Source organism: Mugil cephalus, chromosome 16 (genome assembly GCF_022458985.1).
Source record: "Mugil cephalus isolate CIBA_MC_2020 chromosome 16, CIBA_Mcephalus_1.1, whole genome shotgun sequence".
NCBI lineage: Eukaryota > Metazoa > Chordata > Actinopteri > Mugiliformes > Mugilidae > Mugil > Mugil cephalus.
The window spans coordinates 7,274,495-7,346,583 of NC_061785.1; the positions used below are offsets into that span (position 1 = coordinate 7,274,495).

The 72,089-nt window shown below is 43.2% G+C and overlaps 1 protein-coding gene and 1 long non-coding RNA gene across 7 annotated transcripts; one reads left to right on the forward strand and one right to left on the reverse strand.

Annotated features, from left to right (window-relative positions):
• The first annotated feature begins 3,636 nt into the window (after positions 1-3,636).
• LOC125022612 lies at positions 3,637-28,502 on the forward strand. 3 transcript variants are annotated; one of them, XR_007114464.1, is made up of 3 exons: positions 3,637-3,757; positions 13,828-13,968; positions 25,600-28,502. It is a non-coding gene; the product is annotated as an uncharacterized LOC125022612 (long non-coding RNA). The 3 variants fall into 3 exon arrangements; XR_007114463.1 differs by having other exon boundaries at positions 3,676-3,748; XR_007114462.1 differs by lacking the exon at positions 3,637-3,757 and adding an exon at positions 10,223-12,328.
• Positions 6,187-42,051, reverse strand: LOC125022611 (carbohydrate sulfotransferase 15-like). 4 transcript variants are annotated; one of them, XM_047609430.1, is made up of 10 exons: positions 41,730-42,051; positions 24,188-24,290; positions 24,046-24,096; positions 20,177-20,774; positions 18,232-18,571; positions 13,803-13,946; positions 10,048-10,204; positions 8,981-9,137; positions 7,463-7,610; positions 6,187-6,715 (listed from the first exon to the last, which is right to left on the reverse strand). In XM_047609430.1, the coding sequence occupies exons 4-10, from the start codon at positions 20,615-20,617 to the stop codon at positions 6,516-6,518; spliced, it is 1,587 nt and encodes a 528-aa protein (XP_047465386.1). In that variant the 5' UTR covers positions 20,618-20,774; positions 24,046-24,096; positions 24,188-24,290; positions 41,730-42,051; the 3' UTR covers positions 6,187-6,515. The 4 variants fall into 4 exon arrangements, with proteins under 4 accessions (XP_047465386.1, XP_047465387.1, XP_047465385.1 ...); XM_047609431.1 differs by lacking the exon at positions 24,188-24,290; XM_047609429.1 differs by lacking the exons at positions 24,046-24,096; positions 24,188-24,290 and adding an exon at positions 28,509-28,582.
• Between the last annotated feature and the right edge of the window lie 30,038 nt (positions 42,052-72,089).

The following is a 72,089-nucleotide window of genomic DNA, read 5'->3' on the forward strand; positions in this document are numbered from 1 at the left end:
CCGGTAATGAAACTTGATCAAGGTAGCAGGATTGCGTAACGTAACAGGTGGTGGCATTTCTTTGTTGTTGTTCTTTCACTTAATTTGAAACAGGTCTCGGTTTTTCAGTTTCAGTAGACGGTTGTTTGTTATATATTGATTGGGCTATTAAATCCTTTTCTTCTAACGATAGTATTCTTGCCAGAGAAGAATTTTATACTTGATGCAAGTCAGTTCAAGTCAGTTGCCGTGATTGGACTGGAATTTGATTCTGATCAAGTCCATGTCCATTCTCCGATGTCTCACAACTGTTTTGGAGACACAATGTCAACCTACACAATATTACTGCTATGCCTGATTGGCGCACTCTTGCGTCTTTTTGCTTTCCTGCTAATTTCAGTCAAAATAACTGCAGTTGAAGTTCAATAGCTTACAGAAGGAATGAAGGACGCAAATAAAATCAACACAAAAGCAGCACAGAGATCACGCCGAGGCGCTGACACACCATCGCATGGGCGTGAACGCTAACTACACCATCGATGATTAGATCTGACGCAGACGCATAAATCTGGCCGCAAAATGAGGTGATACGACACGCCGGCTTGTTTTTGCTGCTCCCTACCAGGCCAGCGGATCAGTAAATCCACGTCTCTAACGGCTGAAGATTACAGACTTCACAACGAAAGTTACTTTTTCTCATATTTTCAAAGCAAATCTTTTCACTCAAGTGTGAATTACAGCTTGTCAGCGAGCACATTGAGCTGTTTGTTCAGGCCAGTTGTGAGAAAGGTTCCTTGGACATCTGTGTTGTGCGCTGGCTGCAATCTGCCTTATATGTTTTTCTACTTGTTTTGGCTCTCGTGTGATCCTTGTGGAAACTATTACATTTATCACAGAGGCTCAGTTATGGACAATTTATTTATTGTCTGTGCTTTGCTGCGCGGACCGTCACCCCATCGGAGACCTTTGGCGAAAGCAAAGGCTCTTTATCTATCCATCACGCGCTCAGACCTCAGGCTGCTCTCAGCAGTTTTACTGCACGGTGGCCTGAGTCCTGATTCAGCCCGGGCCGCCCCCCAGCTTCCTCCCCGAAAACATTCGCTTCCTGAACACCTGCGATTCTAATTCTATTGTCCACGTTCGCCGAAGCCGGGACAGGTTCCAGCTGGACGTGTCCGAAACAGGCCAGATGTTCACCTCTAATAACGGCTTTTAACGTGAATGGCAGGAGAATCCTAACGGCGTAATGAATATGCATATGAGCACAATCAAACTCAATAAAAAAGGTTGCTTGTTCTTTATTGCCAGGCTGTTTGTTTGCTTTAAAACAGTTACAAGCCGACATCATTATGTAGGAATTTGTTGACGCGTGATTGAAGAAAAAAAGGAGAAAGGTTAGCGAGGATGTCTTCAATCCCGTTTGTTAGTACAGCTGCATTTAGAATTGTCTCACGTCCTTACGGGCACCGCGAAGGACACCTGTCAGCTTTGCTGCGTCAAGAACGCGATCCACACAGGCCTGGATGTAACCACATCAGAATTCTGCGCTATTCCCTGTTTTTTAAAATGACTGGCCGGAGTCTGAGGTGGGAGCTAATGCAGAGCAACGACCCCGCGTGCAATGAACCTCGCTGAACAATGACACAACCACCGGGGGCGTCGCGAGAGGCCGCAGAGGACGGAACGAAACAGGGATGAAACATCTGCTTCAACACATCCCCCATTGTTAAGTGTCTGCTCCGATAAAAAATAGCTGAATCGATTAATTCAGCCGCATGAAGACCTGCCAACGCTAAATAGAACCACCGGGATAACGGGTAATGGGGACGAGAACGCACATGAAAGGGCTTTCTCATGGTTTAAGTCTGCCTTTTGTTTTGATGCCACATTTCTACAAGTTTTCAAAGAATCAACATTTACGAGAGCAAGGAAAAATTCCCGCTGCCTGAAACCGTCCCAGTAGCGTCTTAGCTTAGCTTAGGAGGCTGTGTGAAGAAATGCGGAGGGCAATCAGCGATCACAAGCTTTGCCAGAACAGATAAAACTGCATAGCTCTGTGTATCACAAGCAGATGGTTTGAGCCCCTCTTACGAATGTTCAGAAAGAGAATTAAACAGGGCGTGTTGGAGTGAGAACGGGAATAACACAAAAGAGATTAGTTGCTAATTTCTTGTCATCCATCTGAGGCATGATTTTTCTGAAGATCAGTTTCTTTTCTGCATTCCTCGCTTGCTTCATCATCAGTGGGCATGACCGAGCCGCACGCGGCCTCCTCGAATGTGCCTGGCAGTCTATCACAGCACTCAATCCGCGTGATGGATGGCAAATGTTTGTTGCGTAGACTTGTTTATGCAGATCTTTCTTTCTTGTTATCTCAAGAAAACCTGCCATTAATCACTGACAACAATAAGACTCAGAGACGGGATACAGAGGGGGATTTATTCAGCCAGATTGCAGATGTTGGTGGTCTTGAAGGCAGTTTCTACTCTGATTCCGATCCTTAGACTCCCCTCACAAAGACGAACAAGAGCCACAACATCATTAACGTTTGATCTGACCTGAGCGTGACGAGATGGAAGAGGGCAGACGAGATACGTGACGAGGAGCCCCCTCTGCTACGAACTTTATCCAGACTGACAGAGGAGAAATCAACCTGGAGGAAACGTCTCTCAGTCACATCCAACCTCCTGCTGTGAATCACATAAGTGTGACCTGAAACGCTCTCCTGCCATGTTACAGGTTCAGGGACTCAATTGCCGTGCCGCTGGCACCGAGACAACATTTCTTTTCTGAGGGGACTCATCTGCTCCTTTCTGCAAAGAAGTCACACAAACAGACCAAAAACAAACAAATAAATAAATAAATAAATAAAACACAGCAGTGCTTTAGCTCTGCGATACTCTCAAAACCTTTCTAGACTGTCTGCAGCTTAGTCACCAGCCCACTGGTTCCTTCTGAGGACATGAATCTGTGTTGCTCACATTGATTAATTCCTCAAGGGACAGTCTGCTTTCTTTGAAGTGGGGTTGTTTGAGGTACTTATCCACGATTGGCGTATTCCCTGCAGTGCATGGTTGTCAGCACGGCCTCGGTTTAGAGACGCAGATAGGAATACCTGGAGGGGAGTTCTGCCAACTAAAGAGAGTCAAAAATAAATAAATAAATAAATAATTCTTAGGTGTGCATTTACCATCACAACTTTACCAACCCAAAATGTGATCGTGTGTGTTCCTGAGAGTGTCCTGTGGTGACAGGTGTTGTGTTGTTAGTGGGAGCCTTTGGGTCTTATGGGTGGAGGACAGGGGCCCATGTGGATCATCTCACAGATACTTGATCAGTTTGGGATCTAGTGAATTTGGAGGCCAGGTCAAGGCCAGGCCTTGTGCTGTTCTTCATGTTTTTTGAGCCGTTCCTAAACAGTTTTTGTGCGTCTGTGTCAGGCTGCATCCTGCTGGGGACGGCTGCTCCATCAAGGAAAAATAACAAGCATTTTGATAAGAAAGCAATATATATACACGAAATACCTGTGTGTTAGTTAGTTTAGGTTAGCTGTTAGTTAGCTATTAGCGATTAGTTAGCTACTGGCTCCTAGTTAGCCGTTAGCTGTTAGTTAGCTCTTGGCTGTTAGTTTCGTTAGCTGTTAGTTAGCTACTTTAGCCGTTAGTTAGCTCTTTTAGCCGTTAGTTAGCTATTTTAGTCGTCAGTTAGCACTCCACCAACCTGGAAGCTGACAACTCTGCTCACGCAAAGGATTTACTATTGCCCGAATGTAAGCTCGGTAAGTTTATGCTATTTATACTATCATGAATATTGTTAATAATATTGTGAGGGTATTAATTAAGTGTGTGTTAGCTGTGTTTTGAAACATTATGGCGAATGATACTAACAACTAAATATTGCAATGGTGCTTTGGTTTTGCTGCATATTTCTTGCATGGACAATTTTTTTGAGCTTTTTTCTATGTGCTTGCTTCAGTAAAGCATCATACTGGGCTTTAACGTTGAAGTGGTCAGTTCTAGTCTTGAGCTTGAGTTGTGTCTTGCTGTTTACGATCATTATTACATTTTGCTGGGCTGCTCTTTTGTGGTTCACGTTACACTGCCCCTGTATCAAGATTTGGTGCACATGATTTGCTCATTCAGTTTTCAGGATGCTAAATAAATTGTTCTGGTAAAATATACCAAAATATCTAACTGAATTAAATTTCTGTTGACGTGCAAAGTGGTTCTGACAGATCTGAAGGGAAGCAGGAGTAGAAATCACAGAGCAGAACATGATCGAGATGGAGCCGAGTTTCCAAAGCTGCTGCCCACGTCAGTTCCAGCTTGGTTCATGTTTTCCAAAAACACTTGTTTGAACAACTTGTTTCGCTTCCTCCATCATTCTGTCCCCCCCAGGAACTTGTCACATAACCTGATGTTTACCCCATATGGGGCAAACATGTGGAGAAAAAAAAAATAGATTTATATTCCAGCCAGACACTTAAATGGTTATTCCGTGCTAATGTTTTCCTGTTGAACCGAGCACCAAAAGATTTATGCCAGCCCCCTCAATATCCTTTTTGATGAGTGCAGCCTGTTTTGCTTGAGGTGGTGCCACGAGGCACATTTTGTTGTTCTTCTTATTCTAACTGGAATATTGGTGTCCATTTAAATGCACCAGTTTGCAATGCTCGCCAGGATATTTCCTTCATGCCCTTTGCTGTGCTAAGCTGCTTCTGTCCAGCTCTTCTGCTGCACAGGCTGCAGCATTTTATACGCTCCTCCCACCCCCCCCTCCAGCATCCATCTGCAGGATAACTTCTAGGTCACCCTGGGGTGAAGTTGAATATTGTCTCAATATGATATCATCAAGTGATGAACCCTAAATGCCAAAAACTGTATTACCGTTATAAATCCGTTCCATGTGAGCCTGTTGACGACACGGCCGGTCATTGTTTTCCCCATGACAACAAGTTGTATTTTTAGCCCGCTGATGCCAAAACTCACAGAAACTGTGTCGAGAAATGTACATCTACAGGGTAAATGCAGGGTTCAGGAAGTCTCTGGAGTTTTCTTACTCAGGAGCTATAGTCGTCCAGTTTCCTGTCAGTTGCTCTATTCTGATACAGAGCAGACTGGGATGAAAAGAGGCTCTGATAATATTTGTGAATTCCAGTGAAATTCAAGTTGGTTGGGAGACGTTCATTCAAGCGGAGCCTCGTCGGGGCCGGCCAGATGAACCGTCCAACTCTAAACAAAATATGCAAATGATTTGCTGTTTCTTCCCCCCCCGGTCAGATTGTCTTGATTTCGGTCGAGGACAAAGTGGGCTTGTGTTTCGTGTTAATTATGACAGGAGGTTTTACTCTGGTATTTGGGTCAGTTTGTCTTAGTGGAAGATTTAATGGCTGCAAGAATTGAGGAGGTGCCATTTTTGTTTTGTAAACACGTTTTAAATTCTGACCTCTTTCCTTAAAACACTTCAGGGTTTCTGCGTTGTTGTATAAATGCTCTAATTCGCCAAACGTCTCAAGTCCAAGTTTCAGCTGTATATTGTTGAGTATTGTCTGCCCTCTGGTGTAGTGAAAAGGTATTTTGCACCCTCAGCACACTCAAGTTGGAGTGTCATATTTCTTTAATTTATATCTTTTTGAATAGATTGTAATTTATGTGTCCCTGGTTACCTTTTATTTATGTGTAGCTGTATTTCTGTCCAAGAAAAGTCTTTCAAATTGTTAAATATATATTCCATATTTCATAACCTCACATCCAGTCACAATCATTTTAATCCATGCTTACTACTACTTGGTTATTATTCAGTGTTTGTGGAAAAGATTGTTATGTGGTTTTATTCGATAGGTTCAATCAGAACTGCAATTACGGGAAATTGACTTCAAATAAAAAGTAATTGTCCTTTTATTTGCCTTTAATTTTCTTTTAAACTCTTCTTTCATCCAAATACATCATATCAATGCTTGAAGTTTGCTTTGAAGATAGTGTTTATCCCCCTGGAAGAGTTTATTTTTAGCCCAGTCTAGGTGGGTTAAGGCAAATTTCAATATTGCAGTTGCATGTATTTTCCAGTAGAGGGCGGTGTTGTTTCACTGATCGGTTTTATTCCCAGGACAAGATTCCAAAAATAAAAACGAATAGTTCTCAATTGTGGACCACGCTTTGAATCAATCCGATCAAACGTGTATAAAAGACAACGCGACTTCGCATTTGATATATTTGAATTCACTATTTAATTTTTTTGTACACCTGGCCACAAAAAAATAACAATCACTTCAATCCACTCACGCTGTCTCTCACACACACACACACACACTCAAAACCACCACACTCGCTTGTGCTCTTTTAAATCTTTGATTCATCTCTGCTTTTATAACTTAAAAAAATAATTTAAATTAAAAAAAAAAGAAAAACACATTGATTTTTTTTTTTCTTTCTTCTTCTTTCATGGGCACTTGAGAGAGATGAAAAACCCAAACAAAGAGGGCTGGCTGACGCTGTCAGTGGTTCTTTACTGAAGTGAGCGGGGCTGGGACGGGCCGTTCAGAGTTTGGAGCCGTTCACCCACAGGAAGGAGTCGTTCCGCAGCACTTTCGCCAGTTTCTCGTTGAACGGCGTGTAGAAGTCCCGGAGGATCTCTTTAGTGATGGGCAGCATGGGTCCCAGGTTTTTGTCGGCCGGCCTCCTGGTGTTCGACGCCGGGCTCCTCGTGATTTCCGACTCTATTTCTTTTGTCAGCGGCCCTGTAAGACACACACAAACCCTTCTTTTCATGCTCCCGTCGTTGACTTCGCTGCTGCACTTTACGAATGGAACCAAACACTGTGAAAGGACTCTCGAAGCAGAAGAGTCCCTGGGAAGTGATTGCACCTTGGATGCTGTTGGGCAGCTCTTTGAAGAGCTAAATCTGACCTTAGGGCAATTACACTGTGGGATAAACCAGTGAGGAAGGCTGCTTTTGTGCCTGCAGGACAGAACGGATTTTTTTTTTTTGTACCATCGTACCCTGAGGGAAGGTTAGCATTTTCAGCAAAGTTCAGAATAATACCAGGTGGAAATTAAATTTTCTTTTTCCAAGCTGAAGCACTTCAAAGTTAACATAATTTGTTTAATAAAATAAATGCACTGCTCTCGCAGACTATAGCGGAACGTCCTCTCTTGATTATTTTTGCCGCGGCGTGCAGACATTTGTGGAAGAAATGCTCTTCAGAGTCAGGTCAAAGCACTCAAAACAAATTCACAACAAAGGTTTTTTTTTTTTATAGACTGGAATTCAAATCCTAATGTTGTTATGGCCTTTTAATATGAAAATGACTGACTGGTGTTTAATCAGATCCGTGCACCCTCGCTGTTAATAATCGCCGCCGTCGCCGCGTTTACACGTCCCTATTTGTATTCAGTCGGCTCCTTTCGCCCTCGCGCTGATCCCGAGAGGAGCTTGATTACACATGCAGCTGTAGGTCACGTTCCAGGATGTGCTGCCCACTCACCCAAGTTAAGGAAATCAAAGACTTTGTGCATCGTGTATTTCCTGTTGGAGGCGTGGTCTTCCAACCTCAGGACCAGGATCTGTTCCCTGCTGAAGACGGTCAGCCAGTCCGTTAGGTACACTATGTAAAGGCCAACCTGCAATCTGACCTGAGGGCACACAAAAAAAATAAATAAAGGAGTGGAATCAACACAAGACAATACTCCTCCTTAGCAGAAGGACAAGGCTGCGCATAAACATACATTTTTAAAGAGATGATGAACAGAGGGAGGGGAATTTCAACAACTTTCTCTTTCATCTTCGCCATGAATTCTTCTGGGTAATGCTAGACACTGCGTGGGCATGTGAACCTGTCCTCGTGTTGTGTGGAGTGGTTGAGGAGGGGGATGCACTGATCAGGCATAACATTATGACCACTTTCTTAATACTCCAATAATCCAAAACGGTTGTGACTCATCAGAGAATGGACACGGGCCTTCTGAGGGTGGACGTGGATCATCCCACAGGTACTGACAAGGCTACGATACTTGCTAAAGGAGTTTCATCGCTATGGGGGTGGCCTGGTGCCTGGTCAGGTCCAATGTCAGGTCCCAGACCTTTTATGGCATTTTTCTTAATTTTTTTATGACATGTTGTTAAAATATAAATTGCAACATTATACAGTTAAACAAGCTTCGGTTGCAGCCCAGCAAATAAATCAGCCCACAAATTTCCAGGTAACTGTCATAGAAATGGATTTTTAGATTCTTTAACAAAGCCCTGCAACCATTTAGAGCAAATCATTACAAGCCCGGCCGGCAAGTCTGCCTTTGTTAATTTGGTGCAACAGTTGAGACCAATTATGTTTTGTAGCTGGTGTTTATTTTATTAGCTTTTTTTTTTTTTTGTTTGTTTCTCCCCAGACTAATCTGAAATCCGAAACTTTTTATCAAGGAGCCACAGCCGGGAGAAGGTGCCGTAAGGACGGCTGGGCTGCAGCGCTCTTCACGTGGGCTAATAACAATGATAGATATACATGGATGGACAATTAGGCCAGAGGCGGAGAGCACGCACGCTCCCGGAGGGCCGTGAAGCTCGTCAGTGGACTTCTGAATACGAGCCGGCAGCCTAGAGCGTGAGGGAGGCAAAAGGGGACAAGCCTCCTCCCCCCCCTCCCTCCCCCTCTTTCACCCAGTCTGCCTCAGGGCACTCTGGGAAAAGCTGGCCAGGGGCCTAACACCGGGGTCCTGCACCGGCTGACACTAAGGCCGGGTTCTGTGAGCAGGAAAGAAGTTCACAGCGTTGGCAAACTCGAGAGGCTGGAGGCACTGAGCCGCCCCACGACGTCGTCAATCGCTTTCATAAAGTCTGTCCGGGCGAGGTTTTAAGCATGTGCTAATGAAGCGTGGATTTCACCCCGTCGGCTCCTTTTCACTTCCATTTCTGCTTCTTGCTTCCCACCCGCCAATAAACTGCGGGCCAAGTGTCGGTTTAAAAAGCGCGAGCGAGGCGAGAGGAAGGGAAGGAGGGGGAAACTCACTGGCATGGCATTGTTGATAGTAGTGTTGTACACACAGGAACGCATCGTGTACTCCGTAAGGCAGCCCTCGAACAGCTGCAGCGACTCCGACACCTTCTCGTGGAAATCTTCTGCGGACTTGTTGGCGATGCCGAAGTAAAGGTAGTCAGAGTAGAGCCTGCAAGACAACAGGGGACGGACAGACGGCTCATTATTCATCAAGCTTGCAATCATTTTTAAAAGAAACTTAATAAACCCTGCGTTTTGTCTCCGCCTGTTAAAAATCTGTATGTTTTTACAGCGGGAGCACAGACGCAGATCGTTGTAGTTTACAGTAAATAAGGCCCGACACCATGGAGTGCCTCCAGTAGTTCAAAGAGAAGCTGATTGCGCGGTCGCAAAACAAAAAATAAATAAAAGCTGTGCGTACGGTGATGATTTCACCCAATTTCTGACAGTTTTTAAATAATGAGCCCGACGCGCTGGACTCATATCAAAGCGAAGCCTCGGCTCAGATGATGAAGTAAGCTGCCTCGCGTCATGTCAGCCTGCGTGAAATAGCTGGAAACGCCGAACCGTATAAACGCTCCGCCGCAGTTTAGTTTGACGTGTCGGTGTCCGTAGCGAGGAAATGCGCGAGCTGTAAACAAGTTGTAAAAAAGAAAAAATAATAATAAAATGGCACGGTTAATCTAAACCGAGCGTGCAGTTCATTTCCCCGGGATTTGTTTTAGGGTGAAGGCTGGGGACGGGCTGCGAAGTGACAGACACAGGCAATTATAGAGGGCATGTTCAGACGTCGCGTGAAGTGAAAATCAAAAGTGATCCCAGTTTTAAACAGAGGGCGCTCAGCGGCGAGCTCTCCGCTGTGTCCGACGAAGGCGTCAAAATGAAACTTACGTGACGGCAAAAGCATCTTCTGTGACGAGCCTTTCGTTTCCTGTAAGCCAGGAAACTATCACTCTGCGCCAGCAGCGTAAACAGTTTCAATAAGGGCGGCGGAGGCGTGTGCGTGCATGAGCCGTGTCTGCGTCACCGCTGGCGTTTCAGTGCAGATGAGCAGTTGAGGGCGGCGAGGTTTCTCTCACCTTTCCACCGGGTCCCTGAGCATGACAATGAAGCGGGCGTCCGGCTGCAGAGCGTGGATGAAATCCTGGATGAGGAAGGGAGGCTCTCCCTCCGTGTTGTTGTCATAGAAATACACCCAGGCGTTGTTATCCCACATGGTGGATGCGCTGGCTTCTCCTGCAAAATACACCCACGGTGGTTCAAACGAAAACACGCACAAAATCAGTCACACAGAGACAAAACACAACGCGCTTTTCTTCCTCCTCACTATTTGGCATTCGGCAAAGTGTGTAGCTCGCTGCTTTTCTTTTCGTTTCTTTGTTTTTGTTAAATCCTTAAACTACCAGTCGATTAACGGCCCAGTCCGTCAACTCGAAACTCAATTAGCTCATGTTTTGACAATCCATTAAGTGTTTCATCCTTTTTCAAGCGTAATTGCCAAATATTTAGTGGTCCCCGCCTCTTAAATTCGAGGATAAGCAGCTTTCTCGGTTTTCATAACGCTGTAAATCTCGCTTCGGATCGTTGGATTGCTGTGTTTTGACTAATTTAATTCGAACCCAAGCGTTCATTTTAAAGTTTCATTTTAAAGATCTTGCACAGTTGTGGCAAAAAAAAAACTAATTGTCCACAGACGGATTGAACACAATACTGAATGATTTGTTGTCCTGCGCTGAAAAGTTATGCTTCCTGGTTAAAAAGCTGTTCTCTTCTGACACTGACAGTGGCTTTGCTACGGGTGACGGCTGCCTGGTCTGGTCTAGGGGGACGGTGCGTGAATGAATACCAGTTCCAAAAGTTGGTCAGTGTTATTTATTTCTTCTGTCAGCGGTTTTAATTTTGTGGCTGACTTGGTGTAAACCCCTTGATATTTTTCTCATAAGAAAAGAAAAACTTAAATGATGCATATGTAATTTCTTTCAGCTTCACTATATAAATGTCCTGGCACACGTGTCACGGATTAATAAAAGGAGAGATCACTGAAACTCAAGCGCACAAAGGAAAACGCGAGAGCGATTGCACCTCTAACTGAGAGGAAAATCGCAGGATGACGGCGGCTGCGCTCATAACAAGTCGGGAGGACGTCATTTCTCATACTAATTTGGGAGCAGAAACTTTATCGGGGTTATGGTGAGAAATTACATCCTGGATTCATTAGGCTGTCTGTGCCCTCATTATCCTCTTATCTGCGGAGCGAGGCCGCCTTGTATTTTGGACGGAACACAACACGGGCCTTATCTGCCTTCCTTCCTTGGAGAAGGGGATGATAGCCAGGACCTATTTTCTGTGATGACTACGGCGAGAGTGAAACGGGATCGCTGCTAATGCTGTTACGCCGAAAATGATGCACGCTGCGATCAAGCCTTTTTTAAACGTCTGAAGGGCTTATTTTTGCACCGTCGGGAGGAGGGCTGCAATAAGGCAAACAAACGAAGCAGCCAGACCCCGGCCGTGCCTCTGGGGTTTCACAGTGGCTTGGGCTTGGCCGAGAGCTGAAGAAAATCAGAGGCCCGGGATCCTGGCCGTAGGCCTGCACCTTGCTGGGTTCTCCCAGGGCATGGTGTGAATACTGAGAGGGCCTTTGGCACACTCCCCCCCCCCCCTCCCTTATAAGGATTATTTATTTAAAAAGGGAAACAAAATAAGGCAGCGTGGTAAGCTTCACTCAATGCACCAACTCAATCCAGTGTGAAAAGACTATTGTTGAGAACTGAAATCAGTTCGTCTTTGCAGCCGAGCGGATTCATTGTAGCGGTGTTTAGACGACAGGAAAAGACAGAAGCAGAGGGGATGAAACAGGATATGCAGATAGAGGAAGGAGGTCTGTAAGACTTCTCTGCCCCGCTGCGGATATTAATGCTGTCCTGACACAAAAACAATGATTCCTTTATACAGTGCTTAAGTGAAGAGGCTAAGTGAGGCAGAAGGAAGTCCGGTATTATTAAGCTGTTAGAGCTTCTCTTTAGGGCTGAGTCACCGGCACTCTTAAAAATTACCTTCCTGCACTGGAGTGAAAGTGGCGGCTGCAGATCAGCCCCATGCTTCAGCCCCACTACCTGCTTCTTTAATAGCAGCTCCGTTATATTGGAGACAAGATTACGAGTGAAGTTCCAGGCAAATGTCAGGTCGCCCCGAGCTAAACGCTATTGGCTGCAGCCTGACGAGGTTCACAGAATCGCGTCGGGCCACGTTCCACGCGCAGATCACAGCGCCAAGACATGACCTGAGAAACTGATATGATTCAGCAAAGGGAGCAGAGCAAACCTCGATGTGATGCTCCGGCAAAACAGGAAGACAGAGGTAATGTCTGACAGGAAATGTTTGCGCAACCAAAACAGACTGGAGATCTGATTAGCAAGATGTAGGGCAGTTGTTTGCGTGGCGGTTTTTACCTTCACACTAGAATATAATTCTTGTGGTAATTATTATCTAATGGACTGCGGGTGTTTTATGATAACAGGCAAACGCTGACAAGGGACTTCCTGTCACACCGAATCACTCTGCTGTTTGCTGAGTTTTATTTTGTGCTTTACTTCGCTTGCACTGCGCAACGAGCAGAATATGATATTCTGTGTCTGGGTCACAGTTAATCTCGGGGCTGGAGTTCATATTGGATATAAAGTCTGGTTTGGTTGCTTTCGGATTATGGGCTTTGGGCTAGGATAAGGGGTCAGACCAAGGTTAGATTTAAACTGGATTCATGCAGCACACTGCTCAACAGGTTAACAGCAGACCAGTAAATAAAACACTGTCATCTTGCACCTGAAACGCCAGCCTTGTTTCGGTGCGTTTGCCTTGTGGTCTCAACTTCCTTTGCAACTGTCACACTTTTGTTTCACTTAACACTTGTAGGCTATACACATCACACTTGTTGCATGCACTTGTTGTCCATCTTTAGTTATTGGTTGTTGCAAAGTTGCATAAATATGCAGTTAAGATGCCCACTAACCACATAGGTGAACTATAGTAGCTTCTGAGCGGTTTAGTGTTGACACGTGGAGAGGTTGTTGCAGTCCTTCCTAACCTCAAATCAGTGTATTTTGTTGAGTAGCAGTAAAAAGGACTAAGCTAGTTGTGTAGTGGCAGCATGGAGGAGGGTGACTCCCAGAACACCGGAGCTCAATGTTACACCTTCTTGAGATGAAGGGAGGTGCCAACTTAAAAATCCAAATGATGTCCTGCATACTGTCTAGTGCTGTTGGCTAGGCTAGCTAGCTGCCGTCTTCTTGTTGGTTGCTAGCTGGTGGCTGACTGCTAGCCTGCTGGTCGGGTTTCAGTTGGCCTGGACTTCTGAATATGTTTTGCCTGGGATCTTGGCACAAGGGATTGTAACATTTTATCCTGTGTAATAATGAATGCAATGTGTTTGTCTTGTGGTCTCCACATGGTTCTTCCTTTGCAAATGTCGTCCTTTTGATTCAATTAACATTTGCAGGCTATGCATATAACTCGATATAACTCGTATAACTTAATTCATCAAGTTATTGGTTGTTGCAAAGTTGCGTAAATATGAAGCTAAGATGCTAACCGCATTAGAGTACTCCATTAGCCTCTTGGTGTTGGCACGTGGAGAGATAGTTGCAGCCTAACCTCAAATCAGTCCCTCAAAATGTTTTAACCTCAATTTGCCAAACTATTCAGCTGCTGGTAAGACTGCAAAACCAATACATGCTTGACTCTGAGTAGCTTTTGAAGTCTGTGGTTCACCCCTAAATGAATGCTGGTAATTCAACTATTGCACGCTGCGTAGTTTCCACAAATGAGAAAAACCTACCAATGATGATGCTTTTGTGTCTCAGGGATCCGCTGGTATTTCCTGTGATGTTGCCCTGGATCTGGTAGGCGGCCTGATCGAACAAGTCCAGGTAGTCCTCCACCGGGTATCGATCATGGAAGCCCTCGCTGAGACGAATGATGCCTGACGGATAAAGACTTTGAAGGTAAATACACCTCATGGTAAATAGTTATATCTGTGGATATGTTTGTTGGCAGGTAACACATCTTTACAAGGCAGGAAAAAAAAAATAGTTGGATTGATTTTACAGCGCAAAATAACGGTGAGTGTTCATCAAGGATGTTTTTATTCGTGCATGCTCTCTCCGTGCGGCACAAGGGGAGTTCATTAGTGCTTCAGTGTTGTCCTAGCTACAGAGCGACTCGGTAAAATGTCAGTTTAGATCCAGTCCGTCCATACTCATCTGGGGATTCTGTCCCTGTTAGTGTTTCCAATTAAGGGCCAATGTCAAGTTAATGGTGTAAATGCAGGACTGGCAAATGTGTTTTCCATCTGAGCTGCTGTGGTGCACAGTATAATTATAATTTACAAGGCAATTGTGGAGATTCGGTGTGGGACTTAGGAGTATCCACGCAGCAGGGGAATAATGAGGTAACTCGGGCGTCTGCTGCTTTCGGTGATGCTTTGATGGCGTCCCTGCAAAACACCTTCTCTGGTTAGCAGGAAAGCATGATTAGAAAACTACAGGAAAGTCTCCAAACAGCCTGCATCATAATTCATTCAGAACGGTCACACTTATACGAGGCGTGATGGCTCCGGCGCCTCTCGCTTCGGGACTTTTTCCTTTTTTTTCTTTTTGTCTCTTCTATTTTGATATGAATTACGCAGCAAGCAAGTTTCAAATAGGCGGCGCGGCTTGATGGGCGCTGTACACGGCAGACGCATCTGCTTAAGATTCAAACTGTTCCACCGAGAGAGCTATGTGGAGCAGATCACATCACATCACCTTTTTGCTCGGCCTCCAGGGGAGTAAAAGTAAATAAATACAAAACAAGCACATTTGAGTTCAGAGCGTTCTCAAAGGAGGTCTTAAGAGAGGAATGTTGATCACGAATGGATACAGCCTAAAGTACAAAGCTGCAAGGATAGAGGGAAAAGAAAGCGTGGGGAATAGGTGGAAACGATAACTGAGAGGGACCTCTGTCCTTGGGATACGGCTACATTTGCTGCTACGCGACATCACAAGCCGCAGTAAAACACGAGCGCGAGCGAGACGAATCCGAGCAAACGTCTGACGACTTTATGACCGCTTCAGATAATTCTCGACTCAAACTAAACACATAAAAAAAATAAGTATTGCACGCAGACTGATCAATCCACCAATTAGGGTTTGAAAGCCTCAGAGGGATTAGCGGTATAGTCAGGAACTGGATGAACTTCAAAGGTATCGCTTCGGCTGCGAGTGTTAAGCCTCTTTGATTATCTGCGCTGAGTATTTGGGTGCATTTCTCGAAAGGAAATTGTGGCCAATAACGGTATGTAACACCCTGAGACAGAATTACAGCGAAATCCTGTTCAGATCTTGCATTAAGATACGACCTGGGCGATCCGCTCACGTAAAAGACGCGTTAAGATCACATTTGAAAGATCCGATCTCTGACCAGGCCTTTGTTGGAATGACCTATACTCAACACCGCTGCATCAGAGTTTTGCCTCATTCACTCAGATAAACTAAAAACCACTATAAATGATCATCAGAAATAGAAGAAGCATTATAAGTGATGTCAGTTAATTAGTAATGAGAGAGCCTTTTAAAATATTCTGTCATTTTTCCTGTTAACCAACTAATAAATAAATAACTCTAAGTAAGAATTCACAAATTAAATTATTTACAGTGAGTACACGAGTGGGATTGTGTGTTAATTATTGATGCGGTCATGTTGATGTATGAGGAGCCAGATGTGCTTAAGTGTTTCCTCAAGAATCAGTGATGTCATTAATTAACTTTATTAGCATTAGATTTCGGTCCATGTGGAAATTTCCAGGGTTGGAGCTTTAATCTGAGCTTTTCTGAGGTCTCACCAACGTCAGGGTGGAGATCAATAAATAATAAGTTAACATATGAAGTCATGACGCACACACCTGAACCAGAGCTGTTAGCGAGATCAGCTGTTACAGTGGATGATGTTGGGATTTATGTGAACACAAAACTGAGAGATCGGATCTGGAGACACGTTTGGAGACGCAGGTCTGAACACACGCACCTAAAGCTGATCACTAGCAATCCAGATTGGATCTTAATGCAAGGTCTAAACAGGCTCTGGGTGTAATTAGAAAAACGGCTTCAAGCAAAAACAAAATGTATCGTATCCACGCCCAGAAATCACTGTGAAAACCGAGTCCTAGTACTCCACTGATGTGATAGCGCAGCTGCCATTCTTAAAGGAGAATTATGAGATTATCTGCACACTTTATATGTGCAACGCAGTGTGAAGCCATTATCTAATCTGATCTTGGTTTTGTAATCAGAGCTGAGTCTGAAGCCATCACTCCGTATGGCTGATCTTTGCATTCATTTATTTTTCTTAACGTTTTTAACAAACACAGGGAAACATTAGCCGCGCCTCTTGTGCTGCTGAAGCTGCAGAACGTTCCGATTATTCATGAGTCGTGATGATTATTTCTGTTGTAAGGGAAAACAAAAACACATAGGTATTTTTGATGATGATTTTCTTTTTTAGGGGGTACCGAATTAGACTCTTAGCCTACTTAAAACTGGTTCCACCAGCATTATTAGCTAAATTTAATTCATGCAACCATTTCAGATCTACGTGGAAAACATCACTTGTTTTGGTGCTACATGACCCGCAAGTTAAATAAGTCTCAGTTTTGTTTAATACGGAGGATTTTCAGTTCATTCTGGGCATCTCGCGTTGCTTTTTATCCCATCTGCGATGGTGTGGTGATTCTTTTTAACATCACAGATGCTCATCGAGAAGAAGGAAAAAAAAAAAAAAGAAAGAAACAGGATGGCAGCCACACTTTTAGTTGACAGAACTGCCATACGACCAGATGTCTGCTGTGAGGAGGCTCTTACTTCTCATCGCGCAGGGTTTGTCTCTTTGTCTGAGTAAATGACTTGTTTGCGTTGCCACCTGTTCAGACTCCTCCATTGCCAACAGTGAAAGCCAGAAATGTGGCAGTGGGTTGTGTGTGTGTGTGTGTGTCAAAGAAATTTGGACCGAAACAAGCCATTAATTAACGGGTACCATTAATGTTTCCACCAGCCAAACTCGCATATATTTACAGAAATAAGCCCCTAAAAAGTTCAAATAAAAAAATGCAACAGCTCAATCATAACCTGAAGTGATTTGCTGTGCAATTAAATAAATGTATAATTGAAATCTTTCTTATTTTTTAAATGAGAGTATAAAATCTAAGGTGTCTAATGTGCTTAGGCTGAAAAGCTAGAGCACTCATGAGAGGACGTTTGCGGCGGAGAGATGTTTCGTGCAGACATTAACATTTGCTTAACAAGTGCGAGAAACAGTGCACCCACACGTGTGGCATCAAAGCGCGCGACGAGGCTTCAAACGCCGTCTCCCTCACGTTCTTTTCAAGTGGCTTCGACCACGGAGACAAATCTATGTCACAGATGAAGGCGACGTAAAGTTAGGCTGGATCCCAGCCGTTAATGAGCGTCGTCGCCACGCGAGCTCAACCATATATGCGCTAAGATGAGAAAGCTGCGGTGGTGAGAGACTAATGATGGCATACGGGCTCACGGGTTAGGGGGAGAGGAGAAAAAAAGATTAGCATTCAAAATGTTGAATGAGGGAGGCAATAAAAGACTGAAAATACACCGTCGAAGCTGTAAATTTAGGCCTAACAACCCTCAGGTAGAAAATAAACAGTTTAGGTTTATTCTCATGCACGGCACGAGACGGGTCTTGAATATTCATCTCTCGGTTAATTGCATTGGAATTGCACTGGGAGATTGAACTGCTTGCCTCAGAAATACTTAATAAATGCCACTTTTAGGGCTCACATCCAGCAATTTATCACACACGCACGCACGCGTGCACACACACACACACACACACACACACAGATAGAGATAGACACACAGTAATTACAATTTTTTTGGTGAATTTGATGTAGAAAACTCTTAGTTTGACATAGTGTGAAGTTGTCACTCACTACCTATAGGACTTTCTCCCCAATTAATGACTGAAATGAGTGAAAATGATGGAATTTAATTGCCACAACCCGCACATCTAGCAACAGTAAAAAGTATATGAGAAATATTTAGTGATGCACATTAAACATACAGGCCTGTCTTCTTGGCCTTGTCTCCGTCAAAATGAGATGCTGTCACATTTTGCACTTAACAATACTCTCAGGCTCTCATTATCGTGCGCCAGCCTGGAGGCATCTGCCAAAGATAGTCGTAGTGGGTTTTACTTACCAAACCTCTTGCGGGTCCACCAGTGCGGCTCTTTGAAAGTGGTGAACTTGACGTCGGGGTGCAGCCTCAGACGGTCGTACAGGTCCGTCGTGCCACACTTTGGTTGTCCAATGATATAGAAATAAGGAAGGCACCGCATGCGGTAGAGTTTCCTGTTGCTGCGCAGCAAATGTTCCTGGAAAGTGTTCCTCAAGTGCTGAAAAACCGTCCGGAATCGCCGCGAGTACCGTCCGTACAAGTTTGTCCTGTATGGATCTGAAGTGATATTCCCAGTGTATTCCTCATACCAGCAGGGGTTCTTGACGCCAGGCAGGAATTTGCGGGGGATCACGGAAAACATCTGCAGAGGAAAAGAAAGCAGAGTCACTACACTTCCAAAGTATTTCAGACAAAGTAGGCAATAGACTTGCCCCATCACATTTTTGAATATTACTATCTTAATAGTTTGACCATGGTAAGTATTCAGCTTGATTAATAGGTGTAAAGTGCACTCAAAGCATGAGTTTATAGGAACAATGATGCACTAATTTCATCTTTCCGTAGACACGGTAGTGACATAATGGCAGTTAAACCTTTTTTAGTGGTTGCTCTCCAATCGACCGGGCCTGGAAAGCAATTCTGTGTGTGGTTGTACAACCTTATCCTTTATTAGCACGTATTATGCCAACTTCATCTTCTTTGTCATCTTCTTGGGAGGCTGCAAGTGGAGGCATCCTTCAACTCTTGCCATCAGACTATTTTCCGAATAGTAGCTATCAGAGGGTTTTTCGTTTCTACAGCTCATTGCGTATCAAATTCTTTGTGTGATTTGCCATGTTTAATTGAAGAAGATGACAGGATATTTTAACATTAATTAGGACGGACTTCAAATGTCAGGGATAGAATATTGATTTGGTCCACAAAAATCACACGTTTGTCACAAGGTTGCGGCCAAACTATGAACATTAAAGAACTAAGAACCAAGAATTATACTATTTCAACCTTGGCAACACACCATGAGTAGACATTATTTTTTTTGTCAAATTCTTCGTTTCTAGCAGGCTAGATACATTTTACTTTTTACATCTCTACTGAGTCAGATGAGAAGTCAATCCTCTTTTTCCTTACTGGTGTGGGTTTGATAGGCTTGTATTGCAGACAGGTTTCTTTCTTAATTTGGCACAACTTTTTGACGATATTCTGTTCACGTTTCAAAGAGTTTTTGTTGATCAAACCAAACACAGAACCGTGTTATCATGACTTACACGCTGCCTGCGAGATGCAGCCACTGTAGGGACAATTAATGCCGGATCCATCCGCAGATGACATATTGATTGTCCCCGCAGCCACACTACTCCTATTCATTAGCTTGTTCAATAAGAAATTAGTTACGTTGCAAATAGCCTCGACACAAGCCATTATCATTAAGATTAACAAATAATTGAAGCAGGCTTTGAGGTGATGCGGAGAAAAAGCCGGTGGGCCAGTGCATTGGACGACTTCGGGGCTGAGCTTTAAATCTCTTCGGGAAAAAAAAAAAAAATCCGATAGGAGCCTATGCAATTATCTGGTGTGACATAAAGTGTTACACAAGGTGTTCAGAGCAGGTTTATCTCTTGTATAAATTAAATTAGACACTGCAGCCACAGTGGAAAATTGCACCAGTGTGGCTGTATTGAACCCTGTGAAGACAGCATGCAGGCACAAATCCTGATTGGAATTGCCTTTTCACAAGCATCTAATTAAGCTTTAGGACACATCTATGATTGTCCATTAAAGGAGAGATCGGTATCATACTGAGGCATATTAGTTATGATTAAAATAAAGACATATAACATTTAGATTATAACATGCTGAGATATTAATTACAAAATTGATCGGATACCAAATCAAATTTCTTTGACAAAAGCTTGCATCCTTTCTGGGTACGTAATATAAAAGCCGATAATATGGTTTGGCTACTCACATGTGGCTCACTCTTAACCAGCGCTTTGAGCTTTGGAAGCTGTCGACTGCTGCGAAACTCCACCTTGGACGTGATGGATTTGACCACCAGTTTGATATGTTCGTAGTCCTTGACCGAGGAGAGGTTGAAGGCAAAAGGTCCCGGGCTCACCAGGCTGCTGAAGTGGTAAGGGGAAGGGGTGAGGAGGAGACCCTTCTTGTCCCCCGTCAGAATGTACGAAGCCATGATGAGGAACGTGACGGCCAGGCCGAACAGGAAGCTGTAGAGGCGGATCTTGCGGAAGCAGCCCAGGGTACTCCAGCGTCTCGGCAGTTCCCGTTTCACCTGAAGGACTGCGAAGAGGTTCATAGGCGTATCGTCCACCTGAAGGAGCAGCGGTCTCTTGCGGTAGTCGTCCACTGTGGAGCCCAGGAGGCTGTATTTGTAGTCCATCTGTGTCATGGTGTCCAGAGCCGGCGAGTCCTTTGTGTCACAGCTTTAGGCGCTGGGAGATGTTACGGAGCCGCCCAGAAAGGACATCTTGGGATGGGGGAATGGCCAGTACATGATATCCATGATGGGTTGTGGAGAACAGCCCATCTCATCTTTGGAGACTTCCCTACAAAAAAGAAAGAAGAAGAAGAAAGAGTAAGAGGGAGGAAGCTATCAACACTGTCTCAGTGTTTTCATCTTCTGGGTTCTGATGCTGAAATGAAGACTAATGGACTTTCTAGGGTTTCTTGGTTTTTGATTGTGGCAACTGTGCATAAATCATATCATGCAGTTAAACTAATCTCACTTCCTCTTCCCCTTCCTGTTTTAATCAGACAGCAGAGTAACACCCTCCCCCTGCCCCCTCATTTCCTCCCAGTGCATCTGAGTCACAATATGGAGGGAGTGATAAGGGCGAGGGATGCATTCAGCCGAGGAACTACCAGGCTGTGTGTCAGCCTCTCCTGGGGAGACACGCAAATATAAGCGATACCCCGCCCCGACCCGAGGAGGGATTATATCATCAAAAAACAGTATTCCTCGGTGTGAAGTCACATGGATCAACAGTCATCCACAGATAAAGAGGAGGGCCGGTGTCTAAAGAACCTGGGGATCTCAAATGTAGCACAGTGACAAAAGTTCAATAGAGACGAGGGTCGAGGACACTTCAAAGACTGGGCAGGATGTTCAGGAATTGGCCGAAGGCCTCGGTAATATTTTCGAAAAATCTCCACACTAGAAACTGCCTGGAAACAGCCATGAAGTGTGATACACCTGCAAACTGCTCCTGCCCGCATACATCATAAGATAAGGGCTCCACGGATGTGAGTCATCGCTCCTCCTCACCGCCGCTGATACCGTGCGGCCGCCTTCGCCATTGGTGTATGCGTGCAGCTTGCAGCAGCACTGATAAGAAGACCACAGGAGAGTGCCTGACACATTTGCTCAAGCAATGTCATTTACCTCCAGCTGAGCCTTCTGCTTCATGCCGCACAGCGACTGTCTCACAAGGAGACAGCTATAGAAATAATGGCAACTTCCGTGAGAGGAAGATGTTAGATTTTTAATATGTTTTGCTTTTAGCCGGAGCAGTATTCTTTTTGTATCACTTTCAAAAAGAATAATCATTGAAAGCAATATATAACTACTTCAATTAAAGTTTTATTACACATCTTAAGGTTTGGTATGAGAGCTTTTTTTTATTACAACTTAATGTTATTTAAATACACCGTATTGGTGCAGCATCCCATTTACCAAACTCAGAAATTTTCCAAAGCTCCAAAGCTTTGGAAAGGACTAAGAGGTTTGCTTTTAGCAGAAATGTAATTACTGCCGGTCAGATGTTCCATCACAGAGATGGACGCTACACTGTAATCAAAGCCCCAGATGTAGGATGACATTTTCAGGATCATACTTAACAACAAACCCCGCTGTTTGCTATTGATGAGCACACGCAATCATCTGTAACCGCGGTGTCTTTAGCACTTATTGACCGACTGCGTCCTTCATCAGCGCCGAAGTCAATTGGACGCTTTAGACAGATGGAAGGAGGAAAAGGGCCACGGGGGTTAAACGTGGCGGGAGAGCGATGGGCGAAGGAGTTGAGAGATGAAGGGAAAATGCAAATAGGAAAAAAAAGGGGGGCTGTGTCATTGACGGGAGAATGTCACTCTCGAGGGAAGTCGCGTCTCAGTCAATCAGTCGGCTAACTGCGGCAGTGGCAGCTTGACAGATCTGCTCCTTTCGCGAAGCAAATACGTTGCTCTTGTCGTCAGACACGAGGAGATGAGTCAAGCCGAGGTATGTCTATAGGGCGCTGGACGGAGACGACGCAAGGTTGCATCCTTCCTTTCACATTTTCCGCACAGAAGAGAGATGTTTACCACAACTGTGCTTTATCACCTCTCGCACGGCGTTTCTAGAAGGGTTCATTGTTGCTTCAGTGATTAATAATAAATATTTATCAGCACTTTATATGGCATTAAGTGCCAATGAGGCAAACGTATGGTTGTGAGCTTCACCAATATTAATCAATCTCTGCGATTCTTGATTTGTTAGTCATTAGGAATTCTTTATATGGTACATTAACATACACCAGACCAGGCATAACATACATAACAGACCAGGCATAACATTATGACCACCTTCCTAATATAGTGTAGGTCTTGTGCCTTGTGCCTCCAAAACTGTTGTGACTCATCAGAAAATGGACATGGACCTTCTGAAGGTGTCCTGTGGTGTCTGGTAACACAGAGATATTAGTAGGAACTTTGGGTCCTATGGGTTGAGGGGATTCTAGTCAGTTTGGAGGCCAGGTCAACATCTTGTGCTGTTTTTCATGTCAGGCTGCATCCTGCCGGGGGTGGCTGCTGCCATCGAGGAGTGTCGTTCCTATGGCTGAGGGGGTGTCTGGTCTGGTCTGGTCTGGTCTGGTCTAGGTGGGTGGTACATGACTAAATGACATCCACATGAATGCGGATCCGCGTTGAATTGTCACAAGATGGTCAATGTTATTAACTTCCCCTCTCAGTGGTCATAATGTTATTGTTGTTAATGACATTGAGAAACTTGTTACCAATGATTTCCCAACAATAATACGATAAAGTAGGAATTGCGAATCATTTATTAGATATGCTCCACCAGAAAGTGGTACTAAGAGGAAAATTATTGCTCACTTAGGGAGTCTCCAAGTGACAAGAAAATGCCATCTGACTGCAAAGATCAAACTCATTAACCACAACGATAACTCACATTCGTAATGATTGTAATTAACTTAAAATACACAGGCATCGGTGGTAATGCCCCTTGTGCTGGACTGATGGCTCCCTCCCCGTGCGGCGCAAATGGAATTGGCCACGGCCTTAATCACTCATCAGAGGGAGGCCTCTCCATAGTGTCGACCCTGTCATTCGGGGGCCGATCAGTGAAACAGGCAATCAAGCAGATTTGTCGTTTTTCTTCTCGTCGTCCTCTTTTCTACCTTGCCTTTCTTCTCTAACAGTTCTTCTCCGCGCTCGTCGCTGTCGATATGTCCGTGAAAAGCTTCATATCTCTTTTGTATTTCATGAATCTGCCATTCTGAATCCATTGTTGTTAACCGCCATTTAGCCATCAGTAAGCAGCAAATCAGATTTCAAAGTGGCTACATTACAGCCTTCCTTGCGCTTTGAAGATGAAAGTTTGCTTTCTTTGGCATTGATTGAGCAGACCCCGAACGGCTGAGCGGTAACACAAAAATAATAGGCAAGGCTTCAATTGCAGTGTGTTAATGCCGTTCTGTTTTTTACGTGACTCGCGGTCGTGTCCATTGTGAATGTTCCCAGACAATAGGGAATGACAAAAACACTCCACAGCTCTTAAATCATTCATCAGACCACAGCGGCGGTTTATCATTATACCTGGCTGGAGTCTGTGCAGCGCAGAGCTCGCTGTCCTACTTCTTCAGTTCTCTGAAATTTCAAATGGAGGAAATTAATTGCATAGAGTGCCGACGGGCCTATGAAATACCCTTTTTGTTTTGATTCAAAGCAAAGCACTCACTATCTCTCAGACTAACAGAGAACTCCTTGTTCCCCGTCACAGAAAACTGTTAAAATGTCTCCTCGCAGATCTCTCTCCGTGTTGTTGTCTTCATCTTCGACTGCTGGAGAAGATGAAAAGGTTTCTGTTGGGCATAATGGATTTTAAGAGGAAGTCAAAACTTTTCCTGCTTGTTTCCCCTTTGGACGTCGTGCAAGTACAATTTGTTTCCGAGTGTTTTCTTTCACGTAAGCGGGGGAAGTCCTCTCGTTAAATGTCAGACTATCTTTTCTCATTGGTTGCTGTGTACACCCCATGACATCTTAAACTCCTCTTATCTGCGGGAGCAACAGGCAGATTACAGCTTACACTGGAGACTGGAATGCAACATCGGGTTGTGCACCGAGCGAGACGATAAGGCTCAGGCAAGGCTGAGCCATATTACCATGACGACGCAAAGAAGAGTCGCTAAATTCTCAAAGACACTCGATTTATAACCTTGTGTTAGATCATAATCTACTGAAACAGGAGCTCAATACACAAAAAGACTAAAAACATGCATTACCGTACAGACAATATGAATATGCATGTGCATGTGCTCTTTCTCAAAAACAAGGGAACACAATGTAAAAAAAAAAGTCATTATCTGTAACTCACTGTGCATTGACTGCTGCTGTGTTGCATCTGTCCTTTCTTATAATTGTGTCACTGCCTTTAATAACATATTAACACAAGTGACACAGGTCTATGTATAGTTTTAAATTTCTTTAAATACACGTTAACATGATCCAACCCATTTAATAAAGGGATAAATGGAGGTTACATAGCCGCTGTTGCACATGTTGAAATAATAATAATAAAAAAATTAATATTAACATGTGTATTATTTGAATAGCTTAGTACTGAATGCAAAATTGTAATAATAATAATGTATATTTATAAATAGCTCTAGGCCGAGTTTAATATAAAACACATTTAGTAGGTAGGGGATCCCTGCTTATTCTCGCCATCAGTTTGAGGGTCCTTGGTCTGAAAAACCTGGAAAATCCCTGATGTAGATTAGAAAACATGAAAAATGACACGCTGGAGCAGACAAAACACAGGAATATACAGAGACCTCGGAGACCTTGAGAATAGAACAGCACATTCTGTCCACAGAGTCCTTGTAGGCAGCTACCCACGAGTACTCTCAACCTCCTCTCACAGCCTGATTTCAGATGTCCACTGTCATACTGAGAAAACAGGTTGTCGTTCACGGACAATCTTGTCGCTGAAGCCACTTCCCTCGTTGGGACCACTTATAGGTCCCCCTCAGCAAATAAGAAAAAAAATGAAGACATGAGCAGACAGCTAATGACTCAGATCTGACTGTAAGCAGAACGTCTGCCGACTCGGCCGGTTTCCCGTTAAGGCTTTTTTTTTTTTTTCTACAGAAACAGCTGATGAGCGGATTGCGAACGCCAGTGCCGGCAGAAGCAATGCATTTTACTGTACGTTCTCGTCTGCGAAACCATCTGCTCATCCTCGCCGCCGCGACCTCTCAGAGGCAGGAAGTGGATTTTGGTTGAAGTCCACCAATAACACAGGAAGTGCTGTCGGGGCAGGAGCATGACAGAGGCAGTTGGAAGGAGGAACAAAGGGGTTGTCTTTGCTGTGTCAGCTGGAAAAAATAAATATGTTTTCCCACCACAGCCACTCACAGTAATTAAAGTTCAGCAGGAGGCCACTGTGAGGGTGGTACACTCACTCACACGGCGTGTGACACTGGAGCAGCCTCCCGGTTGGTTGAGGAACACCGGTGACAAATAGCTGCTGATGATGCTGACACTGCCTACTCTGATATCAAGGATATTTTAATTTTCTGAGGGGATCCCTCTGCAGAAACAAAAGGATATATAAGCATTTGGATGTAGTATAAATTATTTACCATTCCTTTATGGTGCATCCATTACTTAGTGTCTTATTTTGCTCTGAAATGAGTAAAAGTTGCAGAAGTTCCCAGAAATGTGTGTCACTTTGCTTTCACTCTTCTGTCCAGTTCATCTCAATCCAGCTCCATTGGGTTAAAGTCTAGAGACTCCATGTTTTCAAAGTTTCCATCTGTTTTTTTATCATGAGGTAGTTCTGGTACAGTTTGAGCTAAAGTTTTGGGTGACTGCCTTGTTGTAGGATGAAACCGTGACCAACTGTACCAGAGGAAACTTTTGACTGCTAGTGCACTTGTACTCGAAACGGCTCTGCAACTGCTCAGGGTTAGCAACCAATGTTGGCTGCAAAGGTGTCAGGAGTAGCTCTAACCTCTAAGCGGTAACGGGAAAATCTGCCTTGTCTGTGTCTGCTTTATAGTAAAAGCAACGCTGCGTGTGTCACTTGTGTGAAGCAGCCAGCAGGATTCGGTGAGAAATGAATCACAGCTACACAAGGAAGTGTTAAACTTCAGCGTGTTTGTGCTGGAAATGTAATTTCTCAAACTCGATTTTCAACCGTATTTTGTACGTTTGATATGGTTCAAAACCAACAAAAATAATAGATAACTCGTGTAAATAAATGCTTGTAGAAGTTGTGATAAAAACGTAAAATATGAGCTTTAACTGTGGATTTGTATTTAAATAAATGAATTAAATTGGAAAAAAGCATCATTGCCGAGTGCAAATTAACCGAGAACCCAGGCGAGCTGCTGAGGTGTGAAATGAATCCTTACACCAACATCTGGAAATAGGATTGTATGTCTAAAATGTACTGCAAAGAGCAGTGACAATAAAACAAGCAGGGGCCCCCTGACCTGTCAGGTATGTCACCACCTTCCCCAAACCCCCGAGTTTCTGCTCCCGGGTACAACCATGTAAATCACAACCTTGAAGATAAGCATTTACTGTGGATTAGAGTGGATTCATTTGTCATAATACCCATATCATCCATCACAACCATCCACATCGGATACACTGTCGACCAAAGGATCAGAATCTAATCTCCCTTCGTCTTCCACCCAAAGGTCCTGACTGTGACCTGGGTGATGAGCCGCCGGGTCAAATTATGAACACAGCCATCGGACGCTCCTCAGTTCCTCACTGCACAGGAGGCTGGTGAGAAGCGTGGCCTTTGCCCTCGCGTTCAAAACCGCGACTCAGCTGCGATTCTCACACCGAGCCCCAGTTTCCTCCGGCTAATCTTTTATTCATTATTTTAATTTCACATCGCATCCTCCCACGGCCGGCGCTCCTTCCGAAGGTGGATAAGTGCTTATGATGTCGTCATTAAAACAACGGCTGCCATTTAAATTATAGATTGTGGTAACGGATACGTGGCGAGAAGCACGCCCTGTTCCGGTCTGTGCACACAATGAGGATAGATTGCCACTGAAGATGACAAGAGGGAAGGTGAAGGCTCACGCGTCCTATCTCGGATGAAGAGTCTTCTACATCAGTCAAGGGCAGTAATTTTATTTGAAGTGATACATCCGTAACACAATAAACAATCACGGGTTTCGTGTGCGAATGAAATGGAGCTTCAGGTTTGAGGGGCATATGCAAAGCGGTGCAGCAATTGCGCAGCGGTTACCAATGAATAATTTATCAGGATGAACTTAGATGTCTCATGTAACTTATTACCTAATTTTAGAAAATGTATACCCATATGGATTTTGGAAATATCTTTGTGGGTATTTTTCCCAGCTATTCTCTTCCTTTTGGCTCTCCTTGCCGTCACTTGGTTTCTCTATGGAATCTTTTGTCAGTCACATGTTATCTTGTTTGATAGATTTACTTTGTGAAATGTTAATCTGACACAGTTTGAGTTGTAGGTTGAGATAGGGTCGGCGGTACACCGGTTCATACCGAATCCCAGTATATATTTTTTTTTGTTTTGTTTTGATATGAATTTTTAATATACTGACATACCGTTCGGAAAGTTGTGCTGTGTCATGGTTTGTCTGTCTTTTATTTTGTGAATCAGGTTTTGTGTTTCCTCTTTTATTTTGCCAAGTTTCTTAGTTTCCTGTCGTTCATGTTTCCTTGTGGTTATGTTATGTCATGCTGTGTTTCCTGTTTTATTTTGTTAAGGTCTGCTGTTCCTGTCTGTGGTCCTAGTTTGTCCATTGATTGTTCATTGGTTTCACCTGTGTTGATTGTCATCATGTGTTTCACCTGTGTCTTGTCTGCCCTGACCCCTCTTGTGTATATATAGCCCTGCTTTCCCTTTGTTCCTTGTCACGTTGTTAATGTCATCCCCATGTCACCATGGTCCTTGTTATCATATCAAGTCAAGTCAGGTCATGATTCTTTAGATTTTTGTAATTTGTATTTCCTGCCTTGCGCAGCGATTTTTTTGTTTGATTGTTAAATACCTTTTGTTGAACTTCGTGCCTCATCAGTCCTGCATTTGGGTCCTCACCTCACCACAACCTCCAACCTTGACACGCTGCGAGAAATGGCGGAAGTTTTTTTGAAAAGGTGTGAAAAATGGAGTGGTAGAACAAGAGGGTGAAAAAAAAAAGGTGTTGTGTCGGTTGTTTGTGGGGTTTTTTAGGGTGTCCCCCAAAATTTCCCCAATTTTAGTTTTATGTGGATGAGAAAAAAAAAACTACAACACCAACTGCAATTATTACAGTAGACGGTCACGCTGCTGTTGACATTACAGACATAGCAGTTTGGATTCATAGATATGAATAACTATTTCAAAAATAACATTGATAACATTTAATCTTTTTTATTATTATTTTCAGTATTATTTTAGTGTGTTCTACAGAGTAAACCTTGATGTCATGAAGTAGCAGCATTGGTTAATTGTCAGGACAGTGCCGTGTAGTAGCGCATGTGCTTAAGGCGGTTGCAAAAGATGTGCCAGTCACCTTTTCATCTCCTTTCATCTCTTACAAGTAGAAACCTTATATTAGTGTTTTATGTGTGGTATAATGGGACAAATGAGTACAGGATACAGCTGCAAAATAGCTGCTGGGAGATGTCCTTTTACCTTATCTGACCTCTTCCCTCAGATGGCCGCCTTTTCATTTGTCGTACACTCCTGGGCCTCTTTCCCTCCACTCTCTCTTTACGAGACCTGACAGGCATGCTCTCTACACTTGGATCAAAGTTCAATCTACTGTTGATCTTATTTTTTCCACCAGAGGAGGTGGTTGGTAATTAATCCAATGGGAATGTTCACCATTTCCAGTGAAAGGCCTTCAAAACCCACAGAGCAGCAGAAGTGACTCAGATCCAAATCGACTCACGGAGAGAATTTGGGGGAAAACCAGATATCGAGGAGTGAAGAAAACAACGCAGACAACAACACTAATGTAATAAAAAGAGGGGCCAAATGTTGTTATGGTAGCATTTCCAAGACTGAGATATAAAACTGTTTTGCAGTGGCATTTTTTCACCCGCGTTTCTTTGCACATTGACAGTTGTGACACATCTGTAAACACTGTTCTACGCTCGGGAACCCCAGAGTTCGGTAAACCACTCCGTAAAAATGTGTCTGTGCATGTAAAAATAAGTTCTTTGCGTTGTAAACAGTCAAAGGGAATATCATGAGAACATAAGTGGAGAAATTTAATGAGCACATTGAAGCGCTTTCAATTGACTGTCTCTAAAGTTTTGCATTGATCTTGGGAAAAAATAAACTCAGAGCCACTTAAATAACTGTAGGACTAAAGTCGAGCATGCTTTTATAAGTGTAATGTTTTCTGGGCACTTGTTCCTAATCCTTTTGGCGCGCCACGAGCTGGGTTGTTTTTAATTTTTTTGTTGTGGGGGGGGGGCATGATAAACTGCTACATAGTAAATCTGCTTTTAATCAGTTGTTCTCAGCCATGCTAACAGGTGTTAGCACAGCAGTGGCGCTCTGTCTTCCTCTCTGGTCCAGACTCAAAGTTGTGTGCCGTTACGATACTACAGACTTTTGTGATACCTGCCTTTTCGCGCACCACCTCCAGCAGATTGACCTTTTTAGTTGGAAGCGTGTGGACAGAATGCCATGCAGTCGGGTACTGATATTCATGAGCTGTTACACCGTAGTCAGCAGGCTACACCTATTAGCCACAACATTAAAACCACTGACAGGAAAAGTAAATAACATCAGCCATCTTGTGACAATTCAGTGCTCCACTGGGAAACATTTGGACCTGGCATTCATTTGTGTGGATGTTACTTAGACATATGGGGTGACCCTCCTCTCCACTCATAGGACCCAAAGGCCCCCACTAACATCACTCCGTTGTAATTAGTTGAACAGTCTAGGGAACCTGTGGTGTTGCACAGTTCTTTGTTGTTGTCTATAATGAAGGTGGAGCCACATAAACTCACATTAACCCCCTGAGACCGGGGGTCCTCATATGGGGACGTTAAGCCTTAGGTTTCTGACAGCTTATTCTCCTTTATTTAAACCTGTTGTCCACATAAAGGGACACTTTTGTCTGTCATGTACTGGTAGAGAAGGGTCAACATACTTATTTATTTATGCGTAATAAGTTTTCTAGTTTGATATGACACGAACATTTAACAAATTCACAAGTACTCATTTGAGGACGTTGGGATTTCATCGTCTAAAATTCTTCTTTTTTATATTTGATATACATTTGTGACTTACAGTACATTGTAATATACAGTGAAATAATCCCTACTACTACTTCCAGTTCGAAGATGATCTTATGTTTTATACTTCTTGTGTCCTACTAATACCAAATACCTAAAAATACTAATCTTATTTTAAGATCTTAATTAAGATGCATTCCAAACAAATGCTTGGGTCTCAGGAGGTTAAATAGCAGATTGAAGTTTACCAGATTTAACCTATAACCCCTGTGTCACCAAGCATCACAGGTTCTAGCATGTTTACATGCTAACATTGTGAAAAATAAAAGGAAATACTGCGTCTTCTAAACCTTTTGTCTCTCTGTGAGTTGGGTGATGCTGTAATCTTCTCATACATTTCACGTCATTGACCTAAAGAGAAATTTAAATGAAGCTACAAGGTTGTGGTCTTCAAATACGCTCTCATACAATTAAATTTGTACACTCCTATGCATTTTAAGAACTTTGTACGTTATTTATTGCCACAAAATATGGTGTGGTTAGGGTTGGGCAGGGTGTAGGTAGTCCTTCACTGAGACTGCTCAGCATAAAAGTACACAACAAAACAATGAAATATGCCGTGGATCTTAATGTTAGGAACGTTCCAAATGCATTAAGTTGATTTTAAAACAGTAACTTATAAGTTTACTTGAATGATTTGCAAATCTTTTAGAGCAAAGAAGATACACAGTCACACATTATACTCAATGCTGACTTATTACTCAGAAGCTCCAGTTAATCCAATTAAATTATAGGTTCGTCCTCATACATTTCTGCTCTGTGTAATGCTTGTGGTTTACAGTTGCATGATAGATTTGTAATCATGCAACTGACTGCGGTGCTTTTAAATACATCTTCCCACTGGGAAACACATACTTTCTAAGGTGTAGTATGTGTCCCACACACGGATAAAGATAGCAACGGTGTCCTGAGCCGAGAAAAGGTGAAGGATTGGGCAGCCGAGTAAGAAATCTCAGAGGGGGCTTGTTAGAAACTTTCTCTCCAGTAGAGCTCTTCTCTCTGCTTTTGTACTCACAAAATAAACTTGTATACTCGTGAGAATATGTCTATATTCGGAGAGAACGTTTAGCATCTCCCAGGAAACCAACCCGCAATCTTCGTCAAAATCCTGCAGTCGCGAGGATTTCAGGAGTACCTCCGCACAATCGCCCGTCTCCACTCGGCGAACTGCAGCGGGCCAAGTTATTAAAGACTGCGCTTTTTCCTCCCCGCGACTGTGTGATGATGAGGAGACGCGCCACAGGCTGTGATGTTTTTCAGAGCGGCTTCCTGTTTCATCTTAATTCCCTGATTTCTTAAGGTTCTCCAGGAGACATTTAGTAATCCCGCGCAGTAGCGTTTCACACCTAGTTAACAGCCCGGGCCCCGTCTTTAACGGCGCCGAGCCTCCTGCTATAGATGATAGGGATATGTGTGCGGATTGAGTGGTGGCCTGCGACTGCCAAGAAAAATGTGTGAATTAACTAAACGCGGGCTATTACCAAGTCGGGTTGGCTTACCGCTCCCCCACATGGGAGCGGGACTGATGCAAACAGTTTTAGGGAGGCTACTCGAGGGCATCCCAGCGGATCCATAATATTAACTTGGCCTTTGGATTTCCAGCTTACAAGATGCTGCGCTCCCTTCCCTCTGCTTCATTATACGTATGACTCCGCCATAATGAAGCCTTGGACAAATTCTCCTGGCTTAACAGGCAGGCATGCAGGAGGGGAGGTTAATTCTCCAAATTAAGGGTGAGAAGAAGAAGAAGAAGTCTCCTTTTAATATGGAGGAATAATTCCAATGGTATCACCATTTTTAATGTTGCCAGTGTGTTCCACCTCCAGAAGGATTACTTACGATGTAATTTGGGTGTCAGGTAAATCACAATAATCCATCTGTTGTGTTCTACCCTCTCCCGGAGGTAGATTATTCTACCAGCTTGGTCACATCCTGATAAATGAAGGCAGGGTGAGAGATGGTCTAACCACAACAGCACATCCATCTTGTGTAACTATTTCTCCCGCGAGGTTCATATTGGCAGCAGCTGCCTGCGCCGATATAAAACTCCAGCACCAAATTAACTTGGCAGGGATAATCCTGCAAAATGATAGCTACAGCAATGGAAATAACATTTGTACAAATTCCTCGTGACCCGGTCAGGTCTGAGAAAGCCTCCCCGCTGCCAAAAAAGCCCTTAAAATGTGAACAGCCCCTGCAGGTGCGTCTGACACCCGAGCTGGACATTTCAGAGCCGTCTGGTAAATGGAACTCGATGCCGACCTTTGAGCCCCGTCGGACGTGCCGCCAAGTGACGCGAGGATGCTAAGATGCCACCTCTCGTTTGGGTTGAACGAGCCCCCGGTGCCGCTGCAGTTGCAAAACTGCGGACGCTCGTAATCTCCGCATTAACCGCACGTTCGGTTATGTTACTGGCAGGGTCCTGCTCGCGAGCAGAGAGACAGTCTACCGGGAGACAGCTGGCTGAAATTATCAAGAGCAACCTCAGCGATTTGTAGGTCATTCCAAGGAACATAAAGTGGAGGCAGGAATGGGGGATTACCAAGGAAAGGTTTCACAGTTTCTAATTTAAAAGAAGTAGCCAGAGGTAGCTGGAAAATGAACACATCTCTCTGTGCTGTAGATTGTGTAGGTCCCTACAGGTCTGTGCAGTGGCCAGTTCAAGTGACATCTGGAAGACAGATACTGGAAACACACACACACAACCGCTAATACTGGGTCTTTCTGCTAACCTAAGGGATTCCATGGCAACATATGAAAGCATCCAAAGCCCTGGTGGTGTAGTGTGTGTATATATATATTTATATATACACTACAAGTCAAAAGTTTGGACACACCTTCTCAATTCAGTGAGAAGTATGTTTCAGACAGAACTTACTTCTCAAATGTCATGTGTATAAAAACAGAACCGTGATTTTTTTTTTTTTTTTTTTTTTAGTACTGTAGAAGACAATAAAAAAGCTCCTATCTTCTCCCCCTAATTCTCTTAATTCTTTTTATTGCTATGGCAGCCTTTCTGCTTTTAAATGATTCCTTGTACAAATCACAAAGAGCATTTACTAATTCATTAATCCGTGTGCATTTTGTACAACTAAAACAACTTGATTAAGGAATGGTAAAGACACTAGGCATGGTTCAGTGATACTAACAGTAACTGCGCTTCCGTTACAGTTTTCCGTAGAATGAAAACTGAGATTTTCGAAATTACAATCGCGCTTCGTATGTGTTTCCGTCGAACGGCGTTTTGCGAGTGAGCTGTGATTCTCATAAAGTCTCGTGTCGCGATTTCCCATAATCCTCTTAAATTCTCGTCATGCGAGACTTCACTTTGAGGAAATGGACTTTAAATGAACTGGTCACATGACCCCTGCGTCAACTCCAGTGGCGCCAGTGACGGGGGAATTGTGGGAAAAGTGTTTCAATTGCACATTTGTGTAAACTTTTATATTGATACGTCAGAAAAACTACCTCATGAGAGCGTAAAAGTGTTTTAACTTTAGATATTGGAAAAGTTTTTCGAAATGTAGGTTTTTCCATTTCCAGTTTTTTATTGCGACGTTTGGGTTTTGCGCATTTCTAGGGGGAATGGAAACACAGGCTAAGAACCGTCCACGACTTTGGTTTCTGCCACCAATTACACCATGCTGATACATCATGTCAGCATCGTTTGTTAGTTTCCCTCTAATACATTTTGGGTGGGAAATATACAAGAGGGTTACCTAGGAAACCTGTCCAAAAAAATAAGCGACAAAGTGTTGCAACAAGTCCTCGGACAACACTCCAATCACTTCAAATATTTAGATAGGGCTTTATTCTGAAAAAGACACTAATCCTACGAAGTTGTTCAATGTAAGAGAGTATTCCACTTAAAATTCCTCTTTACATGCAACAGGAATTTGGTTTATTTTTTTTTACTGGTTCAGCTGTGCCAATACAGCCTCCCTCTTTCATTCCATCGACCGCCTTTTGGAAAAGACTGGCAAAATGGCATTCGAGCATATCCAAAACCCCGTCCACATCCACGTCTTTCTGATGCTCAAAAGTAGGTGTGTTTCTTATCCTGAGCAGAAACGTGCGCCGTTGCTCCTGGGCTTTGCATCTCTCTGCCTTGCAAACTGCTGCCTAGTTGGCCTAGGTGCAACTCACTGGGCTGAGATGAATATTCCAAATGTGCTGTACACACACACACACAAAAAATGTTCCCAAAACCTGACTAGCACTGGCATAAAGCCCCAAGTCTTAATGTTACATTCTGAAAAAACGACTTAATATCCAAGTCAAAAGTACAGTTTTACATGACCGGTATCAAATACTGTCATATTCTGAACTGACTGGCTGTTGCTAGGGGACAGGATACAAACTACAATTTCTATGTCAATTTCTTTGTCCCTACCTACATATTGGGTGGGCGCAGGATCTGGGCTGTTGCCGTGACTACAGCGACAAAGTGATGCAGGAGCCTATAAGTGTGTTCACTCCTTTTGGCTGAAAATCCGTTTAAGCCAAGGTCCTGTAAAGATACTCCATTTTTATTTTTTTCTGTAAATTACTTTGTAAACCTAAAACAGTAAGCCTTACTTTAAGCTGTACGATTATGTAAATAAGGATATTAATAAACCGCACGTCCAGTCACAACACAGTCCCATAAATCAAACGACTATCTGCGTTGGGGGGGGGGGGGCTGTTTCTTTAGCCAAAATCCATCTATATGCCATAATTGGGTACAGATGGTGAGGGAAATAAAACCCAGTTTAATTTCCCATGCGTCATTAATACAAGCAATGACCCCCCCCCCCAACTTGGTGGTGGCACACAGCAACCCGACAGATTCACCTTCTTACTCTGCGACGCAAAGTCCCAGCGTGAAATCTAGATCACACACAGTTTTCTCATTTAATTATATAAATGTGTCCACACGTAAAAACACAACAAGAAATTGGAAATGTCACTTTACAGAACCTGAAGACCAACATATGAAACTATATAGAAAGCATTGAGGTGAATTTTGTCTCCATTTTTTTTTTTTTTTACTCTGGGGAAAAAGAATGATGCATTTAAGTTGCTACCACCATTCCCCTTGTTTACTAGAGCCATTAACATTGTTTGAACCCCCCTCCCCTACCCTACGCGAAGCATTCATGTGATGAAACAGATGAATGTCTGTTAGTGTGGTAACTTAATCACGGGGAGCTCATCAATCACGATGACGAACGGTCTCACGCCGCTATTTCATACGGACAACATCTTCTGGAATGGTTGCTTCTCCACAGCGGCGTAAATCCTCTCCAGTGATCCACTGCTCTCATCAGGAATACATAACATAACGTCACTGGAGGACCCATCCATCACTGGGCGGCTGCGCATGCTGCACCATTATTCTCAAAGTCTGACTCCCACCCCTGAGCACAGCTCAGGCCGCTACCTCCTTCAGTGCAGATCACTCGGTCTAAAACTGGAACCCCACTTAGACCATAGGTCTTCAACGGGGTACTGCAAATAATGTCTTATTTGGTTGATAAGACATTTTTATATATTTTTTTTTAATTGTCCCCCACAAATTAAATACACATTAACGCAAATTCAACATATTTTAGTGAAGGGATAGTTTAATATTGAATTCAAAATGATGATAATAATGTATATAGAGCACATACAGTAGGTAGGGGGTCCCTACTTAATCTCTCCATCAGTTTGGGGGTCCTTGGCATAAAAAAACATTGACGACCCCTGTCTATGAAATTTTATGCAACAATGGGTTAATGGTGACGTATGTGAAGCTTAAGATGGCATCAATAAGAGCTGACATGTTTTTATCGGCTTAACTTTCAAATAGACTCATAGACTATTGTTTATTATTGCTATCATGTGTTTCTCAAAGTCCCCAAATCCTGATGGCATGTCTTCAAATCGCTTGTTTTCTTCAGCATTCAAATCCTCCCCCTTAACATCCTATTTCAAATATGGGCAAAGCTGCAGGGAATTACATCGTTTTGTTACAGGAAGAGGGGCGTTTGTGGGGCTTTTGTAAATCGACACGGTGTGTCCGTTGCGGCCGTTTCCACCAAGCCATGCTGTAAAGATTTGGGCTGTGATGACTCGGTGTTTATCAGCTTCGTGACATGTTGGAAGCTAGTTGCAAACATCGGTGAGAGCTTATCATCTGCAGAACATGTGCAGTGATCGACAGAAGAATTTTTGCACAACACGATAGCTCTGATTGGTATATTTTTTCCTGTACTGGTTGAAACACAGCAAATGAATTCCAAATGGCGTGTTACCAGACTCGTATTCTGGTATGAACTGACTTTGGCCAGAGCAGGCTACAAAACTCTGGTTAACTACACCTGTTTTCATTCAGCGCCACTAACGGAGCTACGCTACCTCTACGAGAAAACATGTCACGTTTCCGATGATTTTATCACGGTTGCAGCGTCCGAGCAGACCACCAGTGAAAAGCTGTTAAACTTGAAGCGGTCACAGCTGGAAAGCTTTGCTTTGCCTCAGCAGTAACATAATAGACAGCTTCAATATGGCGCTAAACGGTGAAATAAGGCTGACGAGAGAGGAGCACATGGTTGAAATCAAACAGAGAAGCTGCAAAAGTACCTAAAATACTATTTAATTCCACTCAGGACATAGGTATGAGAGGGAAGGTCAAGGACTGGCTGTGGTTTGCACTACTGTGGAAACTTAAGTCGCCGCAGCTTGGCGTGGCACGGCTGAAGCTGACCAATCTGGGTTAGCGTTAATGTGCTGTGGAGGATGGGGGGGGGTCCATATGGAGAGCCTGTGTGCCCTGCTCCCCCAAAGGAACCTCGGCTAGAGGCCCCTGACGCATGCTTGACACTGAGCATCCTGCAGCAGCGACTGAAATAAAAGACCCCCAAAAGAGGTCAAATGCTTCATTTGAGAAACACAGACCACCGCTTCAGGCTCTCGGGCTGCGAAAGAACATGTAGATGGAAGGGGAAAAAAAAAAAGAAAAAGGTGTCAATGTTATCAGAGCGGGGCTAGAATGCACGAAACACAAAGACGCACGGAGCGTCTCCGGGGCCGATCAGAGGTTTTTGGGGGGGATCAGACACGCAGGCAGTGGGGTCAGACGGTCGCCCCGTCTGGTGCAAAATGTCCCAGACAGGCCTGTGTTCTCACAACAGAAAAGAAAATTGTGGAGCTAAAGGAAACTGGCAGCAAATTAGACCACGCAGCACAGTGTTTATTATGCTTTTGATTTCTAGTTCATTTTGATAAATCATTACGCCGCCAGGGCCTTGATGGAATCTATTTACAGATTTATAGAAGGCAATAAAGACAGCATTCTCCTTAAGAATATTAATACCGAATTAAAACGTTGTGAATAAACAAGAGTGAGTTTAAATCCTGGTGACATTAAATGCAGAATGGCACAGCCATTTGCATGAGAAAGTCTTAATTTGGACCCCGAGCGTCTTGGCTAATAAAGACTGCTCCACTGCACAAATTGCAGTGTGCGTGTTCTCCAAAGACAAAGAAAAAAAAAAAAAACAATCATCTGAGCTCGTACCAATCAAGTGTGTAGTTCTGCATTTGTCCAGCACGGGAATACGCTTTATCACTGTCAGTGGTTAATGGCCTTAAATCCATGAGTCTGAAAAGGGCACAGTTCTTTTGCGTTTCTGCTGCCAAATTCTTTCCAGATTTCGTGATGTGGTGAGCTTAAAACGGACCATTTGCACTGGATTCCCATAGCCTCCCAATGCTATTTCAATTGAATTTCCCTTCCTTTGGGAAATGTCCAGCAAAGATTTCAATGACAAAGCCGTGCCTTTTGTGACTGTGTTGAAATAATTAAGAGTCCACAGCTGGTCTATTACTGAGAGGCGCATTATCGGAGGAATCTGTGACGAAAAACGCAAAATTCCTATTAAGAGCTGCGTCTCCTGCTGAGTTTCCATTTACATGTCAAAGTCTGCTTGATAAAACGCCTTCTTTGTCGTAATTGACAAACAATTCAATATTATTCATTCGTGTGTTCAAGCTTTTGTAAATTACTACTTCATCAACCACATAGAGGGAGAAAAGTTGACGCTACATTGAAATCAAGACCAATCAGTCGGAGATGTATTATATCTCAGCTTACGTTGGACAGAGTAATTCATCAAAGTGCTTCAGTCACTGTGTGGAAAAAAGAAAAGAAAAAAAAAATCTGTGGTGGGAGAGATGAAATGAGCTCAAACAACTGAGAGCTTGCTGGAGGCCACGCACGCTACACACAGTCGCAGCATTTAAATCATTCTAATCATCCATCCCACTCGCTTGTATAATAATATATTGCAGTGAGAAAGAGAATCCCCACTACATTTACAGCGCCTACGTCTCAGCTTCCCACACACACTCTGTGTCAACTTGCAAACAGCCACACACCCCGACATGATACACAGAGCGTGCATCTCAAGCCACAGCATGTAAACAGCACCATGAAATATGTCCTTTGGAACTGTGACGTAACCTTTACGGCTACAAGTAATTGTTATTTTCATCGTGTATTATCTTTCGAACCATTGATAGTGTTAGTCTATGAAAAATAATATATTATTAACATATACTTCAATCAGCCATAACGTTATGACCACTAACAGGAGAAGTAAATAGCATTGACGATCTTGTGACAATTCAGTGTTCTGCTGGGAAACTTCTGGATCTGGCATTGGTGTGGATGTTACTTAAGACATGTACCAGCCACCTAGACCAGACCAGGCGCCCCAACCCCATAGCAATGACACTCTTTGCATAAAAATGCTTTAGGAACAACTGAAAAAAACATGATCCACAGAGGCCCCCACTAACAACACTCTTTTTCCAGACACCACAAGACACCCTCCATGTCCATTCTCTGATGAGTCACAACTGTTTTCGAGGCACAATGGAGAGACCTAGACAATAATGTTATGCCTGATCAGTGCACAAACATATCCTTTAGAAGTTGCTTACTTGTAGTCCAAAACCAACTAATTTTAAAGCTGCAATGTTAAATGTGTGTCTCCTCCTTCTGGCCGCCAGAGGAATTACACCAACAGTGTAAACAACTGCACATCACGCATGCCTGCACCCTACAGTTCCTCAATGAAAACTAATGCCAGTGCTAATCCATGTTTGTTCTTGTCATTGATTCTAGATTCTAAGTCATTTATCCCTGTCCACCAGAGAAATTAGGTTCAAGGACACCTGGACACCCTCGTTCTCCCGCATACCCCTAGCTACGTAGGCTACTCTGTGTCCGCTGCTACAAATAATCAGTTGATGTAAATTGTATTCCCGTCGTCACCACAGACATTATATTTACCATGCAGTGCTGATTAACGTAGAACCTGATTAGCTTAACCTTTGCTGGTCTCTGATCACGCTGGTGATTAATGCCACCTATGACGTTAACTCTGACTGACACACATTTGCATTGCAACTTCCATATTTGTTCTCTATTTTTTTAAACTGTAACTTCCACATAGAAACAGAGAAATTCATAGAACCTTAGTTACATTAGTAACTCTCCTACACACTTTGCAACCAGCAGCCAGCTGGGACACCTTGTACCTTCCCTTGTGCACATTTGTGAGACACTCAGTAGCAGCAGGTGACAGTAGTGTGCTGTGAAAATCTTAATGTACTTGAATGTTTAGATGAGATAAGGATGAAATATGATACGATTCTTCCGCTTCCCCTCGTCTCTGCGGTTTGTTCACTTTCGCTACTTCTCTTTTTGTGCACTGGTTTGCTAAACTGAACAGCCAATCACAATAATCCTTCTCCCAATCTGCTGAAACGACTAAAAAGCTAATGTCAGGCATATGACTCGTGGTAGGGCCGCAACGTATGTCTTAGCTGACACCAGCAAATGACTGACCGCCATCCGTCATCAGACGTACCAAGAAATCCTTACGTTTGAGAAGCTGGAACCGTTTGCATGATAAATGATTTGGCCTCATTTAAATAGTTGCTGATTTTCCTCCGTTTGTCCATGTACCTTCTTTTTCTCCAATATCATCGTGGCCAGCGGGCAGCTGCCAAAATTAAAAGCTCAAGTAAAGTTATTTTTAAAAAAACCCTTGCACATATTCACTGTGCATGTGTTGTGAAGTGATGTGATGCACCCCAAGGGCATGTCCCAGCCATTAGCCCTCACATGACTCCATATTGCAACTGCACACTGAGGATATTTTTGTTCAGAAGTTCAGATCTGCAGGCAGATACGTTTTGAATGTGCTTTTGCAGCTTCATAAACAAACAAAAAAAAAAGAATGCAACGATCTTTCTGATCTTTCTGTCACATCCGACTTGTAGAAACCCAACCAGAAAGACTTCTTTTCTGTCCATCTATCCCAACAGCGATTTGCCTCGCAGCGGTCTGAGGTTTGGACAAAGAGAAGAGAGGACCACTCCGACTCTCCTGAGGATTCCCCAGCGCTCATTGGTCAGCGGGAAATCCTTTTGTTTTGGCTCTCACGGTTGGAGAAAAAAAAAAAAGAAATCCTGCGATTCATGAATGGCAGCCAAACATAATCGAAAATCCGTGCTTAGTTTAGTTATAACTGGGTACGATTGCCTTTTTTTTCCCTGATTTGTAATAACCTTCCCAGTGTTCCTCCGCGACGCGGCGTGCGTTTGCGCTCCACGCTCTTTCTTCCACTTTAAAGCGGAGAAGCAAAAAAAAATCGAGTCACCTCTCTGGAGTTAGATTAGAATACATAGTGACCCATTCATTCTCTATACGGGCAGCGGGCGCCTCTTCGCTGAAAGGAGCCCGTTATATTGGTGATGTCTCTGGTTGTAGCTCTACGCACACGCACACGCAGTCAAATCAGCCTCAAACTTTTCCATTTCTGCACCGGCTCCCTCCACAGACACGAACTTCATTGACGTGATGGAACCGTTCATTCATGCACCATCACGAAAAAAAAAAAATAACAATACTGTGTGGGAATTAGAAAAAATCTTACCATGAGTTTTTCTTTCTTTTCTTTTTTCTTTTTTTCTTCCTCTCTCGGTGCCGGCAGCGCTCACACGACCAGCCGGATCAAGCAACTTCTCATTGTCGCCTCGTGTATGTTATTTCCATTCCCGGGTACTATTACGCGGATGAGACGCATTTGTAAAATCCGTATTCTCTCTCTCGCGATTACATGAGAACAAGTTGTTGAGTCTGTGCCGTGTGACAGACAGCCTCCGCTTCCCTCCTCTTCTCTTCTCACAGTCTGTGCGAGATGAACTGTGGGAGTCAGTGTGTCTCTCTCTTTCTCTCTCTTCTCCCCCCTCCCTCCCTCTCCGCTGGTGGGGAGGTAAGGGTGAAGGGGTTAGAGCGAGGAAATGGGGGAGGGAGCAGAGCTATTATAATCTCTCCCGAGTGTAATGAGAACAAATGCAAAATTTACATTTAAAAACGAGGGTTGCGCAAATTCAAAATCACAGTTTCTCATTCGCCTCAAATTCAGAGATCAGCTTTAAACATCTGCCCACATGCACGGATCAGCCACAACATTAAAACCACTGACAGGAGACATTGAGCATCTTGTGATAACACGTGTTACTTGACCTGGCATTCATTAATGCAGATGTGACCGAAAAAAAATAAATAAAATCTCTATTCATCCCAGACTGATCAAGTGTATGTGGGATGATCCACAGAGGCCCCTCCCCTCAACTATCATAGGACCCAAAGACCCCCACTAACAAAATTATGTTGCGAGACACCACAGGACACCTTGACCTTCAGGTCCATTTTCGTTCTCTGATGGGTGACAACAGTTTTGGAGGCAGAAGGGAGACCTACGCTATATTAGGGAAGTGGTCATAATGTTATGCCCGATCGGTGTGAAATATAGGGTAGCTGGGGTTTAATTTGTGGTGCACGCAGCGGGTCCGTCGAAGGAAAATTCTAGGGTCGCCATAAAGCTTCCCAGATGGATTCCTGCCACAAACCCTTGTTGCATGACACGTCGCCCCCCCCGCTCATAAAAAGACGATATACAGCCAGCCGCCAACAGCGGCGCAGGTTATAGAGAAGTGTATGGATTTATGAGCCGTTTTTAAAGTCCTCGTGAAATGTAATTCGATGTTTATCCTCAACTTTTGCTCCGTGCGTGTCAGTTCAGTACCTGTGTCAGTTTCTGTTCCGACATGGACCAAAAACAAACAGTTTTACAGGTATTCTTATTTAAATTTGTGCATTGCACAAGGAAAACAATTACAAAAAACAAAATGCTGGTGACTCATCCTGCACTTGGGACCGAGCGCTTTCAGGAATGTTCATGTCCCCGTATCTCCACGTTACCCAGAACTCTATAGGCCTCGGATCTGAAACTCACATGGGCGCTGCCCGCCTTATTCGAAGGGATCAGACAAATCAGAGCAGACTGGGGCGGCCTGCAGAGGGACTTCAAAGACTGTTTCCTCACAGGGACCAAAAGACTTGAGGCAAAGAGCCACAAGAAAGTACTGAGAGACTGATTAATATACTATTGGTTTTGGTGTTTTCATAGAATTTGTTGAAGGATCATAGTTGTGTAGTTAATGCATTCAGTTTTGCTCCAAAAAACTCCTCCTAGAACTTTTAGGATCTACATCTACTGCACCGATCAAAATGTTGATCTCTGTAGGAACCAAACAAATACCTTGTTGTTGTTGTCCAAGCTCTACTGGACCGTCACTGGACCAAACGGCCGATTAACAGATAACAGAATAAAGGGCACATGTTGAAACCGTCTGTGCTTATCTGCTGAGGTTTTGGCGGCAGACACGCAACCGATCCTCTCCTGATGAAGTCCAGCGGGGGAGATGCATGCGCCCCAGAGATTGTGGAGATGATTCATCGTGATTCATGCATCCAGAGAGCTGCACCAATCAAAGCTCGAGCTGTGGTGACCGGCTGTGCAGCTTGTGGCCGCAGTTCTGTCTGGGAGAGCGGGGGTTTCGCTTGAGAGAGCTCGGTCAGCCTGGAAATATGTTCTCGTGTATCGTGTTGCAGTGGCGCTGCCACAGTTTCGTTGCTGCTGTCGCTGAGTCAGTAATCCTCACCATCACAGAGCCAGCAGGGAGCCTGGGGGGCCCTAATTATCACTGTGTATGTATTAAACCAGGGGTCTTCAACATTTTTCAGGCCAAGGACCCCAAACCAATGGAGAGCAGGGACCCCCTACCTACTGTAGGTGTTCTATATGAAACTAGTGCTATTTATAAATATACGTTAGTATTATCGTTTAGCATTCAATTTTAAGCTGTTCAAATAATGCACTGTTTTTATTTCAATCTAAGCCTCCTGTACATATTAGGCCCCGCCCCTATCTCTGCTGAGCCAATAACAAGTCTGCATATCGTCAATTATTTTCTTTTTCTGTACATATATAGAGTCAGCGTGTAATATGTGGCCTCGCTATTGGCTCAGCAGTGATAGGGGCGGAGCCTACTCTGTACAGGAGGCTTGGATTGACCGTCCGTCTTTAAATTACCATAATAAAGTGGATATTAGCTTTAACAACAGCAACCAGGTCATCTACAGGAAAGATAAACCTAATGTTGTTGGGATGTGACATTATGTGATATGAATTTATGTAAAATGAATTAAACTAACAGCGAAAACTTGAATTTATAGCAAACACGTGACTTACAATTGAACTTTGCTAGCTTGTGCTTATAAATTTTAGCTAGTTCATGTTACGTCCGTAGTTGTTTCCTCCGGGGTTTTTAACAACTCTCTTTAAATCTTTTGAAATATCCACAGTTTCCAAAAGTCAAGAGCACAAACACAGGGTTTTAAAAAGTAGCGGTAACGGAAATTTTTAGTAGTGAGTCGCACAAATAGCTTCACATGATACTCGAGTTGGACGAGGGGACGCTTCAGTTTGCCATCTAGTGGTAGCAGTGGGTACATGCGCAAGTCGGTGTTAGAACACGATAGCGGGCTGATTTATTCTTCAGCCGAACACGGGACAAAAGCAGCTACAAAGGTACAAAACCTCATCAGATTCTATGGTTGAAACTTGTTTGTGCTTTTTAACTTCTGTAGTTTGATACGACGTGCAAATTTAACAAATTCTCTCAACATTAACGAGCTACACTAATTAGCTAATTAGCAGGTACTCGTACCGCGTTGGAATTTCATTGTTTGAAATTCTGTCTAAGGTATCAAAATAAGTTTTAAGTTTTGTTACATATTGGTGACTTTTTTGTAATATACAGAGAAATAATCTCCCTGTGTCCACGTATGGTCCTGCTAGCCTCAAGTAACTTAAAAATTTAAAATGGACTTCGAACTAAAGCTCAGCTCTTTGGAGGTTAAGTGCGGTACAGAGTAGGTGGAGGAGGGCCTGGGGTGGGGGGATGCTTTCAGGAGCAATAGGAAAAACAATACAAGCACAAGGTTGTTTGTGCAAAAATATTTCCGGTTTCTTCTGAGACCATGCCGCTGTAAATTAGACCCTGGAGGGCCGCTATAGCATTAACACTATATGGGAAGCAATGGACTGTAATGGATACCATTAGGCCTTCAGGTGTATGTTTCCTCGTACTAGTTTCGTAAGCCTCCATCATCCATTATTGCCAATATGCTGTTTGTGCTTTGCTTCATTGCAATAAATAACTAGCCCGAGGGGATGTTACAGATTTTCAAGAATTTCATCTTCTTCGCAATATGAATTTTTGTGTCCGCTCGCCCCGTCCCACCCATGGACAATCTAATCAAGCGGGAAAGATCAAGGAACCCGACGATGGTGCAGTGGCTGGTTGTCTCTTCGGACGGTCGTCCCGAGCGCACGAGTCGCGCTGCCGGCAGTGCGCCCCACGTCTTGGATCCAGACGTGCCTCTCAGCGACGTCTCGGCTCCTGTTTCTATTAAAGCTCTGTGGAAATAACAGAAAAAGGGAAACAGATACGACAGAGACGCTCTTGCTTTGTTTGTTTTATCTGTGTGCGTGCGTGTTTTTCGAGCTTAGAAAACTGCATACAAGGCCGCAGTTTGCTTTGTTTGTGTGCTTTCATCACGCGCATTATGAAGGCGTTTTGAGATAAATTCAGAAAAATGGCTGACCGTGTATTTTGATGAGAACCTCAGGCAATGCAGTTTTTTGCCGAGGCGTTCAATTTGTCCTTTTGTCACACGCATCCTCGTATTGTTTTCTCAAGAATTGCTTTAATTTAAAGTGTTGACACTGTTACTAGAAATGATTCCTTCCTCGTCTGGCATTGTGCTTTATTGTAGCTTACAATCAGATTTCTGTTCCACGTTTCCGTTAAACTTGTGTTTTAAGGCTCCAAATGTGAGCAAAGAACTGCAAAATACAGTCTGTGTTCTCAAAACTGGAACCAAAATGCTTTTATTTTGTAGAGGAGTCTCTCGTGTGTAGCGAGCCACGTTCATCCAAGCGATATTTTAGTTTCTATCTCACCCGGCTTAGATGTGAAGGAACTGCCTCCAAACTTAATTTTTTTGAGAAATGCACTCAGCAAAGAGTCTCCGTGCGAAGCGAGACCCCCCACTGTTCTTCTGTTAAGGAGCATTTTTGTGAACAGCGCGCCATTATCATATCTAACAGGTTTTTTTTTTTCCTTTTTTTTTTTTGTGGGGTGGGGGGGGGGGTTTGCGGTCTACGCAATCGAAAGAGTTTAAAATGCTGCAAAGAACTCAGCAGGACAGTCGAATGAGATTAGAAGTAATAGGTTTTGCACATGACTGTTGGTGGGAGGGGGGGTGGAAAAGATGTCTGATAAAATCATGTTGAGGATTTGTAAGGGAAGGGTGGACGCTGACCTCATGCTCAAATGATTCACGTTTTCCCCGGCACACAGTATGTTACGTTGTTTGATTGTGAAAATGAAGAAGAGACGTCTACTTCTTGTCTTTCGTGGAAATGTGTTGCAAAACTGTGTCTCAGCTCACGCAGCTATTACTCATTTCCCTTGTTCCATCTAGGCTGAACTGTTTATTATACAGCCTGACCCTAATGATATTTGTGCAAGCCTCTCACCACAAACAAACTAAAATTGTTGTATGAAATGTTACATGTGTATTTAGAAATCTAGAAATCTATCTATCTATATAATATTAGCTGACTGGCTATGGTGTATCAAAAACACATAAATAAAACAAAAGCTGATGCCTAGTTTCTTCGATTTCAAATGCCTCCTGAGTCACTCTTGTGCAACGTTTGTGTTTGTGAAAGGCTACGATAGGTCAGCGTGTTAACATTGTGTGGATAGCTGAGCTCTCTCTCTCCCGAAATGATTCCCATTAACATCTGGCTCAGTGCAAATAAAGATAAACCCACCTCTCTCCCTCTTATTCACATTTCTCCTTCTCCCTGCTTCTTTTTTTCTTGATCCCCTCTGTTTTTAAAGAACTGTCTGAAGTCCATGACGGCAGCCAGGCTGTCCGCTGACAGCGCATCCGTATCTACGATCCACGGCAGTGTTTGTAGACTATTTAAATTTCGCGCGCTACATGTCGCTCGTTCCATTCAGTATCTACTGAAGGGAGGGTTGAGGGGGGCAGCTCCTGTCACGGGAGCTGTCAACTGCTCCTCGACGCGTCAGTCATAGCGCAGGGATTCGGATGCTATTCTGTGATCATAAACGGTCTGTGATGAAAAACAGACTCATTCGTGAAAATTTCATCTGGAAATTTACAGGAGGGCACAGCACGTGTTTACCCCCGGTAAAAAGCACCAGACCATAGCTGGAGATTGGTACTCATGTAAACATTTGCCTCTGTTGCAGACTTTTATTATGAAGGAAATGCCATATATATATACATACGGTCATTCATTGAAAATGTATTGGAACATTAAAGGATTATATGGAATAATGGAAAAGGCGTAGGAGCAGCTGCAGTGATCTGTTAGATGAAGAGCTGCAGGCAACAGATTGCACATCACACTCCAGCTGGATGAGTGAGCAGATGTTCAGTGTTATTTACTTCCTCCTGTCACTGGTTGTAATCTTGTACAAACTTGAATTCTTGAGGATGTGGTTGTCCAACTCCAGTGTCCGCGTTAACTACAGTGAAAGAACTTGGTGGTGTCATTGATGTGTTTTAATAGTTTTTAGACAATAAATGATTTGGTCTGATCGTGTCTGTGCCAAGGAAGGTTAATATGCCTTACGTAGTGGACAGTCTCCTTTAAGAGTTTTCCATTTCTCAACACAAATGACCTCCTAACCCTCAAAGTGGATGAACTTTAATACCCTGCATCATTTTTTTCAAGTGTGGTTTAATATGGACGAACATCGTGTGAATAAGTGAAGCCCTTATGGCTAAATTTATCTCCATCTGTTAATATTTTCCTCTCAGAACAGATGAGTAAAGCCTCAGCCCCGAATCCAAAGGGAAAACATTTGTTAATCTGCGATAATCTCTCTAAGATGTTTGACTCGACAATCACGGGGAGACATCGGAGCCTGACGCCACAGAGAACAGTGCTGCCTCAGCACTTCAGAAAACCGAGTCCTTCGATCGAAGCTGCCACACTCCATCGTCTTCGCCGTACCTCTCCGTGCTTTCTAGGCAGCAGAGAAATTGAATATTTCTGCCGCAATACTCAATAGGATCCGTAAGCCGCGTTGCGTGTCTGCTAAACCGAGCTAAAGTAGTCATTGGAGGAGAAACAGAAACATTTTCTCCTTGAAATACAGCACGTTTGATTTATGAGCGCCTGCTGGCGTTTTCCTTGAGGAGGTCCTGTCTCTGGAGAGATCCAATAGAGCTGAATCCCACAGTGCTGGACGGGATGGATTTACACTGTACATATAATACATGCATGGAAGCTGAGGGAAACAAATCACAAAGAAATGAGTCTTGTTTTTTTTTTTAACAGAAAGTAGAACTGAATTAATTATTCAGTCAAGAAGAAAAAAATGAATAAATAATGATAATGATAATAATCCTTTCAGTTATTTTCCAAGCATGTGTGACATTTCATGAATATATATATATTAAGCAACTGAACCTCTTACACCGTTTCATCAGAGACAACCATCAATGTAAAGACGCGGCTTCAGGTCTTTTGGAAAATGGGTCAAACCGAACGAGGAGTATGAAAACGTGACGTCGGGCTTTTTGGGAAATTGTGACGTATTGTGTGACACTTTATAGACGAAGCAATGAATCGAAATCACTTAAAAAAATAACTGTCCATACGAATAGATTTATTTAAAACGGCTTGTGAATGGAGACGATTTAATTGTCTGCTTCTTAACCTTGAGCTCAGTCTCTTTTCAAGACTTCCAGTTCGCTGAAAGCTTTGCAAAGGTATTTTCAAAGTGCGCGTTCTCCCTGCGTCTGCGTGGGTTCTCTCCGGGTACTCGGCTCTCTCACCACTGTCCACAGACATGCTCGTTAGGTCAATTGGTGATTCTAAATTGGCCGTAGGTGTGAGTGGTTGGAGACTGGAGACCTGTCCAGGGTGTATGTATGACAAGCAGTTAGAGAAGATGAGGATGAGAATTTAAGTAGTACCGATAGTGAAGATGTCTGTCAAGGTAAAACTCAAGGAAGATGACTTAATGTCAGATTCAGAAAAGTTTCCCTATGAATGTGATTCGTGACTTGCAATGCTCCTTTGCCTAGTTCTTCTTCAAATAAAGGGAATGGTTGTCTTTGCTCGGACTTTCGGACACATATTTCTACAAGAACTGCTTTGTGTGCATTTCCAAATGCAGTAATGGGACATGAACTGTATTTCAACGGACAAGAAATTCTTCCTCCAGCCGTCAAAGAAACACCATTGGTTTCGGACTGAAGACATTTTAATGAGCCGACAAAGGAATTGAAACTGCAACCGTGACACAAACATGAGCAGAGAGATGACTGGAGGTAAATAGAAATCCATATCATTTTTCCCCATTTGCATTTTCTGGGGGAGTTAATGAGATTTTAAATGGCCCAGTCATGTAAATAAACTGTAGACTGTAAGGGGACTATAATGAAGTAATTATTACAGAGTAATGGAAAGCTGTCAGGGAGTGTTGGAATATTTTCAGCAATTGGTTCGATGGGTTTCTTCACACGTTTGACAAGCGACAGCAACCCCGCGCTGTCGGTTCAGTCGCCTCAGTCGCAGATGCAGGAGTGTATTTTTGTGATGTTTGTGTTTGAAATGAGGGAGACCGCACAGAGGCTTTTGAACTGATGCCGAGTTGTGAATTCTGCACTGCACCGCTGCGTGCCAGAGCGTGGATGCACATGTTATTTTTTCATTCAGCTCACTTCAAATCTTTTGTGGGGGGGTTCGCAGTTCCACAGCTTCACACGAAACAGCCTGATCCAGTTTTGATATTCTCACCTCTTGCATACTTTCATCCTGCCTGTTGAAATTTGTCATGTCGAGGAGCCTCAAACACGCATATTCATTTTGTCATAAGGGGCAACGGCGGACACACTGCTGCGTGTTTGTTTCCACCGATCAATATCAATTTCCATGCAAATAAGTGTGATTAAAGCCTAATTAGATTAGCCTCATCGATGTTCTGGTCACAGAATAAACACAGATAACTGGTCCAACATGAAAGATTTGCTCTTTATAATAGAATAAATACAACATATTGCAACTGCATGATAATTTATGCCTCCAAATTTGACCACTGAGAAATGAATATGGTTCTGATGGGTTAACATCCTTCAGGACGCCTTTCTGAACCTATGCATACAGATGAACAACGGCAGCCATGTCATTAAACATAAGCGCCTACGTGAGGAACCTAAATTGGATTTTTTTTTTAGCTCTGTCATCACGAGAGCTTTTCAAAGAGCACAAGGTCACAAAGCCCATGAATTTGTCAAGGAAAATGCAATCTGCAGATTGAGCACAAAGATAAGTTCCATTAAAGAGGATCGTGGGTACTTACGAAACAAAGCGAGCTATTACATCTCTAAATGGCAGATAAAGTGATAGCAGGTGCAGCTTTGTGAACAGCGATGCATGAAAAAAGTTGTTCATAAAGGGACGATAAATGGGTGATGGGAAACTTTTTTTCTCAGAATTTAATTGTCGATGAAAAGGCTGATTCTAACGGTTATTTATAGTAACTTAAATAATCATCCTGAGCAAAGTACCTCACGGCTTTGTTCATGAGTGAAGGTAAAATGGAGTGGGATGTGGACAAGCTGTAGTGGCGAACTGTTGTAGTGAAGAGGGAGCTGTAAGGGAAATCTTACGCTATACTTTTCAACCTTCTCATATGGTCATGAACTTTCGGTAAAGACCCCAAACCAATTGAGTTTCCTCTGTAGGATGGATGAGCATAGCCTTAGAGAAAGGACAAGGATGTTGGATCTAGAAGGACCTCAGTTAGAGCCTTCATGTCAGTTGAGATGGTTAGGTTTGTGGTTGGGGTTAGGGTTAGGGTTAGGGTTAGGGTTAAATTCAGGGGTTAAGTTTAGGATTGGGGTTAGGGTCTTCTGGCCTAGGAACACCCTGTGATCCATCATGACGAACTAGAAAACACTGTTAGGGATGATGTAGTCCTGACTACCATGTCTAGCCCATGTGTCGACGCCAATAAATACTCATTATATATTTGAAACACCCATTTGGGTGTATATACAATCTTCTTATTTTCCTTTTGGTTGTTCGACTTCATGGTTCGCCACAGAAAATCATCTGCTTCCGTCTCCCCCTATCGTCTGTACCTTCTCCCCTGACACCTTGACTTCCTCCTTCACTGCATCCTTAAACCTCCTTCCTCTTCCTCCTGCCCGGCAGCTCTAACCTCAGCGTCCTTACACGAGTATATTCACTATCCTTCCTCTTAACATGTCCGAAACATCTCACATGAGCTGTCCCTCTAATGTACTCATTCCTGATCCTATCCATCTTGGTGATGCCCAGAGAAAACTGCACCATCTCTAGCTCTGCTGCCTCCAGCTCTTCTTTCCTGTCTTTCCCTCACAGCGATTGTCTCTAAACCATACGTCATCACAGGTCTTACGTCTGTGCTATGAGCCTTTCCTTTCGATATGTGTGGAAAATGCCAAACAGAAATTTAGTTGGCGTCTTTGGAGTCGCTTGTTTGGTCCAACTAAGCAACAGATAATCCTGTTTTTTAATAACTGATTCATAAAAGTCATCAACTAATCCATCGATTTGTTCAACTTTCTAAAACGTTTTGTGTCTCCTGTGCATGTTTCCTCCATCATATTCAGTATTTCTGTCAAACATGCCAAAACAAATGAAGAGTGTCTCAGGCCGGCAGATCGACCGACAGTACGTGCATTTATGGAGACATACGTTGTAACTCTAGATCATGAAAGAGTCCTGAGGTTAAGGATTCAACAAAAAGCGCGGCCAATCGTACTCGCACAAGAGCCAACATCAACCTCTGTGCAACAGATTAGTTGATCCAATTGCAGTCGAAATACATCTCATTGGATCTAAGTTATGGAACCTGTCAAACGTCGTTCAGTTGAAGCAGAGAGACATAGATTTAATTCAGCGTTCCGGCTGCATTGTTGAACCATTTGGGTGCGGGTCTGTGCTCCCTCATTCGTAGAAATGGAAACCGCTGATGTTTGTCTGACTGGGCTCCACCCCTTGAGCCTGGAGAGGGAACACAGGTGAATAAATCCGCACCAGAGTAGCGGTTGAGCCAAAATGGCTGTGAGGCTGATGGCGGTGGAGATTAATTGAATGGCCCCTGTCCAGGGCGCTGTCAGTCTGGCGGTGTTTTCTGCTTGTCCAGGTTCCCAAACTGCAATCTGTCAGTCACAGGCAACGGGACAGCTGCTCCGTCCAGGTGCCAGCCTGTTTTCCACGGCCAAGAGGGTGACTTCACATCCTCCAGTAACACTGAGTCCCTTTCAGTCACAACTGGACGAACACAGTTGTAAGGATGGGAGGATCAGGGAAGAGTTAAACAAGGAGGTGAAAGACATGGAAAGTGGAGTATCCATCACAACAAAACTGGCAAAAATATTTATTATGTTCACTAAAAAACGGAAAAGACTGGTTATGAGTCTACTCATCACACTAAAGAGCTAATTAGGGCTGCAGCTAATGATTATTTTTTTTTTATTAATGATTCATCTGTTGGCAATTTTGCAAAGAAATGATTAATGGCACCGACTTTGAAATGTCAGAAAACGGTGAAAAATGCCACCGCAAGTGACATCTTCAAATTGCCTTTCCACCCAAAATTCAAAAAGGCATTCAATTTCCATGAGTCATTAGCAGTTTATTCTTTTTTGATCGACTAATCGCTCAATTGACTTCATCATTCCAGCGCCAGCAATGCGTCTGCCCGTTGTTCTAGATCGGCTGAAGTCCGAGACAGTGACCTCTCAGACAGATGCGACTCCCCTCGGGACGGCAATTACAACACAGCCCAAATTAAAACCCACCGCAGGGGGGTTTACTTCCCATCGTCGCAAATGACTTGTGTCACGCTGACGCGTCGGCTTGTTCTGAGGCAGGGTGAGTAATGCAGTGACGAGGTTCATGAATCTATTCCCCGGCTGTAACCTTCAAGTCAATAACTCCCATAACAACGCACGTACACCACCTCCTCTCTCCCTCTCGAGCATCATTGTGATGGCCTCGCTGTTTCACACTCGTTCGGGTGTGGTGGAGGCAGCGCTCGCAGCAGCAACACACAGCCTGCTGACTGAAACAGACATGGGCACATGTCCAAGGTTGTTCACCCCCAAGCTGCTGTTTCCAAAACACAGGTTCTTGCAGCACTTGTTTTTTTGCTGTGGTTTATAGGGCGGGTCCATAATTAATTTCCAGGCATTCTTCCTAATAGTGCTCTTTATGTTTGAATTCAAATTCAACACAATGTGCCATTGTCTAGCATGAAAAGGTGAGGTTTCTACGTGAGGACACATCGTGCCTCCTCTAGCTTTCAGTCACTCTTTCCTCTCCTGCAGTTCGTTTCTTTGTTTCTTGTTTTAGCTGTACAATGCCCTTCTCATGGTTTTGCAAACCAAATATGTACAATCAGTGGATACTTTTCCTGGGACTTTAGGACAAGAGTTATGCAAGGGCTCCTATTCAGCTTCCCTTTGTGTTCTCATGACGCACTTCTCCAAGGACTTCTTCTTTCACTAAGTGTCTGTTGAAAAATGTTTCCAGAATAACACTTTTGTAACTTTTCAGCTCTGGTTTCTGCAAATATGATACATCAGCATTTTAGCCTTTCGTAAATGCATTTCAAAAAAAATCCACATGGCATGATAGATGATTGAAAGTGGGTCAAAAAACTTTCTATTGGAAATCATGGATTGAAGCAGGGATTATTTTTACTGGAGATGCTTTTGAGGGGGACAATTTTATGTCTTTTGCACAACTGGTAACTAAATACAGAATTCCTAAACAAGATTTTTGGAAATATATGCAATTACGAAGCTGTATAACGTCTGCACAACACAAACTTCCCCTGTTAGAAAAGCTAGTACAGGCACTAGGTTTTACAGCCTTATGAGACGATCTCATCCACCACATGAACGGATGCCAGGTCCAAAAGCTCTATTTCTAGTTTATCTCTTTTGTTTTCCATCCTCCTTTTTAATTTCTTCGTTCTTCGTGTGAGGAAGCTGAATTAGTTTCAATATATTACATGCCTCATTTTGTGCCTCCCACAGACTATATAAAACAAGCTTTCATAGCCTCAAGGTTTGAACAATTAAAGCAGAGCCCACATTATTTGTAAAGATCAACAAGAAGGGTTGACTGCACAAAGACAGCAGACACATGTGATCACAGTGTGATTATGGTCTCAACTGCTATTTTCAAGACTTCATCATTATTGTTTTTTTAAAATATTTGGAACGTTTAGAATAAAACAGATGATAAAGCAGATATTGTATTATTATATTTAGGGCGTGGCTTCCTCCTCGTCCACTTCAGCATCACTCATTCACCGCCACTGCCCATTTTTTCGGTTACACTTTTTATTTTATTTGATGTGGTCAACACAAATACATTGACACTGTCCCAGATGCTTTGCTTGAGTGTATAGAGCAGACATGCTAATTTTCAACACCAGTCCAGAGGCGTTTTTTCTAAAAACACAGAATAATCAGCGTTAGGAAATGAAACAGAAAGAATACATTAACATAATAGTTTTATTAAGAACAATGGTGAAAGGAGTAGGGGCGGAGTCTGGCACTGGCAAGATGGCAGCCACAAGAGCCACTGCACTGAGCTTCAAAATTACTCTTGATGCAACATATTTTAACATTATATAAGGATTGTCTTTATAGACCCCTTCATGGCCTACGTTATTGCGACATCACAACGTTGGAGGCAAAACGGAGCGAATCTTGATGCTAACACAGTCACTGTCAACTAGCAAAATATCGTCTTGTTGTAATTTTGGGTGACAAAACAGAAAAAGCAAAAACACTAATATCAAGTTTTATCGCATACCAGCCACTGCCAGTCGTAGACAACTTTGAACGCGATTAAAATAAAGGATTGGAGAGAGACAATCAACAACAACTTTCTTTTTGCAGCGCACATTTTATATCAGGTAAGGTTAATATGTAATGCATCATCAGTTTCAGCCTGTATAACATTATGGATTAGACTAAATCGTGACTGAAATTATGTTACGTTAATCATTGTTTGGGTTATTCTTGTTACAGGTTGATGCTAATGCTAACCGCTAGGCTAGCTAATGCAACGATAGTTGTATGTTTCAGGGGTGTCCAAGCAGAAGTTTCATTCACTGCATCACCCTCCGCAGTGGTTATTTCTTGTAATATCTTTGTAGGAGACTTGATAAAGACAGACCAGACTTTGTCCCCTCTGTGTCCTTATATGGTCAAATCGTCCATCCAGTGAGTAAGAGTGTAGGGGTCTGTGAATGTAGTTCCATCAGTCAGAGTCAGCTTTTTAAAATAACACTCATGGTCTGGAGGACTGAGTGAATTAGTATATTCTCTAAAATATGCATTTTCCTTGTCCATTCCAGCCAAAACCCTCTGCTGCCAATATGCTAACCAACTTTACAGGCTATAGTGTTTGAGTTTGTTGTTTTGCCTCCAGCTAAGCCCCGCCCCCCAAAATATCACACTGTTTACAAGCTGTGAAGGGCTCTATATGAAGTCAGTATATCCACCTCTGATATTTTGGGAACAGTCCTTTTTTGTAAAAAATGCCATCGACACTGGTTCTGTCTCATCTGTGCCTCCCCCCAAAAGAAGCAAATATGATTATGAACTAACCCGTACATAATCAGCCTTTTGTCAAGTTCCTTCCCCAGAGTTTATGCTGAGCTAAGCTAATACCAGCGATGCAAAGCAAATATTCCTGTATTACAGGGGTACATTTTATTTTGTGTCACAAAATGCTGTAACACCCTGTCATTGTTCCCTCTCTTTAATTTCCCCACCCCCAATTTCATCTGAGTCCTGCATGTGTAGGCAAAACCAATAGGATTCTGCCGCTCATTTTCTTCTCATATCCTTGAGCTGCAAGAGTCCTTTCAGCCAATTAGCTCAGAAAGCAACAGCCTCCAACGTTAGCTCGGGAGGAGGGCATGTAAAAAAGATTTACAGCTTTAAGAGCCAAATCCGCCCTCGCGTCTTATCTCATCCCCCAGGGCTTTGGCCACCGTACAGCAGAGCTGGAGGCTTTATCGTCGGATAATGGTCGGTCCGAGTCGCTTTCATGGGGAAACAGTGGGATGATGCCTGCTGTGTCCGACGGAGAGAAAAACTGGGGCATAAAGTTCAAAGTGGGCCTCATCTCTGTGTCCCACAACAGAGGCATAGTGGGCTGAGCCTGTTAACATGTGTATGCACATTAAAGCAGTTTGTCTCTGTGGTTTTAAGTGGGTTGGTGACTGAATTAAAACAGATAAACTGTACAGATTGCAGTGACGTCTGTTGCTCGTTTCCACCTCTGTGCTGTTACCCTCTTTGCAAGTGTTGATTTAAATTTAATTTGCACTACTTAGCACTTGATCTGTCTGAGATCCTTATTTTAGCACCCCGCTGGGCAATAATTCATTTTTGTTTACAAGGGGATTGAAGACACTTTAAATTAACCTGTTGGCAGAGTCGCAGCATCGAACGATGAGCAGGGAACATTTGTGAGAAGTCATATGCTAAGAAGAATGTGTAGAAAAATAGCAGAGCCTTAATTATACTGTAGCCGTGAAACCCAGCTGTAAATTTAAAGTCACATTTTTTTTTTTAAAAAATCCATTTTTGAACTTCTTCCTGTTTTAATTTGTTAGGTGTTTTCGTTAGGAAGGCAGAGTAGTAATGCTTTAAATTCCTAACCATGACACTTGGCAGGAACATGTCAAAGCAAACTCAGCCTGTGGTATGTTATCTGCGCGGTTTGCAAAATGTTGGATCCAATTATCTTTTCATTCTTGACACCCTGTGCACTTAAATCCTTGCAGGAACATTTTGGATAACGCCTTTCTTCGCTGAATGGTTATTTTAGTTCAAATGAGGCACATTTTCAAAAAAAGAAAATGTGTATAATTTTCAAAAAGAAAATGTGTATACTAAATATTACCACATATGTCAGAAGCGTTGACTGATAAAGGGAGGATTGAACCCTCTGTGGGGTCACCCAGTAAGAAGAAGAAGAAGAAGAAGGAGGAGAAATTCATATGCATTTTTAAAGCCTGGTGTGGATGGCAGCAGTCGTCGCCATCTTGGCAGTGCTTGTCTACACTTTGTACCTATGAAGGCCGGCCTTACATCATGTTGTCATGAATGTGGAAATTAGCTCTAGAAACATGTAATCTTTTTTGTACCCGGCTGTAAAACATGAAGGTCTATGTGGCTGACCTGCTTTTGGAGTTTGCCTCAAGTGGCTTTTTGAGGAACTGCAGTTTTTGCAACTATCATGGCTTCATTACAGAACATGAGGTTGTAGCTCCAGAAGCAAAAGCAATATACACAGATCAGGCCTAACATTATGACCACCTGCTTAACATTGTGGGTCCGTACAAATTTCGAATATGCTTGTTGTATTATTGTTTAGCTAATTTGAAGGTGGTTGCTATCAAATTGGGACGGTTATTTAGTTGACTTTTTGGAAATATTTAGTAGTTTTTTACTAATAAGTGATGGATTTTGTAAAGACATGATCATAATGAACATAAAAACCATTAGGTTTTTTTTTTTTTTACCTTTAAAAAAATATATGCAACCTCAAAAGTCCCTCAATCATATATTGACCCTTATGCCTTCAAAATAGTTGTGACTCATCAGAGAATGGACATGGACTTTCTGAGGGTGTCCTCTGGTGTCTGGTAACACAGTGTTGTTAATGGGAGGCCTTTGGGTTGATGGGAGGGGCCTCTGTGGATCAGATGCGATGCACTCGAATACCACAGAATATTGAATTGTCAAAAGATGGTCAATGTTAATCACTTTTCTTGTTTGTGGTTTTAATGTTGTGGCATTGGCGATAGATACAATACACTACAGTTTACAACTCATGGTTCTACACCTCCAACAACTCATGTCTGTCCACGAATATGTAGTGAAGACTTCATGAAGATCAAAAATTTAGATTTCACTGTGACGCTTTGACCCTAACTTTGCCAAATTGTGTCAAGGCGTTCCTTAAATTCAACAAGAATGGGATGGACATGAGGTACAGTTGTTGAGAGCTGAGCTGAAGATATTCCCTCTAAATGTTCCTGAGATGTTCCACTGTATGAATGAACAATCAGAAAACCCGATGCCTCTGGCTACGTCTGTCTTTGGCAAGGAGGTGCGATTAGAGTGAAAGTCCTAACAGTGTGAAGCAGTGCAGTCATAGAGCATATGGTTTAAAGGTCTTCTTAATAATACTGCAGAATCTTTAAAGGACTGGATTTAATACTTGAACGACACTGATCTAAGTTAAGCGTCACAAGAAAGGTCCCTTTTTCTGCTCCTTAATGTACAGCCTCTGTGAAGCTACTTACTCAAAGCAGACATGGATAGCCTCAGTGCAGCTCTCTTTCTTTTGATCGGCGACATCAGAGCGCGGGGATCGATCAGAATTTTTCAGCTGCACACCAGTAGCCCGTTCTGGCGGGTTAATGGAAATATCATCCCGACCGCACGCCAACTTCCAAGGGGCTCCGTTGCCTGTCGCTACGATTTCAACTTTCAACAAGAAGACGCGGTTCTGGACATTCTCCGTGCTCTCCGAGTTCTTTAATATGGAAAGTATGAAGGCCACGTTCCACTGGAAACTGCTTTCTGGTCAGCGCTGATGTCCTCTCGGGTCGCCAAGTTTTTTGAGCAGGCGGCACAGAGTGTCTCAGAACAACCACGCAGAGTTTCCTGCTAATTTGTCAGAGAAAAGGTGAGAGCTGCATTCTGCGACTGTTATGTTAGCTGAGTGCTCATGCACGTCCAAAAACAAAGTTGGTGGATGTGAAGGAGGAGGAGGAGGAGGAGGAGGTAAACAGCAAGGCTGAGTTGGCTTGATTGTTTGCAGACATATAGAGAAATATGAGCTCTTTTTCCTTTCTCGACATGATGTGAATGTTCACACATTACCTGAAGCATGCAAGCATTTAAAGTAGGTTCAAGTTTACTTTAGAAAAGTTCCCACAATAATCTGACAAAGGAATCTGTCAAATTTAAAGCTTGGGGGGGGAAATAAATCAACTACGGAAGATCAAAGGAGGCTTCTGAGTCCTTAAAAAAGCCCCAGGTTGGTATCTGCACGGAACTGATAAAAAAGAAAAGCCCAATTCAGTTACAGCCTCCTCCTATGCATATTCATGAGGACACATACCTAATTGAGGATAATCCCCTTGTGTTTGTACGTTCCATTTATAGCGAAATGTCACACATGTGACTGTGGAACTCTGACCCTTTAAAAGTGATCGTCTATCAGCCTCCCACTCTCAACCTGAAACCTTTAATCAACCCGATGTCTTTGATTAATGATTAAACGAAATAGATGAATATATTTCATTTTGAGGGTTGTGGAAGCGACCAAAGCTCTTGTTTCACATTGTGAGGATGCAGCTGGCATTCGGTGAACCTTACGAGATGATTGTAAACGCAGGAAGGATTACAACTATCTTGTGTGGTTTCAGTATTGAATTAAAAGAAAAAAAAAAGTAATCTTTTAAGTCATGCTTATGAGGTTTGGGGACCGACTGGGACAGTTGCCAGTGTATCGGTATTTACTCTGAGTCTGTTCCGGATCAGTTAACATCACAGAGGAACAACCAATAACTCGTCTGCATTGTGATTTAAGATCCATGTTTTGACGTTTAATGCCGCCTCGCTTTCATAGGTAGATAGATAGATGACTATTTATTTTAAAAAATATATATTAGAGAAGTACATCTTCGCTACTTCCATCCAGCACATCTACTTTTGTTTTATTGTTGGGGGATCACAGTCAGTATTTCTATTTTTTTGTTCTACCCTACAGACTGTTATAACTCTCCCTAAGCTTGGGGCTTACCCTTTACCGGGCCAGGACCCACGATGGCAAACAGAGGTAGGTGCTATTACCTGAGGCAGATGCTCGGGGACCTGCAGCTCACACATGATTGTTTTGCGGCCCGAGAGATAGAGGCATTAAGTGCTAGAAGCCCATTGGGAAGCAGCAGAGCCTTTATGGCCGTTACCTCCTCCAGCAACCTCGAAAATTAAATTGATATTTTTTCAAACAAGCCCCGAAGCAAATCAGTGGCTTTTATAACCCCCAAAGTTAAACCGGCACTACTTCACCCACTGAGCATCTGAAGTATCTGATTGAAATTGCGACCTCTGGAGACGGCAGCAAATCACTTTCAGAGATGAATTGCCTGCAGAGATGTTATCAGAGACGAACAGAATGGTATCTCTGGCTCGGACCTTTCATAAATCCTTTCAGATGTACAGTATGTGTGCTCTCTTTGTGGATTCAGCCAAACGGGACCATGATTACACACCAACACAAACACATACCATGAGTCAGCTTATGGTATTAAAGGACTTAAGCGGGGATAAATATGCGGCATGTTTTTCATTCATCCCAATGTTCTGTAGCTACTGGTAATTTCATTATATAAAGCTGCATAAAAAGCCTTTGTTTGCTGTTTTTTTTTCTGAAATGGATGCTAAAGGATTTGAAATACAGTTATCCTGCAGCTTAGCACACACCTGCAAAAATAAATAAATAAAATAAGGGCTTATTAATCCTGAATTTAAATTGTGCAGTTTGCTTCCTTTTTCCACTTACGTTTTCCTTCTGATGTAACGGGGCAATGTGAGAGGCTGCGCCAGCCCAACGCCGGCGAGGCTATTAACGGCACAGAGGACCTCAGAGGTCGGCGAGCCGCTACAGAGGTGACGAGGGGTCATCTGTTTGTCACATCAGCCCACGAGCGCTTTGTGGATGACGAGCGAGAAGCGCGATGTGGGGTTGGTGGTAATGTGTGAAGATGAAATTAGATTTCTTCAGGATGGAATATTTTCACTGGCTGTTAAATGCTTAAATAAAATAAAAAAATTGCTTTCGAGACGGTTAACCTTGCTGCAGTAGCACCCTGAACCCTTTGCCCCATGTCGTCCCGTCATTCATCACCCCATAACTAACTCTTTCCAGTAGCAAATATCAAAATAAAGGCGTAAAATTGCAACAACAACAACAAAAAAAGTGATAGTGTCCAATGGGGCTTCTGTGGATCATCCTACAAATAACTGATCAGTTTTTCTGAGTGGTTCCTAAACTGTTTTTTATGTGTTTGTGCCAAGCATCAAAGAGTGTCATTGCTTTGGGGTGGGGGCTACATGTCTAAGTGACATCCACATGAATGAATGCCAGGTCCAAAAGTTTCCCGGCAGAACAGTGTTTTGTGGTAAAACCGTCAATTTATGAACATGAATTTACATCTCCTGTCAGTGGTTTTAATGTTGTGCAGATCGGTGTGAGTCATAGGTCTTCAACAGGGGGGCCCGTGACCCCTAGGTGGTACACGGAGGCACTGCAGGGGGTCGCAAAGTCTTTGGTTGATTAAACATTTTTTATGTATTTTTGAAATTTTCCCCCACAAAGTTAAATTTATTTAAATACACATTAACATGAATCCAACATATGAATGAAAAAAGATAATAATAATAATAATGTATATTTATCAGTAGCACTAGGCTGGACTAGATGGCTTTTATTGCTTATGGGAAATGTAGGATTCAGCATTTTGGGAGATTGACCCGTATTGGAGATAAAAAGTTATCTTTTGCCAATAAATCTCTCAACTATGTTATTTATTTATTATTCTTTTTATCTAAATGTGCCAATATTAACACAATTAATTATTTTCCCTGTCTTATCATGCTGACCATTCAAAGGTTGACAGCGTTTTCTTACAGGCGCATTCTCCACATGTATTCATATTCATGACGTGACAGTCGGGACTGCGCCCTCCATCACTTCTCGCCTCCTATCAGAGAAAGTCACCTCTGCTGTCGTCTTCAGACATGTGTGCTGTTGTGTACTCCTGGGACACCAGCCGATGTGCTGCTCAACAATGTGCAAACACGAAAAGGCACATCAGGGTAATTGGTGCTCTCCCAGCACGCGTTGCTCTGCATAATCAACGTCTTGCCGGAGCAGCTATTCAGGTCCAAGAGGGGAGGGGAGGCAATCAGGCCTCTGGCTCTGCTGTCAACAGCGCAGCGAACAAGCCAAGAACTCTCTGGGAACTTGTTTCCAGCTTGCTAGACATTGAGCGCTGTCGAAAAAATGTCCCCTAACACCGTTGCACCGTTGCACGCGCGGGTCTCAAGCCTAGACCACCGTGCTACTATGAGTCCATTCTGCTCCCAAAAAAAAAAAAATCATTCCACCTTTCTGCTCCCAATATCTCTCGGAAACGAGAATTCCCATCTCCTAATGCTCTCCTGCAGATGGAAAAGCAATTTTCAGCCTGATTTTTTTGAGGTTCGTGGGTTGTAGTTTTTCATCTGGTTTGATGTTATTACTTGGAGCAGGTGTTTCGCTGCGCCGAGTCTCCTCTGAGGTTGCGGTGGATGCTCAGACGAGGAGGAGAGGCTTTCTGTTTAGCCGTGGACCCGTCGACTTGGAGTGGATTGTCGGGAAAATTGCCTGCGCGCAGATAGACTGATTACATTTTTTCTGTCCACCGGAGGAAAAATCCAGCTGTGATATATATGCATTATATCAACAACGGGATGGCATAATCCAGCCGGCTCTAAGGAATTCAGTCTAAATATAGTGTTGATATTCTCCTCCGTTTACAATAGCGGGAATGTCAGTCATTGCTTCGTACCGCTCGTTTATCTGCTGATGCCACATAATTAAGTCGGCTTACGGCGACGGTCGGATTCCTTCTATGGTTAAACAGCGGTTGGGGTCTGATCCAGGCTTCGCCGCTCATTCTCCTCATTCCCTTGCAAGTCGCAGCAACGTAGCACTTAACGTTTCATTATATAGATCGCTTCGCGCCGAGGCCATAAACAGTTGGGAAAGTGGTGGAGAGAGAAGCTCTGCAGGGCTAACTTGTCAAAGTTAACAACGCATCAGCTATAGTCAAAGGTGCAGCCCGCATGTCTGTCGTGATGTTATAATTCCCTTTGAGCCTTTGACTGTGCAGGCTTTTAAAGCTCTCGTCTAGAATGTAGGAAGATGGCTGGCATCCATCAAAGCCGCGAGTCTTTGCGTGTGCGACTTTTGATTGTTCTATGCCTTTTTTTTTTTTTTCTGTGAAGCTTTTGCATCAAGATAACAGTGGGTTAAAGCTTTGACGTTGAAGACTGTCAGTCATTGTTTTCTGTAGGTACGGATCTGTTGCGGGACCAGAAAAATTTCTTCAAAACTGCAGGTGCTCCCCGCGGACAAGGCTGGATAGCTGACGCTACTGGAAAAAGAAAAGCCGGGCAAAGGTTGCTTTAGGATTTCATAGTATTTTTGGCTCAACTTGAGTCTATAGCCCCGGGCGAAAAAAGGCTCCTATATCCAATAACAAAGCAGGACGATTCTATTCGGCAGTAAAGACTAAACCTCAGTTCACCGAGTCATAAAAGAAACATAGCATGCAATGCTCACTTTTGGAGCTCTTTCCACATTTAGTTGGTTGTATGCATGTCTGTCAGGCCAGAAAAGTCAGCTTATGAAGAGTTAAGAGTGGCAAATTGGTCACTCAGTGAGTTGATTCAAATTTGTGATGTAGATCATTTGTTCCTGTTCCTATTCAGACGCCGCCTCCTTCCCCTGTACGCAAGTAGCGATGACGCTAGTGAAGACACGTTGTCTTTCATCCAGCGTTGGATACACGCTGACAGTGAAGCAGTCCTTGAGCTGCTCTGTGCTCAGCTTAGTGTACATCTGCTGGAAAATCTGCTTGTCGTCACCATTAATTGTACCATAGAAATGTAGCGTAGCTGTCGAGTAATTGCACCAAAGTAGAGTTCAGCCTCGACTTAGCCGCTGTCCGCTATCCCATTAGGATTTGGAAACGCCTTGTTCAATCTTTTATTGCCGAAAAGTGTATTAGCCTCAGATAAATAAAAGATGCTAACGCTAAGAGCTTTACTGAGAAGTAGCGTTAGCGCCATACAATACTGTAACGTCTGACCGGACAAAAAAAAATATAGCATAAATTAATGATACCTGACACTAAATGTGAAGCACAACACCAGGTTTCTGTTGTTCCTTCATGATGCAGCGACCTTTTCTTTAGCAGCAGGAGATATCTGTAAAAATATATCTCTGACTGCCTTTCAAATCTGCTGGTTCAGTCACAGTCAAAGTCAATTTAAATAGATTTTACAATTTAGACATTATTAACGCTTTTGATTCAAACTAATGTTGCTAATCTCTGCTTGCTGTGACATCACGTTCAAACCCTCTATAGTCATGAAAGAAACATATCAACTTGGGGAATTGGGCGTCCAATGTCCCCTCTCAAAAATTCTTGCAGTTTCGTTTTTTTGGACGTGTTCAAACAGGTGAACAATCGCGTCCATGTTCGAGTGCCAAGATTCATAGTCGAATAAGAGCCGGTTTGATATCCCTGAGACTTATGGAGCCCTGTGGGGGCAGCATTATAGAAGTGTCTCCCTCCAAACTATTTTAAGCGCTTTCCAACAGCTCGTAAACACGGCTAAATATAGGCCTGTCTGTTACTATGGACTTGGCAGTAGCTCCGAAACAGTCAAAGCTCTGTGCGACAAGCCCTCAGGAATTTCTGATGTTGTAATATGAAAACCTCGGGGCCCTCTCGTGGATGTAAACCCTGGCTTGGCCTGTCACCAAGGTGCCGGCGGGCTGAGTGGAACAGCAAACGTCTCATACATTTCGCAGGGCCTGGAGGAAAGATTGCGGATAGAATCGTGGCACCTTCATGGAGCTAGATGATCAGTACCCAGAGTACCCGGAGGCTTCGCTTACATTTTCATATGTGATCACGGTTGATTATGTTGGATTAGGGTTTATTATGCCAGACGATCTTAAATCGCATCCTGCTGCACGCAATAATGCAGATTTCGCTTATTTTGATTATTCTATATAGACACGTATAAGGCACATATAATGTAAATACATGCAAAAGAGACAAGGCAGCTTCATAATTTAGGGAAGAAAAGTGCAAATCTGCTTTCCTCTTCGGAAGAACTGTTCAGTAGTTGCTTTTTAATTTTTTCCATTTCCACTTTCCTTTTTTCCTTAAACCTCCTTCCTTGTTTATGTAATAACAGTGCAGCAGTTGTTGCTGTTTAAAAGGTCAGATTTTTAACTTTCTGTCATTATTTCTCCATAACGTCGGCTGTTTGTGACCAAATCAGGAACAATCTGAGCTGGGAAAAATGTTTATTAGCACAAAATTGAAGCATATCAGTGTTACACTTACACGCACGAGGATTCAAAGATAGTCTACATCTGCAGGACACTGTATTAAAAAAGGTCTCTCTCTTCTTCTATACTACTACTCTCCTGAAAATGCATTGCACCTTATGTAGGGGCGAAGGCTGCTGCAGACTGGGACTGCCACAACCTGCTTGAATAAAAGCTTTCTTCAGTCATCCGGGTCATGGTCAGTGGCAAAGACATTAGTGTGCTGTGGCCTTCAGTTCAAACCACTTAGATAGAAGGAGGCCCAGAGGGGGGATTTTGAGTATTGTTTACGTTACTCTTCATAGGTTAAACTTGTTAAAACTTGTTAAAATATGCCTAAAGTAGACATCTCTCATTTTGTTTTCCATTGGTTTGTCTGTCCTAGTATTTGGTATTACCCAAAAACCAACAGTAAAAGCAAAGTAAAATGGACTTACGCCAATCAAGCATAACATTATGACCACCGTGTGCCTCCGAGTAGTATTGTAGAATAGTTGACAGATAATGGACATGAGTCCTCCGGGGGTGACCTCTGGTGTCTGTGGATCATCCCACAGATACTTGATCAGATTGGGGATCTAGTGAATTTGGAGGTCAGGTCAACACCTTGGGCTGTTTTTTGAGTTGTTCCTGAAGGGGTTTTTTGTGTGTGTGTGTCAGGCTATTGGGTGTTGGTGTCTGGTCTGGTCTAGGTGGGCGGTACATGTCTAAGTAACATCCACATGAATGAATGCCAGGTCCAAATGTTTCCCAGTAGAACGTTGAATTGTCACAGACGGTCAATTTTATTTACCACCCCTGAGTTTTATTGAAGACATTTTGCCGCTTTTTCAGCTTTTTAATAAATGACTTCCCTGACTCGTGTTTCAAACCATCTCTCTCGTTTAGAAATATGTGTCCATTGTTGTCCCTTGCCTGTACCCTTTCGGGGTATAGGCAGACATGCTGATTCCTGAGCCGGAGAGCCGTCTCTCCGCTATTGAGCCGCGCGTTTGTGAAGAGGTTGTTTTGTTTCCCCTCGTGTACGGGTCCACGCGTTCCTCACTGCACAGAAATTACCATCAGCGCCGGTTTTGTGTAAGATCTCATCTCTCACACTGAGACGCCGATTGAGGAAACGGGCTTTCCACGGCGCTGGAAGAATATTTGCTGATAACATGATCCACATGAGGCCCCGTGCATTCCCCCAGTATTACACACTTAGAATCACGTCTCCGAACTCCTGTTTAACTGTAGCCACGAGCCTCCGTGTATGGCAGAAGAATACATGCATAGCAAAAATGAGAAGTTCATAAAGCGTCCCACTGAGCATTATCACCTACTGCCTGGAAGATTTATTTTTTTTTTCTGCGTACAGCAAAAGTCCACTGAGAGAGTGAGACACAATGCAAACCCTTCCTGTTCTTCTGCTAATGTTTTATTCATGCTCTGGATTTTCAGGGCCTGATTGTGTGTCCTGGACTGTTTTTTTTTTCTCTCCTGTTGTCTACACTGTTTGTTGTTTCTTCCCTTGAACAGAATAATGCATTACAATGTTTGCCATCAAACATGCACTGTGCTGCTGACAGCGCTGCAGATGCTCATTAGGAAAGGCATCCAACCCTGGTGGGCTGTTTAACTATGGAAGTTAGTGTGGCACCTTAATGACCAGAAGTCAATAAGGAGGGTGGGGCCTCCTGCTTTTGTGTGTGTGTGTGCGGTGACGGTGGTGGTGATGGTGGTGGCTTTTTAAGGAGGGGAAATTAACTGGAATCTCTCAAGCTTTAAGCATTTTTTTTTTTCTTTCGTTCGAGCTGCTGCGACTTGATAATTCACCGTTCGCCTGCTGATGGCTCTGCTCTTCACAGAATCCCTCCTTCATTATTGACACGGGAGGCTTGTTTGCCCACCACCTCACCACCCAGGATGACTCACACCGAGCTGAACTCCCCTCTATTCATCACTTCACGCCAGCCATCCTCCCCGGCCTCGCTCCTCATTTCTCCTGACCTACTTTACGCATGCCGCGTGGTCCGCTGAAAGAAATTTGGACAGTCGCGCTGCCCCTCGCCCCCCCGTTTGTTTCATCTCTGCGATCCAGTCCATTAGATATGAAATAAAGCAATGGTTACCACAGTGGTATACAGTATAAACACATGACATAACGCAGCAAGCATGAAAGCTATGTGTTCATGGACGATGTAATAGTTGGAAATGCTGCACATTTAATGTGTACTCATAACTACAGCATTTCTTATTGTCGTGTACTACTATAAATAATGCATAAAGGATTATTGTTTCTCTTTAATGTATTGATTGAAGGACTGTGACATAAATGTTCCCTTCAAATGGTGCTGAGTTTACATCATCATCGTACAAGCAGCCCCCTCTTGATTTAACTTCCCATGTGGTAACCGTGCAGTATAATAGTTTGTCATTGTGGGTGTTTAGAGTCTTGTCTATCCCGGTGTCATTAGCAGGACATTCGATCGGTCCGAAATTTATTCTGTAGCATGACCGTAACAACAACAACATACAGCTCCGAGTCATAAATGGACCATTTTCAGCTGCAATGTGTAAGTTCTGTGCCTGGTTATTGCTTTTTTTTCCTTTGTAGTTTGAGGTAAGGCCATTCCTTTCGTTCTGCTCCACCTCATTCCCTGCAGCAGTTTTCCTGTTTGTCAACCCTCTTTTTAGTGCACCAAATATTAGGTTACGCGTCTCCTGGCTTCAGTCTCCTGTACCACCACCTTCCAAAAAAGTTTGTTTTTTCTCTGCCGGTCTGTGGCTTTGCCTCGCTAAACCTTTCATGTTGACATCATAAAGGGTGGGGGAGGCGGAGGCTCGCGCAAACCATTCGGAGCTGATTTGACGTTTATAGATCACAGGTGCATAAATTACAAGTTTGTTAGAACCTGCCAAAGCAAAGGTAGTTAATGCTCGGCAACATTTATGACTCAGACATAAAAACAACAACCAGAAGTTCATAGTTAAAAGTACAAATCTAGGAGGATTTTTTCTAGAAGGAGGTTGTGACACACCAAGCCATGAGTCGGACATTTGTCCTAGTTTTTCTGGTGTGTCCTGCACCATTGGCACCATTGGATACCCAATGTTGAATCAACTGAAAAAAAAAAAAAAGACAAATACAGACTACTGGCAGCTGCTGGTGCTTATAAGTGCAAGTTTTGGTTCACACAAGAAATATAAGGCAAAGTCACAGGTAGCATTTGTTGCAGGGGCATTAGCCTTGAATCAGTCTTAGACTAGCCAGTGTTTCATTATCTTGAGAAAACTGAGGAAATTTACTCGATATCACGGAAAACGGAAAAAAATAATATGTGAACACATTGCTGCTTAGAGTTTCTTGATGTGGGGTGTGGGAGGAGTTGTCCAGAATGGTCTTCGTTGTTGCTAACATCCTCCTCTCTGACGCTGTGGTTATGGAGTCCAGCTCCACCCCTACAACGTCCCTAACCTTGCCAATCTATCAGGATGTTGTCCCATCATGCAATGACGTACAGGAGGGCACTAGCCTCCGCAGACTCCTAAAACATCCTTATCTGGAAGATGTTGAAGGACCTAAGTATTACCTCCTGTAGATTGTCTTGGAGGTCTTAGACCAGTCTACTTTATTGTTGATGTGCACCCTCAGATACTTAGATGTCCTCAACAATGTCCACATGTACAGAAGCCCTAAGCGGCCATGCCTTCATACATATTATTTCCTCCATTTTCCCGTGATAACAGGTTAATTTCCTCTGTTTTCTCAAGATCTTGAGTTATTTATCTTGTTATCTCCAGAAGCTTAAACGTTATCTAGCAAACATTAAAGCACAAAACAAACGGCTCACCTTACAGTTATTTATATTATTTTACTGCATTACATTCAGGCTGTATTTGTACAACTTTTTTAGGTATAATAATTTTTGGATGATACCTTATGTGACACACAAATATCAAACAGTCAAACGTTTTTATCTTAAAGGACCGTAGTGTGGGATTTACTGCCATCTAGAGGTGCGATAGCAGATTGCAAATCATGACAGAACTCTCAAATTAAATATATCGAGATCAGATAATGAGATAAATCCCACAGTCAAAGTCACGTAGGGATGAGGACTGGACATTTTGAAATGAAATAAATTAATTAATCAATAAAAAAAAATAGCATATTTAGTATAGCACATTTTTACTTTTGTTGCAACACTGCAGTGCTAACCACACAATAGATCTCAAGAAAACAGGAAATTAAGACATTATTACGGGAAAACAGAAAAAAAATAATATGTGAATGCATGGCAGCTTAGGGCTTCCGTACATGGGCCTCTTGTATGTACTTTTCTTGATAGGAGGTGTGTACACAGATGCGCCTATTCCTGCTTTTGACTTTTCTTCTTCTTCTTCTTACTGTTGTTGTTATTATTTGAGGGCCACAATTACTCCACTATCCACCAAAACATGAACGTAAGCACCTTGGATGTGCAGCTCAAAGCGAACACTGAATGCTTTTTAAGTACCACCGATAGTTATAATTTGGCTGTGACTGGAGCCCATTAAGTGTTCTCAAAGGTAATTTCATGGATTACACCTGATGTTTATGCAATACGGACGTGCACACAAATGAACCACACACACACACATCCTGGTGTTGCCAGCAGCTGCAGGTGACACTAACCGAGAAAAACTCATGGCCCTGTCTTATCTCATCACTGGGCCGGACGCCGTCTCTTTGACAGCCTCATCAACCACACGATGAAGACGAACAGTCGATTCCGTGGGTAAAGGAGGAGATGAGAGCTACATCAAACTGCTGAGGGAACAGACAACACAGAAAACAATAATATTGTACGCTTTTTTTTTTTTTTTTTTTTTTTAATTCAGCCCCTTCTTTAATAACCCAAAAGCAGGGTCGATTTTAATTAGAAGAAGACTGTTGGAATTCAGCCGCTTGATGCACACGGACAGGGTTCACTTCACGGCTGATGATGATTGCCTTTATAAATAATGTCAGTGTTTGGGGTCGAACTCAATGCAATATTCATGCCCCGAGGCGCCTGGAAGGCAACACAAATTCCTCTTGCATGGCGGGGAAAAAAAAAACACTGCACAAGCTCTCATTAAGCAAACGTCTGATGTGACACAGCTGTAACGGTCAATAGTCTAAACATTAGACTGGAATTTAGCTGCAGCTGACACCATTATTAACTTTCTGTCTTTGTCCTCAATGCATTTTTTATTTCCTCATTTTTCCTTTTTCAAAAACAAAAACTTTCTATTTTGCCCGGAGCTGCAGTCACGCTGCTTAGCCGTGGCAGAGCAGATTCAGAAAGACATCATCTTCCTTGTGCAAATCTCCTCGTTTTTTTTGAGCGATCTGGCAATTTTGTCTCTGTTGTCTTTAGTATCATTTTAATTTAAAAACAACAGCCACTCGCATTGAATACAGACGCATAAAATCAATACGCTGCAATTGTCCGTGGCATTCGTTTCACTGACTCAATTAAAGGTGCCTCTTTTTTTTTTTTTCTTTTTTTTTTTTGAGATTGCAAGGGAGGGATATAAAAGTCATTGATCTCAGGGTTGTTCTTTCCTGATTTCTTTCTCTCGATGCTCTCCTGCTATATAAACGCGCAATCATGCGCACACGGGTTCCCGTGCTCCCTGCCTCGGCAGTGCCCCTTTTGGAAAGCCATTCACATTTTATGGCGTGCCGAATACGAGACTCGAGGGTTGTTCCCCCGAAGTTCTTGAAGTAAAGCGTAGCTGGCGCGCGGTCTCCTCCGCGGTTGTCCTGGCTTTGTTCAATAAAAAATACCCTCTCCACTTTAATGGCTGCCATATTCCACAGCTGGCTGCTTCTACATTTATGTGAAGCGTTTTATGCATCCTTTTCTTTTTTTTTTATTTTATTAGCATTTCAAGTGCATCTGAAAGCGCGAGCGCCACCGTCTCATTTCATGTGCCGTACATGGCGTTTCAGTTCTTTTTCTTGTTAGCAGGCCTCTTAGGAGCGTCGTCGTCGTCGTCGTCGCCGCCGCCGCGTGTGGAGCGAGTGCATATGCGTGCTGACCGCCGCCACGACACAAACACACACAGCTTTAGTGCGATGTGGCCCCGGAGCTATTTTAAAATTGGTGCAAAATGAGAAGTGGGAAAAGCCCAAATGAAATCTTGCGATATTAGCACGCAGGTTATTGGCGGATGGAGTCAGGTTGCACCAGGTTATTCAAGACAAACACAGGAGAGATCTTAACAGGCGCAGATCAGCCACAACATTAACACTGCCTTTCTAATATTGTGTCGGTCTTCCTTGTGCCTCCAAAACAACAGGGTGTTGTTTGTGGGGGAGCTATGGATCTCACAGATAAATGTGTTCCCAAAGCGTTTTTGTGTCCTATTGGAGACGTCTGCTGCCACCAATGAGTGTCATTGCTATGGTCTGTGGGTCCCTCGTCTGGTCTAGATTCTAAAGCAGAGCATTGAATTGTCTTGAGATGATCAGTGTTAATCTGTGACGTGAGTAAGTTTCTGATTGACTTCAGTAACCAGTTCTCGGTAAGAAATGAACTT

What these genes read in the sequence shown, in the direction of transcription:
- LOC125022611 (XM_047609431.1), bottom strand. Translation starts at nt 20,617, where the DNA reads ATGACACAGATGGACTACAAATACAGCCTCCTGGGCTCCACAGTGGAC. An exon ending in ACACAAAAGCATCATCATTG is followed by an intron (nt 10,205 to 13,802) that starts GTAGGTTTTTCT and finishes TGTATTTTGCAG; the next exon opens with GAGAAGCCAGCGCATCCACC. An exon ending in CTTTGATTTCCTTAACTTGG is followed by an intron (nt 6,716 to 7,462) that starts GTGAGTGGGCAG and finishes TGTGTCTTACAG; the next exon opens with GGCCGCTGACAAAAGAAATA.